Here is a 72,089-nt window from a genome sequence, read left to right as displayed (position 1 = left end):
TTGTCTGGTGAGCTGATGTATCCATGATGTGTGATACACTCTCAGACAAGGACCACACTGCCTTCCCCATCATTTCATGTGGCCGTTCTGGAAGCGTCCTCTCCTTCCCCGGATCACGTCCCCCTCCAGGGTGCGGCGCCGTTACAAGCGTATTTGAACAGGTTGAAGCATTTCCTCGAATCATGACACATTCTCTTTAATGCCTTCTCACATCCGACATCACAGAATATTCCGCTTCTCTCCATACGAGTCTACAAGCTCCTGGCCCAATCCCAACCTAAATATGAGTCAGGATCCGGAGTGAGTGTGAGAGCGCTGACAATGAGGTGGCGGGGGCTGCCCGACCCATGCCGCCACTTTTATGAATGGTCTGCTGGCATGTAAGAACAGGGAGTCATAGTGGCTATATATATATATATAACTGTATATACCAGCCACAAATCCCGGGAAATCCCTGGCAGTTAGTAGCGTTGGTTTGCAGCGCCCGGGGCAAGGCAAAGTATTGTTCCCCTAGTGCCCCTGTTATTGTGATTAACTCCCAGTGATGCCTCTGGTAGCCTAGTTAACCCCCCAGTGATGTCCGTTGTAGCCTAGTTAACCCCCCAGTCATGTCCCTGGTAGCCTAGTTAACCCCCCCTAGTCATGTCCCTGGTAGCCTAGTTAACCCCCCAGTCAGGTCCCTGGTAGCCTAGTTAACCCCCCAGTCATGTCCCTGGTAGCCTAGTTAACCCCCCAGTCATGTCCCTGGTAGCCTAGTTAACCCCCCCAGTCATGTCCCTGGTAGCCTAGTTAACCCCCCAGTCATGTCCCTGGTAGCTTAATTAACACCCCCCCCAGTCATGTCCCTGGTAGCCTAGTTAACCCCCCCCCCCCCAGTCATGTCCCTGGTAGCCTAGTTAACCCCCCCAGTCATGTCCCTGGTAGCCTAGTTAACCCCCCCAGTCATGTCCCTGGTAGCTTAATTAACACCCCCCCCCCCAGTCATGTCCCTGGTAGCCTAGTTAACCCCTCCAGTCATGTCCCTGGTAGCCTAGTTAACCCCCCCCAGTCATGTCCCTGGTAGCCTAGTTAACCCCTCCAGTCATGTCCCTGGTAGCCTAGTTAACCCCCCCCAGTCATGTCCCTGGTAGCCTAGTTACCCCCCCTCCCCTCCCACAGTCATGTCCCTGGTAGCCTAGTTAACCCCCCCAGCCATGTCCCTGGTAGCCTAGTTAACCCCTCCAGTCATGTCCCTGGTAGCCTAGTTAACCCCCCCCAGTCATGTCCCTGGTAGCCTAGTTACCCCCCCTCCCCTCCCACAGTCATGTCCCTGGTAGCCTAGTTAACCCCCCCAGCCATGTCCCTGGTAGCCTAGTTAACCCCCCCAGCCATGTCCCTGGTAGCCTAGTTAACCCGCCCAGCCATGTCCCTGGTAGCCTATAACAGTGAGAAAACCTTGTGGTCATACAGTTACAGCTGCACAGTCCTCTCTGTCCCTCCCTGCACTCATCTCCATGGTAGCTAGAGAAGTGTGTTTCCATATAGATAAAGCTGCACAGTCCTCTCTATCCTCTCCCAGCACTCATCTGTATGATCATAGAGAGAACTGTGCAGTCATACAGTTACAGCTGCACAGTGCTCTCTATCCCTTCCCTGCACTCATCTCTAAAATCTGTGCACCAGGAGAACAAGAAGCTGAACCATCACTGAACCAGGGATCCTTGCATTAACCCCTTCACTGCCTTTGACCACCAGGGGTACTGGAATTTCTTACGGTTCATTTACACAGAAAGATTATCTGACAGATTATCTGCCAAAGATTTGAAGCCAAAGCCAGGAATGGATTTGAAAAGAGAAATCTCAGGCTTTCCTTTTCTAACCTGATCTCTGCTTATGTTTCTGGCTTTGGCTCCAAATCAATAATCTGTCAGATAATCTTTCTGTGTAAATGGACCCTTATCCACTCCTTGCCCTTGACCACCAGGGCTGCAAAAATTAACCCCTTCACTATCCTACGTTACCAGAGATGGAAACAAATACCCTTCAGAGCACTGGGCCAGGAAGGGTTTCATACTAGTTTTCCTGGATGCTGGTTCCATTCTAGAAAAGGTATAATCTAGAAAAGTGTATAGAGTTCTTCTTTCCAGGGTGGAGATGATCAATGTTTGGTAACACCCTCGTAGACATAGGGTGGGGGCAGCTACAATGTCCAGAGCCAAACACGCAGTGGTGAGACCACAGGGAGGGTGAGTGGAGGGAGGATGATGATGAAGCAGGAGCCTGAGGGACCTTGATGATGATGATGATGATGATGATGAATGATCACGAGACATGGACCACATCCACCAGGTTAGTGCCAGATCTTGCCTATCCCTTGTCCGGCTGAAGCTGACTCATTATCCTCGTCATCTAAAAGTATCGGATCCTGGTTATTTGTTCAGGAAGCTGGAGAGGACGCTGCTCCTGACTCACGGACATCTCTATGCTGCTGAGGTGAGGAATCCTGGACAGGACACCAGTGACTCAAGTAAAGGTCGCACAGTGGGGGAGAAGAGAGGAAGATAGTCCTGAAAGGGGAACATTCTGTTACTGCAGGACCAGCATCTGGGATCTCCAGCTGTTGTGGATCTCTCAGGACATCCTGGGCTTTGTAGTGTCCCAACAGCCTGGTGACCACTGGGCTCGGACTTCTATTATAAGTATTGTAATTAGGGATGAGCGAACTTTTGAAAAGTTCGGTTCGGTTCGATCCGGCGAACTTTTGTGAAGTTCGGATTCGTACGAACCGAAACTAAAACGAATCTTGCTCTAACGGCTGAATAATTGCAGCTACAATAGTGGGAGTCTGATAGGGTATAGTTTTGTTTAGTTGCAGTTGCTATTACAATGAAAAAAGTGGAAAAAATCAAAGGGCAAAAATAGTGAAAAAAAATTAGCCAAGGTGTAAGTGATTACATGGGACATAGGACACAAAGTTCCTTGGATCCAGTAGGTGGAAAACAGACATTCGACAGTGGAACCAGCAGCAGTAATAGTACTGTATTGGACCCAGTATGGTTGAGAACAGACAATTGACAGAGGAGGAGGAGGAGGCAGCAGCACTTGATTGCACCCAGGCCAGTATGGTTGAGAAGAGACTATTGGAGGAGGTGGCACCACTTGATTGCACCCAGTCCAGTATGGTTGAGAACAGACTATTTAAGGAGGAGTAGGAGGAGGCAGTACCTGATTGCACCCAGCCCAGTATGGTTGAGAACAGACAATTGACGGAGGAGGAGGATGTTCAGCCTTGGAGTGGTGGCCTGGGAATCCTCACTGATGATGTTGTTCAGCGCTCTTTCCAGAACACGGACAAGTGGGATGATGTCGTTGATCCCATAGTCATGCCTGCTCACAAACAGAGTTGCGTCCTCAAAAGGGATCAACAATTGGCAGGAAATGTTCAAAGAAACCTGTGCATTAGGCTACGTTCCCACTGAGCAAAACTAGCAGAATTCCGCGGCGGACAATTCCGTTCGCCTCCTGCTCATAATGGGAGTTTATGGGAGGCGCGTGCTCCTGCTCTGTCTGCGCTGAAGAATGAACATGTTCATACTTCAGTGCGTACAGAGCAGGAGCACGCGCCTCCCATAGACTCCCATTATGAGCGGGAGGCTAACGGCATTCCGCGGCGGACAATTGCGCCGCGGAATTCCGCTAGTTTTGCTCAGTGGGAACGTAGCCTTATGAGGTTTATCACATGTGCCATACAAAGTGTATGACACAGCCCTCCCTGCTGCACTGCAGAGAAAGGGTTCCTCCCTTTCTGGGCTACAACACTTCCCACCGTTAGATGACCTTGGGTCAGCCATTCATATATTTCCTCCCTGATGGTTTGGAGGAGCTCCTGCCCACTGTGGCTCCGTTCACCCAGGCTCACCAAATGGAGGACAGCCTGAGACACCGAGCCTGACATCGTTCGTAAGACACCGGGGCAGGTTGGACTGCAGACAAAGCTGTGGAGGGTTGCTAGATGATGGAGGCAGAACTTGTGCAGAACTGGCCCCTAAAGCATCGTGGAGGTGACAGTGGAAAGAATGGGCCAACTTTCTGATGGTCTTATGGGAGGATGTTGACCCAATGGGCAGTAACAGACATGTATTACCCTTGCCCATAATTAAAGGACCAGACATCAGCAATGGGGTGCACGGTCATGGACACCAAGAATCCCAATGAGTCGCCAACATTTTTCTACACAACTGTGCAGGGCCGGATTAAAGGGAGGGCACCAGGGGCACGTGCCTCGGGGCCTCCACCACTAGGGGGCCTCCACCAGCCCAAATATGGAAGTAGGGTTTGTGAAAAAAAAAGCAAACAGTAGAGGATACACAACCTCACACAGAGTGTTGTGTATCCTTACTGTTTGCTGCTATCCATGGCTGCAGCAGCCTGTGTCCTGTGACTCCTGCTTATCCCTGTGAGGACTGTGACATGGCTGAGAGACAGGAAACCAGGGCAGCTGCAGGATGGGATACCCTGCTCAGTGTGAGCTGAAGGACCTGCGGTGATGTTAGGTCCATGTGATGAGGGAGGAGCCAGACTCTGCAAGCTGTCGGAAAGGATGTGTATGGAGAGGAGCTCATGTCCGTATGAGCAGGTAACCAGCCCTTCAGTGTACACACACAGACACCACAGCACTGCCTGTTACACACACACACACACACCACAGCACTGCCTGTTACACACACCCCCCACACACCCCTGCCTGTTACACATACGTATCTTTTATTAATGCTCACACACATACAGCTCTGCTACTCTCCATATTGCCCCCTTAATACCATCTCGCACACAGCTCTCATAGTCACAGGGGAGAGCTGGTTTCCTTTAATAAATCAACTTTAATCAGTGGACAATGAAAACCTCTCCCACTTTCTTAAAGGATTTTCAAGTTCTTGCCATCTTTAAGATCTTTAAGAGCTTACTGTCAGTGAATGGAGAGGTTATTGGTTGTATGTATTCCAGGGATGGGAAACCTGCAGCCCCCCCAGCTGTTGCAAAACTACAATTCCCATCATGCCTGGACAAGCAAAGCTTTAGCATATAGCCCATAGCCTATAGCCTCGTTTTCAGCCTATAGATCAAGGATAGCGAACCTGATCTCAAGTCTTCCAGTACTTATCAGCTGCTCTATGTCCTGCAGGAAGTGGTGTATTCCTTCCGGTCTGACACAGTGCTCTTTGCTGCCACCTCTGTCCATGTCAGGAACTGTCCAGAGCAGGAGAGGTTTTCTATGGGGATTTGCTACTGCTCTGGACAGTTGCCGACATGGACAGAGGTGGCAGCAGAGAGCACTGTGTCAGACTGGAAGAATACAACACTTCCTGCAGGACATACAGCAGCTGATAAGTACTGGAAGACATGAGATTATTAAATAAAAGTATCTATAGAATCTATAGAATGTATAGAACTTTCTGATACCAGTTGAAAGAAACATTTGTTCGCTGGAGTAAAGATTTGAATCTGTATAGTCTGGAGGAAAGAAGGGAAAGGGGGAACATGATTGAAACCTTTAAATATGTTAAATGACTAAAAAGGTCCAGGAGGGAAGTGTTTTTAGAAATAAAACTGAACTTAAAGGGGTTATCCAGCGCTACAAAATCATGGCCACTTTTTCCCCCTACTGTTGTCTCCAATTCAGGTGCGGTTTGCAATTAAGCTCCATTTACTTCAATGGAACTGAGTTTCAAAACCCCACCCAATCTGGAGACAAGAGGGAGGGAAAAGTGGCCATGTTTTTGTAGCGCTGGATAACCCCTTTAAGAACAAAAGGACACTGTGAAAGGTTAGTTGGGGGAAAGATCAAAAGCAACGTGTGAAAATATTACTTTACTGAAAGAGTAGTAGATGCTTGGAACAAACTTCCAGCAGATGTGGTTGGTAAATCTACAATAACAGAATATAAAACCTGCCTGGGATAAACATATATCTATAAGAAGGGGAATAATATAAGGGCAGGGGGACTTCTTCTATGTTTAGCTTACAGTCACATTCAGTGGTGCCTCAGGCTGTATACAGTAGTCACCCAGCTTTCCGCAATGCCTGAATGGCATATACATCTACATAGTAATACTGCTGCTCTGCCAGGGTGTCAGTCTTCACTGTAGTTTTCTGATTCTATCCATTAACCAGGAAGCTCATGATGAACAGAGCTTCAGTTTCTCTCCATGGACTATAATAAGAATGGTATAACATAGGCTTATCATGCTGCTGCTGTGGTCTATGGGGGCTCCCAGTCTCCCTGTGTGTTTGCTGTCATGTTACACACTCTATGCTTTTCATGTATGTCACATTAGGATTTTCGCTCCTCCAGCTTCCTTGTTCTTCCCCCCTAAATCGTGGCCTCTTTGTGAACCGAGTGTGGAATTTCATGTGCTTGCTTCCCCGACTCCTTTGAAATCCTCTCAGACATTTTTGGCCGCTCTGTGAGCTTGTTACACAGATAAAGGAGGGAGCACCTTGGGGTGCAGAGAATGCCGGAGGTTGCTGGGTCCGGTACAGTTAGGTGCCCCATGGCGTTGTTAGGTTTCTTTAACGTGTTGTCGGGGAAATAACAACATACGAGGAAGGTAGAGAAAGTAGTCAGACAGTGAGGTCATAGGCTATGTTCACACTATGTAAGTTCCGCAGTAATCATGGCCGTTGTTGCAACAGCCGTGATTAGTACAGAACTTACGCAGTGCTTCAGGCTGAGGGAATCCTGTCCGGAGTGTATACACATAGTATACGCTCTGGCCGGGATCCCTAGCGGCACCGCAAACAACTGACATGTCAATGAATAGCGGCCGCAAAAGACCCTGTCAGTGCACACTAGCCGCACGCTCCATTGTGTGCAGCGGGGAGTTCTGATGCAGGTGCGCTCTGATGCACCCGCTTCAGAACTCAGCGGCTGTGTTCACACACAGCGGTCGGGGAAGATGGCCTGCTATAATGTATAGCAGGCCATCTCTGCTCGTCGGCACGGGGGGTGATTAACCCCTCCCGTGCCGATGATCGCTGCTATATGCTGATCAATACAGATCAGCATATAGCAGCTAAATTCAGCTTTCCGGGTCATCGGTGACCCGGAAAGCAATGGCGATTGGTGCTGTCCGAGATAGCACCAATCGCCATAAGTGTCCCCACCAAAGATGGCGCCGATGCCACCCCAACGATCGCCGTGATGGGCCGGCCAGCACCGGCCGGCCCGTCAGGGCGATCATACTGTAAAAACACAGTTTTGCCGGGTTCTGCACCCCTCAGCTGAGGGGTGCAGAACAGGTGTGTGTGGTGCAGGTGTACCATACTCACCTGATCTGGGCGTCCGGAGCGAAGATCTGCGGTCCGCGCCGTCCTTGCGTCTTCTTCGCTTCACTTCGGGGTTCGGTCGTCCAGCGTCGGAAATCTTCGGAAACGCTCGGGTCCTCGGGTTCGGCGGGTCTCGGCAATCTCCGGCAGCGTTGCTCTACTGCCCCCTAGCGGCTGATCAGTGAATGGAGTGTGCGGCACTTATCAGCAGACAGTGGCGGTAGGATATAGGGGGGAAAAAAATGTCCCTACGCCAAAATGGAGGAGTTGCTGATCAGCGGCGCACTTATGTGCGATGCTGATCAGCACTCAGCGGCGTTAGGGCGCAAAAAAAAACGCCCTAACGCCGCTGAGTGCTGATCAGCATCGCACATAAGTGCGCCGCTGATCAGCAACTCCTCCATTTTGGTGTAGGGGCGTTTTTTTCCCCCCTATATCCTACCGCCACTGTCTGCTGATAAGTGCCGCACATAAGTGCGGCATTTATCAGCAGCTCCTTTCTTGGCGTAAGGATATTTTTTCTTACTGTCAAAAAAACATGTAAAAAACACTACACTACACCACACTACATGGAATAAAGTTTTACACTACACCACTACACATTTACATACCCCATACACCAATCCCCGTATAAAGATGGCCCCCAGGGTGTTTTCGGCGTCGGACGCATACGTTATTATTGCCTCCGACGCCGAAACAGCCAGTGAGGATGAATGGGGGGATCCTTCGTTCCTCCATTCATCCTCATCGTCCTCATCATCCAGTGACGTGTCTGGGGGTAGCGTAGCGTACGCTGCCCCCCAGACACGTCTTTTCCGCTAGAACCGTCCCAATAAGAGATGACGGTATGGCGTGAAATTCTCCAAACTCTGTGAGAGTACCTCAGGGTACACTTACAGATCCAAGGTACGTGCACACTGCGGAATGGCGAAGGATAACCCTTTGTGCATTTCGCAGCTGGCACCCGCCGGCGGACTGATGGAGGCGCGCGTCTCCTCTCGTGTCACACTCCATTCTATGCACGGGCGGATTCCGTTGTCCGTCCAAAGAATGAACACGTTCATTTGTGGCGTGAAAATGAAAAAATTTGATTTTTTATTTTCACGGTACATGTTGAAGGCTAGAACAACATTTTAGTGTAAAAAATAGAATTTTTCCTTTTTTACACCACATTGTTCTGAAAATCTGTGAAGCACCTGTGGGGTCCAGATCCTCACCGCACCCCTTGTTACATTTCTCGAGGGGTGTAGTTTTCTAAATGGTGTCCCTTTAGGGGTGTTTTTTATGTTTTGGCACCCCAGAGCCTCTGCCAACCTGAAGTGGTACAGTCAAAAATGACCAAATATAACGGAGGCGTTGAAATTCACTAGGCGCTCCTTTATATCTGAGGCTTGTGGTTGCGTCAAATAGCGCAATAGGGCCACATATGGGGTATTTCTATAAACTGCAGAAACGGGGCAATCAATATTGGGGTGCATTTCTCTGCTAATAGGTTTATCATTATGAAAAATATTGGATTACAATAAAATCTCTGCACAGAAAATAAACATTTTCAAATTTCTTACACACTTAGCTTTTATTTCTGTGACTCCCGTAAAGAGTTAAAACACTTTCTGGATGAGCTTTTGCAGAGTTTGGGGGGTGCAGTTTCTGAAATGGGGTGCTTTGTGGGGTTTTCTAACATACAGTCCCCTCAAATACACTTTAAACCTGAACAGGTCCCTAAAAATATCTGATTTTGAAATTTTACTGAAAATTTGGAAAATTGCTGCTAATGTTTTAAGCTTTCTATTGTCTAAAAAAAATGAAATATAGTTTAATAAATGCTGCCATCATAAAGTAGACATGTTGCTAATGCTATTTAATATATAATTTATGTGGCATAACCATTTTCTGTATAAGCAGAAAGGTTTCAAAGTTGGAAAAATGCATTTTTTTTTACAATTTTTCACGTTATTTTGGTGTTTTTCATAAAGATTTGTTATAAGTATCGACTCCATTTTACCAGAAATGTAAAGTACAATATGTCACGGGAAAACAATCTCAGAATCAGCCGGATAGGTAAAAGCATCCCGAAGTTATTAATGAATAAAGTGACACAGGTCATATTCATAAAATTTGTCTCTGTCATTAAGGCCATTTCAGGCCCGGTCCTTAAGGGGTTAAATATTCCTTCAAGGGATGAAATAAACAAAATATAAAAGAAAACATTATAATGGGTTAACCAGACTCCCTGCGCTCTGGCACCTGGTTACATGCTCGAGTCTCCCATTGATTTCGATGGGGTTTGCTACTTGAGTTAAGCACTTGAGCATTAAAAGAAGCTTGATTCAAGTAACACGCACTCGAACATTTAAGTGTTCGCTCAACACTAGTACAGACCTGTGTGCAACACTTAAAGGGGTTATCCAGCAAATTTGTTTGTTTTTTTTTCCTTTAAAATCAACTGGTTTTGGAAAGTTAGATTGATTTGTAAGTTACTTCTATTTAAAAATCTTAAGATTTTCAGTACTTATCAGCTGCTGTATGTCCTGCAGGAAGTGGCGTATTTTTCCCAGTCTGACACAGTGCTCTATGCTGCCACCTCTGTCCATGTCAGGAGCAATCCAGACAAATAGCAAATCCCCATAGAAAACTTCTCCTGATCTGGACAGTTCCTGACGTTGACAGAGGTGGCAGAAGAGAGCACTGTGTCAGACTGGAAAAAAATACATCACTTCCTTCAGGACATACAGAAGCTGATAAGTATGGGAAGACTAGAGATTTTTTTTTAAATAGAATTAAATTACAAATCTATATAACTTTCTGAAACCAGTTGATTTGAAAGAAAAAGATTTTCATCGGACTACTCCTTTAAGTGTTCACTTCTGCCACCAACTTGTTTCAGTTCCTCTAAAAAGAAAAATAAAGCAATTTTGATGTACAGAAATCTCCTACCGTTTTGTGTCTACAACTCCTATGTGTCTCTATGGTTACAGAATATCAGTGGTGACAACAAACCATGGAGGGGAGGAGGGATATGCCAAGGTAGGTGGCTGCCTAGAGAACCAAAGGGGCATCATCTTCATGAAAAGTGTTGGGGTGTTCAACCACCAGTGCCACATTTACCTGGCCTTTACCATCCAAGAGAAAGTTTGACATGTTATAGAGACATAATCCTAATGAGAACTGTGTGGTCATACAGCTAGAGCAGCACAGTCCTCTCTCTCCCTCCTCTGCACACATCTCTATGGTCAGTCAGAGAAACCTATGTTGATACAGATACAGCTGCACAGTCCTCTCTACCTCCTCCCTTGCTATACAGCAATATTTATTTCTCTTTGTTATGATTTGCCCAATTTATTCATTGAATATCCTGGTATCCTTGGGTACGTCACTGACAGCAAAAAAAATGAGGAAGGGGAGAAACACTAACCTGACCAATTCCATTAAAGGGGCACTCCATCGGAAATAAAAAAAATGTTTTCTTTTATTCAACTGGTGTCAGAAAGTGACAGATTTGTAATTTTCTTCTAATAAAAAAATCTCATGTTTTCCAGCTGCTGTATGTCCTGCAGGAAGTGGTGTGTTCTTTCCAGTCTGACACAGTGCTCTCTGCTGCCACCTCTGTCCATGTCAGGAACTGTCCAGAGTAGGAGAGGTTTTCTATGGGGATTTGTTACTGCTCTGGACAGTTCCTGACATGGACAGAGGTGGCAGCAGAGAGCACTTTCTGACAACGGTTGATTCAAAAGAATTTTTTTTTCCTCTGGAGTATCCCTTTAATTCTAAACAATACTTGTTATTAAGTCAGTTATGAATTGTTTTATATGCACAAAAATACCTATCCCTGCAAGCAGCCACCTACTCCCCCCATACCAGCACCAACGTCACCCCCCTTCCTGGTTGATCCCATGCTATATCACACACTCTTGTTTTGGGGGGATCATTTTAGATCACAATGTCACTTCCTCTTTGTATGGCGGTTTTATGCAATCTCTCCTCCCCTCCTGTATAAGGAAGTAAAACATTACACTACATTGTGATAGGATCTTTATTCTTTATTGTACAATTTTATGTGAATTATTTATTATTACTTTTCAGTCAATTCATGATTTACATATTAATCGGAAAGACAAAACAAGAAGAAATAACATATGTAAAAATTATCTTACAGCCATAAACAGTGGAACTCTGCTTCTTTGGTGTAGGTATAATACAGGATGTAACTCAGGAACAGTACAGGATAAGTAATGTAATGTATGTACACAGTGACCCCACCAGCAGAATAGTGAGTGCAGCTCCGGAGTATAATACAGGATGTAACTCTGGATCAGTACAGGATAAGTAATGTAATGTATGTACACAGTGACCTCACCAGCAGAATAGTGAGTGCAGCTCTGGAGTATAATACAGGATGTAACTCATCATCAGTAATGTAATGTATGTACACAGTGACCCCACCAGCAGAATAGTGAGTGCAGCTCCGGAGTATAATACAGGATGTAACTCTGGATCAGTAATGTAATGTATGTACACAGTGACCCCACCAGCAGAATAGTTAGTGCAGCTCCGGAGCATAATACAGGATGTAACTATGGATCAGTAATGTAATGTATGTACACAGTGACCTCACCAGCAGAATAGTGAGTGCAGCTCTGGAGTATAATACAAGATGTAACTCATGGAGGACACCTTTTAGGAGTGACATAATTGTCTGTCTTGTGCTTAAATCCACAGCAGACACTTCATAAACCTTACCATATATATGTGTGAATACATTTTAAAGTAACTCACTTACAGACATCATGGCTGGAATAGTCGAGGGTGGACGTCACAGACTCAGGATAAAACAGGAGGCTGGTGTTTCTATTTTTCCAAGCAACGTTGCAATACATTTGACAGTAACTTGTTTGAGGGCATCAAGGACTTACTTTCTATTTCAGTATCAGTGGGATATAATGGTAACTGGCTATACTGGTGTCCAGGGCAGACAAAACATCACATGACCAAAAAGCAATTCAAGTAGATAGGGATAATTACAAGATAAAGAAAAAAGGAATCTATTTTTCATTATTTTACATGTAAATCAACTATAAACTACAATACTGCCCCATTAAACAAGAGTAATAATACTGCCCCTAGGTCCAAGAATATAACTACTATAATACTGCTCCTATATACAAGAATATAACTACTATAATACTGCTCCTATATACAAGAATATAACTACTATAATACTGCTCCTATATACAAGAATATAACTACTATAATACTGCTCCTATATACAGGACTATAACTACTATAATACTGCTCCTATATACAGGAATATAACTACTATAATACTGCCTCCTATATACAAGAATATAACTACTATAATACTGGTCCTATGTACAAGAATATAACTACTATAATACTGCTCCTATATACAAGAATATAACTACTATAATACTGCCCCCTATATACAGGACTATAACTACTATAATACTGCTCCTATATACAGGAATATAACTACTATAATACTGCCTCCTATATACAAGAATATAACTACTATAATACTGCTCCCTATATACAGGACTATAACTACTATAATACTACTCCTATATACAGGAATATAACTACTATAATACTGCCTCCTATATACAAAAATATAACTACAATAATATATGATAGTTGGGTAGACTGGGTGGGGGAGCACTCCGACACAGATTCTCATGCACCTGGGCTCTAATTGGTAGACAGCAGTATCTTCAGCATAATGTCATGGGCTAAAGGAGGTGCTCCGATATAGCAATGCAATGGAACAAAAGAAGGACATAGATCGGGGACTCACCGTTCAGTAGCCAAGTCCGTTTATTTTCAATACATATTCATGAGATGCAGGGAGGGGAGGTGAAGGAGCAGGCACGCTCTCACTAGACGACTACGCACGTTTCACGCTTAGCAGCGCATCTTCCGGTCGTAAGTGGCTTACGAACGGAAGATGCGCTGCTAAGCGTGAAACGTGCGTAGTACAGGGGAAAAGTGGCCATGTTTTTGTAGCGCTGGTTAACCCCTTTAAGTCTTTCCAGATAGAACACACCACAATTTATAGTTTTTTAACAGACACAAAAATGGAAGATCCATTTTGATCTGTTTTTTTTTTTTCCAGAGTGGAAGTCAATGGAAAAACAGATTAAACTGAAAAAAAAACAAAAACGATTGCAAAAACTCAGTGTGAACCCAGCCTTATTGAACTACTATACAAATACTGGATCTTCTATCAGTTACTGTCTGTCTGGCAGGTGACTGTAAGGCTATGTTCACACGTTTTTTCAGCTCCGAGTCTAAAATAACGGACGTCATTTAGCAGTCTGACCTCCCCTTAGTGCAATGACTGGTGTTTGTACATTGTTCTAGTTTGGTTACTAATTGGCCTTTGGATGCGGCTTAATTGAAAAGTCTATTGAATTTATTAGTAAAAACGGAGAAAGATCAGTGACTAAAGAAAAACGGTGTGTGAACTACTAATAAAAAACGTCCGCTGTTTGCAAAAGACGTCCAAAAATAATGATCATGTTCATTATTTTGACGTCCGCGGCAAAAACGTTTGTTATTCAATACATTGTGTGCATTGGACATCTGTCTTTCCATTGACTTCAATGCATTGCCATGGCAGTCAGTTAAATCGCGGCAAAAACGGACGTTATTTTAAATATGAAAATCGGCCTCCTTTTCAATATTTTTGACGTTGTGTGAACATAGCCTATCTGTATAAGAGAGTGGATACAATGTATCTATAGTTGTAACATAGATTTATTTGACTTCCAGGGAACAATTAGGAAACACAGAACAATGAGCTGATAGGATGGTGTACCCTCAGGGGTTAAATAGGTTGTAAGGTAATTATTACAATGTAACTTTTATTATTATAAATCTGGTTATAATGTAGTAACCATGAGGTGGTGATGCCTCTGTGTTATTACTACAGTATTAGATACAGAGGGACAGAATTCATTGTCAAACAGTATGGAGATTGAGGGGAGGGGGCATCTTACTCCAGACACGGTAGAGATCTACCACACTACAGGGTACGGCCACACACAGATCACATGCCGCCTGGATTTCCCCATCAGAAATACTGCCACCTTTACAGAAAATCTGAACCAAATTCTGTAGACTTGGGCTGGGTTCACACTACGTTTTTGCAACAAAACGGATGGAAAAACAGATGCATTTGTGTTTTGATACATTTCCTCATTGACTTCCATAATAAAAACAAACATCAAAACGCATCCTTTTTTTTTGACGTACACAAAAACGTAGCTGACCTTATTATTGCGTATGTTAAAAAAAAAAAAAAAAAAAAAAGAGAAACGGATGCATTTTGATACTTTTTATATAATGGAAGTCAACGTAAAAACGGATCAAAGCGGATGCACACAAATGCATCCGTTTTTTCATCTGATTTTTTTGCAAAAACGGAAAATCGTAATGTGAACCCAGCCTAACATGCAGATTTTTTTTATTGCAGAGGATTTCACTGTAGATTAGGTAAATTAATGAAAAACTATTTAAAAACCCGTCGGTGCAGATTTTGTTGTGGATTCATAGCTAGTGTTAAAATGTTCAGGAAAAGTAACCGAACCTGAACGCTCAGCATTAGATTCCCTGTGGCTGCAGAAGTTGGATGCTGCCCTAGGGCTGCCAGGAAAACATGGATACAGTCATAAGCCATGTTCCAGGATCCTTAAGGCGGCACGTAACTTCTGCAGCCACAAGGAATCAAACGCTGAGTGGTCGGGTTCAGATACTGTTCCTGAACATTTTGAGAGGTTCGATCAACACTATTAATAACATCTTTTCAGTAAGGCTGGGTGCACACTACATTTTTTTTATTCGTTTTTACAAAAAACTTATGCATTTGTGTGCGTCTGTATTGATCCGTTTTTCCATTGACTTCCATTATATTAAAAAAAATCTGTTTTTTTAACAAACACGAAAATGTGGTTGCCCAAGTTTTTGTGTTCTTGCGTTTTGATACTTTTTTTTAATGGAAGTCAATGGAAAAATGGAGCAAAAGGGATGCACGGAAATACATCCGTCTTTCTATCCTTTTTTTTTTAGAAAAAACGGACTGCAAAAACGTAGTGTGAACCCAGTCTTACATCTATTGTTTTATTACTTGTCCATTGAAGTCAAGAGGAAAAATTTACAATAACTCTGCAGCTCCTCAGACAACACAATCAGCACGCTGCAGAGCAATATTCTCACTTTTGTCCTTTTGTGAGGATTTTTTTTTTTTTTTTTTTTGCCGCCGCATGTGGATATGATTTTTATTCATGTTCAAGTTTTTTAATATTTACAATGATGGATATGAAATCCCATGTAAATTACAAATCTTTATAACTTTCTAAAACCAGTTGATTTGAAAGAAAAAAATATTTCCCCTAATACACCGAACAGTGGAGCTTGGATTCTCAAGGGTTTTTTATGGCTGCTGGGATAAGAGTGAGTGTGGAGGTGCTCTACCTTGTCTGGACTAAAGGTCCTATTACACGAAACGATTATTGGCCGCATTCGGCCGATATCGGTCGTTACAGGCGATAATTGTCTGGTGTTATATCAAGCGGGGAACGAGGAGCAAGCAAGAGCAGACAGCGCTCCTCTCCATCACCATGTGTAATAGGGGCTTTAGATAGTCTTTAAACTTTGAGGAAAAGGGATTGTCAGGAGATATTTGCCGCTTGGTATTTGGCAATGGCTCAGATGTACTATTGTTGTAGGTTTTTTTATTATATGGATTTTATCTGACCGAGCTTTTTTAACCAGATTTACTAATATGGCGCATGCCTGAGAGAAGTTGAATATGTTGCCCCCCAATCAGATTTGTATAAACCATTAGAAAAAATTTAATACAAAAAAAAAAAAAAACACTGTCATTTTCCTACTTACACAATTCTGGTGAATTTTTCGGACCATTTTAATGATTGTGAAACAAAAAACAGTTTTGAAGGTTCCAATAGTAAATCTATAGAGTTCTTAGGAAAAAAACACCCAAATCTTAACCCATACAGCTGCTATTAAAAATAATAAAATTTTTGATGGGAACAGCAGTCTAGCTCCACCCCACTGTCAGCCGTGTGACTTAACGGGGTATTGAGCTAAAACATAACTTTTAATATGTTGCTGCCCATGGTGACACAAACAATTCCTTCCGTACTTGTTATTATCTATTCAGTCTCCTTCCCCCAGTTCTGAGCTGCTGATTTCTGTTGAAGACATAAAAATCTATGTGTGAGCTTTTCTCTCTGTCTCCTCCCCCTCCCTTCTGAGAAAGCTGACAGAAACAAGTCCCTGGAAGGCTTTATCTACACCTTTGTAGCTTCTTTGTAATGCTGGGAGGGTTATTCTGAGGTCAAGTTGCTCACTGTGATTAATTCTCCCAGCATTATAGAGTTGCTACAAAGTTGCAGATAGGGACTTGTTTACATAAGCCATCTCAGAAGGGAGGGGGAGACAGAGAGAAAGGCTCACACACAGATTTTTGTGTCCTCAGCAGAAAGCAGCAGCTCAGAACTGTGGGAAGGAGACTGAATAGATAATAAGTATAAAAGGAATTGTTAGTCTTACCATGGGCAGCAACATATCAAAAGTTATGTTTGAGCAGAATACCCATTTTATAGCTGAGAACTAACTAGTCACTTGAGCTTCCACAATGCTGTGATCCCTTGTAAGAATACTTCAAGAATGATCCCATTTTTATTAAAGGGGCAGATATTAATAGTATTACATCATGGATTTAAGGTGGATTTTAAAGGGGTTATACAGTGCTACAAAAACAAGCCCACTTTCCCCCCTCTCTTGTCTCCAGGTCAGGTGCGGTTTGCAATTTAAGCTCCATTTACTTCGATGAGAACTGAGTTTGTGTTACGGCCGCGGCGGCGTCCCGCGTTCCGGGCCGCCGCCGCGACCGCTACCTGCCCTATGCAGCAGCCGGTGTCCATAGTCGGGGACCCGGCGCTGCTGTCACCTCGGCCCCGGGGGGCGCCTCACCTCTCCACGCTCCTGTCTCCCGCTGTGCCGGCCGGCGCGCGCGTCCCCGCCTCCTAGGGCGCGCGCGCGCCGGCTGTCTCAGATTTAAAGGGGCAGTGCGCTCCTAATTGGTAGTTGCACCCAATCACTCCCCTATAAATCCCAGCATGCCCTGTCCTTAGTGTTGGAGCCTCTACATGCTTCCCATAGCGTTTGGCCCAGCTCCCTGTTGTTCCTGTGTCCTGTCCGTTACCTGGTCCCAAGTCCCTGTTCCTGAGTCCTGTCCGTTACCTGGTCCCAAGTCCCTGTTCCTGGTTCCTGTTCCCCTGTCACTCCACCTGTTCCCGTGTCCAGCCTGTCACGTGCTCTCTCATCTGCAGACTTTTGCCTGTGCCATCTCCTGCCACGCCTCGCCTGCCGACACCAGCAACCAAGCCAGGGGTAGCGACCTGGGGGTCGCCTGCCGCAGCAAGTCCATCCCGCCTTGCGGCGGGCTCTGGTGAAAACCAGCGACCCCTTAGACTCCGCTCCCTGGTGAGGTTTGTGCCATCGCTGGTGCCGGTCCAGTGGATCCACTACTCCGGGCGTTACAGTAGGCTCCAACCATGGATCCCGGCGAGGTGCCAGATCTCCGTGACGTCGCCAGAGTGGTCGCGCAACAGGCTCAACAAATCCAGAAACAGTCACAGCAGATCCAGCAACTCACTGCCGCCTTACAGCAGCAGACTACTGCCCAGCGCACACCATCTCCTGACGCTGCTTCTTCACTCCGACTGGCTCTCCCAAGCAAGTACTCTGGGGACTCTAAGTTGTGCAGAGGATTCCTGACTCAGTGCACCATGCACATTGAACTTTTGAGTAGTCAGTTTTCCACCGAGCGCTCTAAAGTGGCTTTCATCATCAGCCTATTAGAGGGTAGAGCCCTGGCCTGGGCCACGCCACTGTGGGACCGTGATGATCCTGTTGCTGCCAATCTCCGGGCCTTCCTATTCGAGTTTCGCTCCGTCTTTGAGGAACCTGCCCGTGCTTCTTCGGCCGAGACTGCTCTCCTCAACCTCTCTCAAGGCAGCTCCTCTGTCGGTGACTACGCCATCCAGTTCCGCACCCTGGCAGCTGAATTGGACTGGAACGAGGCCGCCCTGTTGGCCACCTTCAAGAAGGGCCTGTCTAGTCGAGTGAGAGACGTGCTCGCTGCCCGAGACCTGCCTACCTCCCTGAACGAACTCATTCTACTGGCCACCCGAGTTGATACTCGTTTTTCGGAGAGGGAGGAGGAGGTTCGGCATGAACATTTACTAACCCATTCCCGTCGCCACCCCCAGCTGGCGCCGGTTTTCCAGAATCCTGACCTTTCGATGTCCCAGCCCTCTCCTGAGATTCCTATGCAGGTGGAACGGGCTCACCTGACGCCTGATGAAAGAATCCGGCGCCTGGAGCAGAATCTCTGTCTCTATTGCGGTGGTTCCGATCACTTCCGGCTGGGATGTTCCCTACGTCCCCAAACATCCGGAGGACGCTCGCACCTAGGTCCGGTGGGACAGGTGTCCCTAGGTGCGAATGCCACCATTCCAAGTCTGTCTATGCCTGTTTCCATCCGGACTCCCTCAGGACAAAATCATCAGACTACTGCCTTCCTCGATTCTGGCTCAGCAGGCAGTTTTATTGCGGCAACATTGGTCCAAAGATGGCGGCTACCCGTGACCCGACTAGCCAGGCCCCTGACTATCTCCTCGGTCACGGGCGAAATTCTTACCGACCGTGTGTACTACCAGACCGCATCTTTAGTCCTCCAGGTGGGTCCTTCACATCAAGAAGAGATATCCTTCTACGTCCTGCCCCATTCTTCCCCCGCGGTCCTCCTGGGACTCCCGTGGCTACAAGAACATGCCCCTCAGCTGGACTGGAGAACCGGGGAGATTCTCAGTTGGGGTCAGGACTGTTCCCACCAGTGTCTCAAGTCACCTCAGACCAAGTGTATTATGTCATTTCCTGTCCCGGCCAAGCCTCTATCCGGCCTACCGGCAGAAGACCAAGACTCGGCGGATGCCTTCTCTGCCGAGGTGTACCCTCTCCCCGTACCCAAGACTAAGGTCGTGTCCTCTCTCCACCGGAAGAACTCACAGAAGGTCCCTTGCCACGTTATACCGCCTGATCGCCTAGTACCAGTCGTCACCTCCACTCTTCAGAGAGTACCCCCCGGAAAGACTCATGTTCACCCTGCGCTTCGAAGAGGTATTTTGAACTGGGGACATTCCTCGTTGGAGGCCGGGCACCCGGGAGTCCGTAAGACCGGCCAACGGATCTCTCGCCACTACTGGTGGTCCAGCCTATCCCAAGATGTCAAAGACTTTGTGGCTTCCTGTGCCATTTGCAGGCAAGAAAGAGGGGGAGGCCAAAGGGGGGGGGTACTGTTACGGCCGCGGCGGCGTCCCGCGTTCCGGGCCGCCGCCGCGACCGCTACCTGCCCTATGCAGCAGCCGGTGTCCATAGTCGGGGACCCGGCGCTGCTGTCACCTCGGCCCCGGGGGGCGCCTCACCTCTCCACGCTCCTGTCTCCCGCTGTGCCGGCCGGCGCGCGCGTCCCCGCCTCCTCGGGCGCGCGCGCGCCGGCTGTCTCAGATTTAAAGGGGCAGTGCGCTCCTAATTGGTAGTTGCACCCAATCACTCCCCTATAAATCCCAGCATGCCCTGTCCTTAGTGTTGGAGCCTCTACATGCTTCCCATAGCGTTTGGCCCAGCCCCCTGTTGTTCCTGTGTCCTGTCCGTTACCTGGTCCCAAGTCCCTGTTCCTGAGTCCTGTCCGTTACCTGGTCCCAAGTCCCTGTTCCTGGTTCCTGTTCCCCTGTCACTCCACCTGTTCCCGTGTCCAGCCTGTCACGTGCTCTCTCATCTGCAGACTTTTGCCTGTGCCATCTCCTGCCACGCCTCGCCTGCCGACACCAGCAACCAAGCCAGGGGTAGCGACCTGGGGGTCGCCTGCCGCAGCAAGTCCATCCCGCCTTGCGGCGGGCTCTGGTGAAAACCAGCGACCCCTTAGACTCCGCTCCCTGGTGAGGTTTGTGCCATCGCTGGTGCCGGTCCAGTGGATCCACTACTCCGGGCGTTACAGTTTGAAACCCCTACCCAAACTGGAGACAAGAGAGGGGGAAAAGTGGCCATGTTTTTGTAGCACTGGATAACCCTTTTAACTATAACATTCAGGCTATATGTTCACATGCCACAAAAAAAACCAAAACATAATACAGTCGTATTTGTGATATAATAATACGCTCCATTGTAGTCACTGGGTAATGGGCCTGCAGAGAACACGCGGTATATCATAACGCCTGTAATTGATTTACGATCATTTACCACCTGTTTTAGCACAGTATGACCATTTCTTTTTTCACCTGTTTTACACGTTGTTTATATTTTTCTACTGTGTGAACATAGTCAGCAGGTTGTTACATCCTGCTGTTGGCTGCCTCCTATCCCAGCGACATTAGGGCATAGCTATGGTCAGGAACTCCTGACTAGATACACAATACCAGCTAAACTACTCCTCCCCCCATGCTTTATACCGCATCTGGATATGAGCTCCTCTCATGCATGCTAAAAGGAAAAGTCCGGCAAAATATTTTATTAAAGTATTGTATGGCCCCCCTAAAGTTATACAAATCCCCAATATACACTTATTATGGGAAATGCTTATAAAGTGCTTTTTTCCCTGCACTTACTACTGCATCAAGGCCTCACTTCCTGGATAACATGGTGATGTCACTTCCTGGATAACATGGTGATGTCACAACCCGACTCCCAGAGCTGTGCGGGCTGTGGCTGCTGGAGTGGATGATGGCAGGGGGACACTGAGGGACACAGGGCACTGGAGGGACACTGAGCATCCCTCTTCCATCATCCTCTCCAGCAGCCACAGCCCGCACAGCTCTAGGAGTCGGGTCGTGACATCACCATGTTATCCAGGAAGTGACATCACCATGTTATCCAGGAAGTGACATCACCATGTTATCCAGGAAGTGACATTACCATGTTATCCTGGAAGTGACATCACCATGTTATCCAGGAAGTGACATTACCATATTATCCAGTGTCACTGCCGCGGCGGTGTCCCGTGCTCTGGGCCGCCGCTGCGACCTCTCCATGCAGCCGCCGGGGTCCATGTGCAGGGACCCGGCGCTGCTACTAGTTCAGCCCCGGGGGGCTCCTTACCTCGCCCCGCTCCTGTCACCCGCTGTGCTGGCCGACGCGCGCGCCGGCTGTCTCAGATTTAAAGGGGCAGTGCGCTCCTAATTGGTTTTAGTGTTAATCACTCCCCTATAAGTTCCCGCCCTGCCCCCTCCCAGGTGTTGGAGCCTCTGCATGCTTTCCATAGCGTTTGGCCCAGCTCCCTGTTGTTCCTGACCTTAGTCCTTGTCCCTTGTTCCTGTCCGCAGTCCTTGTCCCTAGTCCTTGCCCGCTGCCTTCCCATTGTTCCTGAGTCCTGTCTGCCACCTGCGATCACACCTACAGACCTCTGCCTGCACTACTCTCCTGCCTACTGCTCCTGCCACGCCTCGCCTGCCGTCACTAGCAACCAAGCAAGGGGTAGCGACCTGGGGGTCGCCTGCCGCAGCAATTCCATCCCGCCTTGCGGCAGGCTCTGGTGAAAACCAGCGGCCCCTTAGACTCCGCTCCCTGGTGAGGTTAGTGCCATCGCTAGTGACGGTCCAGTGGATCCACTACTCGAGGCGTTACAGTAGGCTCCAACCATGGATCCCGGCGAGGTGCCTGATATCCGCGACATAGCCCGAGTGGTCGCCCAACAGGCTCAACAAATCCAGCAACAGTCGCAGCAGATCCAGCAACATACTGCCGCCTTACAGCAGCATACTATAGACCAGCGCACAACACCTCCTGCTGCTTCTTCGACACTTCGACTGGCTCTCCCAAGCAAATACGGTGGTGACTCCAAGTTGTGCAGAGGATTCCTGACTCAATGCACCATGCACATTGAACTTTTAAGTAGTCAGTTTTCCACCGAGCGCTCTAAAGTGGCTTTCATCATCAGCCTACTGGAGGGTAGAGCTCTGGCTTGGGCCACGCCACTGTGGGACCGAGATGACCCTGCTGCTGCCAATCTCCGAACCTTCCTGGCCGAGTTTCGCTCCGTCTTTGAGGAACCTGCCCGTGCCTCTTCAGCTGAGACTGCTCTGCTCAACCTCTCTCAAGGGAGCTCAAGATTACGCCATCCAGTTCCGCACCCTGGCAGCGGAATTAGACTGGAATGAGGCCGCTCTAATAGCTACCTTCAAGAAGGGCCTGTCCAGTCGGGTGAGAGACATCCTTTCCGCCCGAGACCTACCTACCTCCCTGAACGAACTCATCCTACTGGCCACCAGGATCGATACTCGTTTTTCTGAGAGAGAGGAGGAGGTCTGGCATGAACGGCGACTAAGCCTGTCCCGTCGCCATCACCAGCTGGCGCCGGGCTTCCAGAATCCTGATGTTCCGGAGATTCCTATGCAGGTGGAACGGGCTCACCTGACGCCTGATGAGAGAATTCGTCGTCTGGAGCTGAATCTCTGCCTCTACTGCGGTGGTCCGGATCACTTTCGGCTGAGATGTCCACAACGTCCTCAATCGTCCGGGAAACGCCAGCACCTAGGTCTGGTGGGAGAGGCCTCCCTAAGTGTGAATGCCACCTCTCCAAGGTTGTCTATGCCAGTCTCCATCCAGACACCCACGGGACAAAATCATCAGACTACTGCTTTTCTCGATTCTGGGTCAGCAGGCAGTTTTATTGCAGCTACATTGGTCCAAAGATGGCGGCTACCCGTGACCCAACTAGCCAGACCCCTGACTATCTCCTCGGTCACGGGCGAGATTCTTACCGACCATGTGCACTACCAGACTGCACCTCTAGTCCTCCAGGTGGGCACTTCACATCAGGAAAAGATCTCCTTCTACGTCCTGCCCCATTCGTCTTCCACCATCCTCCTGGGACTCCCTTGGCTGCGATTACATGCCCCTAAGCTGGACTGGAGAACCGGGAAGATTCTCAGTTGGGGTCAGGACTGTTCCAACCGGTGTCTGAGATCACCTCAGCCCAAGTACTCTATGTTGTCTACCGACCCCGCCAAGCCTCTATCCGGCCTACCGGCGGAATACCAAGACTTGCCTGATGCCTTCTCTGCCACGGAGGCGGACTCTCTACCACCTCATCGGGCGTACGATTGTCCCATAGACCTCCTTCCTGGAACTTCTCCTCCACAAGGTCGGGTGTACCCTCTTTCCGTACCCGAGACTGAGGCCATGTCCTCTTTCATCCGCAAATCCACATCCCCTCGCCACATAGGGATGGACTTCATCACTGATTTGCCTCCACCTGCAGGCAAGAAAGAGGGGGAGGCCAAAGGGGGGGGTACTGTCACAGCCGCGGCGGCGTCCCGTGCTCCGGGCCGCCGCCGCGACCTCTCCATGCAGCCGCCAGGGTCCATGTGCAGCCCCGGGGGGCGCCTTACCTCGCCCCGCTCCTGTCACCCGCTGTGCTGGCCGACTCAGATTTAAAGGGGCAGTGCGCTCCTAATTGGTTTTAGTGTCAATCACTCCCCTATAAGTTCCAGCCCTGCCCCCTCCCAGGTGTTGGAGCCTCTGCATGCTTTCCATAGCGTTTGGCCCAGCTCCCTGTTGTTCCTGACCTTAGTCCTTGTCCCTTGTTCCTGTCCGCAGTCCTTGCCCGCTGCCTTCCCATTGTTCCTGAGTCCTGTCCGCCACCTGCGATCACGCCTACAGACCTCTGCCTGCCTACTGCTCCTGCCACGCCTCGCCTGCCGTCACCAGCAACCAAGCCAGGGGTAGCGACCTGGGGGTCGCCTGCCGCAGCAAGTCCATCCCGCCTTGCAGCGGGCTCTGGTGAAAAACAGCGGCCCCTTAGACTCCGCTCCCTGGTGAGGTTACTGCCATCGCTAGTGACGGTCCAGTGGATCCACTACTCCAGGCGTTACATCCAGGAAGTGAAATTACCATGTTATCCAGAAAGTGACCTCACCATGTTATCCAGGAAGTGACATCCCCATGTTATCCAGGAAGTGACATCACCATGTTATCCAGGAAGTGACCTCACTATGTTATCCAGGAAGTGACATCACCTTGTTATCCAGGAAGTGACATCACCATGTTATCCAGGAAGTGAAGCCTTGATGCAGTAGTAATTGCAGGGAAAAAAGCACTTTATAAGCATTTCTCGTAATAAGAGTATATTGGTGATTTGTATAACTTTTGGGGGACAATACAATACTTTAATAAAAAATTTTGCTGGACTTCTCCTTTAAGTCCAGTCATTCAGCATTTTAATACCGATGACTTTTCCAGGACTTCCTAAGGCTGCATCCAACTTCCTTAGCCACTGATATTCAAATGCCTAAATAAGTTCTTACTGTATCCCTGCTTGTTCAGAATGTGAGGCCAGGCAGTAGTGTTGAGCGATCAGTAAAACTCTTAGCACTAGAGTCAGTGGCGTAGCTATAGGGGTCGCCGGGGTCGCCATGGCGACCGGGCCCCTACGCTAGGGGGGCCCGCACGGCCCCCCTTGCCACTTGTTTTTGAGCATCCAGAGAAGCTGCGGCCGCGCAGCTTCTCAGGATGCACAGATCGCTTTGATGTTCCGCCCGCACAGTGAGCGGGCGGAACATCAAAGCGATCAGAATACAGGAGAAGGACCTGTCAGCGTCCTCCTCCTGTATTCTCTCCCATAGGCTGCCGGCACTTCATGCCAGCAGCCTATGGGAGGCCGGGACGTGACCTCTCCGGCAGGCGTGATGATGTGACGTCATCACGTCTGCCGGAAGTCCCGTCCCTGCGGCTCGCAAGATGGAGCCCGAAGAGGAGGAGGAAGAGCTGCTGCCTGCACAGCGCGGATTAGGTGAGTAGGATGTTTGTTTTTTTAGTGGCACCTCTGGGGGCATTATTAGTGTATGGGGGGCACCTCTGGGGGCAGTATTATTGTATGGGGGCACCTCTGGGGGCATTATTAGTTCATAGGGGCACCTCTGGGGGCATTATTAGCTCATGGGGGCACCTCTGGGGGCGTTATTAGTTCATAGGGGGCAACTCTGGGGGCATTATTAGTTCATGGGGGCACCTCTGGAGGCATTATTAGTTCATGGGGGCATTATTAGTTCATGGGGGCACCTCTGGAGGCATTATTAGTTCATGGGGGCATTATTAGTTCATGGGGGCACCTCTGGAGGCATTATTAGTTCATAGAGGGCAACTCTGGGGGCATTATTAGTTCATGGAGGCACCTCTGGGGGCATTATTAGTTCATAGGGGGCAACTCTGGGGGCATTATTAGTTCATGGGGGCACCTCTGGGGGCATTATTAGTTCATGGGGGCACCTCTGGGGGCACTATTAGCTCATGGGGGCACCTCTGGGGGCGTTATTAGTTCATAGGGGGCAACTCTGGGGGCATTATTAGTTCATGGGGGCATTATTAGTTCATGGGGGCACCTCTGGGGGCATTTTTAGCTCATGGGGGCCACCTCTGGGGGCATTATTAGCTCATGGGGGCACCTCTGGGGGCATTATTAGCTCATGGGGGCACTTCTGGGGGCATTATTAGTTGATGGGGGCACCTCTGGGGCCATTATTTGTTCATGGGGGCACCTCTGGGGCTATTATTAGCTCATGGGGGCACAGCAGGGAATCCTACATACAGGGGGCATCCCATATTCCTACTCACTTTACTGCACATTACACCAAACAGTGCAGTTACTATGGGAGCCTACAAGAGGGAGGAAGGGAAGGAAGTTGTTAGAAATGTGCGGAGCCTAAATTGTTTGTCTCGCAGGTTCTAAGGGGATGAAACGTATCTGGAAGGAATCATCTTGGAGGACTGGGCCGGATGAAGAGGAAAAGGGAAAGTGACGCCTCAGATCAAAGAAGACATCACCGGTGAGTCACTGTATGACAGTTTTCTTATTTTGTAGAACATCATTTAGTAGGGGTGCCCCGAGGTGGAAAAGGTTGGGAAGCACTGCGCTAATCTGTCCCGCTGCGCCCGCTGGCACATGCTGTCATCTGATTGGGCCTCTTACCTAATCAGATGACAGCAAGTACCAGCGCCCCCTCCTCCAGACATCTGCCTTGGCGGCCCAAGCTATGTCCTATGGCCGTATCTTTACCGCGTTGAGCTCCAGCTTGTGCTGCATCTACATTATCTGTACTCAGAGATATCACTGTGTTATCTGTGGTGTTACATAGGACTGCAGGGGACATCTACTACATGATCTGTACTCAGAGATATCACTCTGTTATCTGTAGTGTTACATAGGACTGCAGGGGACATCTACTACATTATCTGTACTCAGAGATATCACTGCGTTATCTGTGGTGTTACATAGGACTGCAGATGACTACTACATTATCTGTACTCAGAGGGATATCACTGTTATCTGTGGTGTTACATAGGACTGCAGGTGATATCAGGTGACTTCTGCAGGTTGCAGAAGTTCAAACTTCATCGTGCCCTGCTGACAGTTTATTATGGGAGTTTTGCAGCATGTGGCTCTTCAGGTTGCAGCACTACAACCCCCATCGTTTCCAACTGGCAGTTCATGATGAGAGTTGTAGTTTTTCAGCTGTAGAGTCAAAGATTGGAATACAATGATTAGACAATGACACATACAGTCCATTAATTATAGGGGGCAGTAGTGCAGTACATGAGGTGGAGGCAGTGACAGGGCATTAGAACATGGTGGCACATTAGAGTAATTGGATATAACGTTAGATAGGACTTTGCCTGATCGGGGGGAGATGGGGGGGCCCCAAGCTAAAATTTTGCACCAGGGCCCATCAGCCTTTAGCTACGCCCCTGACTAGAGTGCTTGTTACTTAGTGCTCAAGTGCTCTACTCATGTAACAAGCCCCATTTAAATTAATGGTAGAATCAAGCATTTAATCAGGTGCCCCCTGCTCAGCAGAATGGAGGGTGCCTAGTTAATCTATTGCATTTTTCATTCTGGGGTTCTGGGTTCAAATCCCACCAAGGGCAACATCTGCAAAGAGTTTGTATGTTCTCTCCGTGTTTGCGTGGGTTTCCTCCCACACCCAAAACATACAGAAAAGTCAGTTTAAATTATAAGCCCTAATAGGGACAGGGACCAACGTTGGCAAAGTGTATAAAGTGCTGCAGAATCAGTTTGTGCTATACAAACAAAAGCATTATTATTATTATTATTATTATTATTATTATTATTATTATTATTATTATCATCAATTACAGGCATACCGCCAAAATTCTAATGTTTCTTGCATAGCATCTTGTAAAACCTAAGAGGTTGTGCAGCTGCTATAGTAATAAATAATAAAGTAGGCATACTTACCTGTCCACTCTCTTCACCATGCCCTTCTGCGCTGGCTCCGACCCCCTGCTCGGTGAGAGCTCCCTCAGCCAGTCACTGCGCTGTCCTGCCACAGTCAGTGATTGACTGGGTGGGCTGTCACTGAGTGGAGGACCAGAGCTGGCAGTTGAGGACATCTGGAGGAGCGCGGACAGGTAAGTATGTCTGCTTTATTATTTGCTGTGTATGCTGGGGACGGGTATTACTGTGCTTTATTGTTTTTTATTGTGGCCTTAACAATTTTGCAGCTCCCGGTTTTTTTAATAAATAATGATGCCAGGAGCTCTGAAACAGTTTAAATATTCGTGCTGCTGTACTGACACAGTGCAAATATTTAAAAAGCACCCCCATGCTCGATCAAGCACTATGCTCAGTGGATGATCTTCTTTCAGATATTGCTGTCGTACATGTAGATATAAGGTTCACACCCGACTGCGTCCATCCCTAAAATATTATCTACAAATAAAAACCTCAGAACTGACCCTGAAGCTCTAGAAGATCTCAGGAAATATTTCGCAGGAACCTTCCCCTCCCAGGTCAGCTATTAAAGGGCCGGGACCGTCTTTTGTAAACTCTGCAACTTTTTACTAGTTTTTGAATACAATTTCTCAGCTTTTTTTTATGCAATTTTTTTTTTATTAAATTTTTTTAACATAGGTACAATAGTTCTTGACAACATCAAATACGCTGGATACGGGATTAAAATACAATTTAGCAAATGGTAAACAATAAAGAAAACATAACATAGGAAACATAGGAACCTAATATCTCATGTGCAACAAAGAGAATTTATGCATTCATTCATAACGTAATGGTCAAACAGAATGATACAACAGGGATGGTCAAACAGGGATACAAATCAACAGTCCAGGCAATCTTAAACTTTGTAATTGGGTTTATTAGGAAAATATGCCATTATCTGCATTCAAAAAGACTTTCCCCAGGTCCCCCCCCTCCTCTCTCTCATTTACTGCTCATTATCAGGAAATCTAGTCTCATTTACATCAGTCAAGCCCTGTGTAACCTATGGAGAGGGGAGGGGGGAGGAGGGAGATTAGTCGCCAGCAGAGAGCAGTGAACAAAGGATTACACAGCAGGACCTGTGTGAAGCCAATATTCAGAGGTCAGAGAGGTCAGTGCTGATTGTCAGAGGAGATAGCCCAGTGATGTAGCTGTAAATTTACTCTTTGGTGTCCTGTTTTGGTGCCTCATCTCCACTCTCCATAAGAGAACCCGAAGACTGCTTTTTCATGATAAAAATGCATTTTTCGGCTAATAAACCCAGTTACAAAGTTTCTTAAAATCGCCTGTACTATTGATTTCTGCAAAAAACTATTTAAACGACAGTGAAACGACAGTACTGTAACGTTATTAAGTAGAAACCTTGTCGTAAGAACTCTGAAGCCAAACGTTCCATTAGGAGTGAAATTTTGGTAATGAATTTGATGCCAGAGAAAATTTGTATTCATACCAACAAGTCATTGTTAAACTATTGATAATGTATGTTAAAGATGGCACTGTGCCACTCCCCCAATCACTTACAATTTTAAGTCTAATGTAATAGTATGTAAGGGTATGTTCACACTGAGCAAATTCGGTGGAATTCCACGGCGGAGCTCTCCGACGCAGAATACCGACTGTCTCAGCACCAGACACTGTGTGTATGGGAGGGCTTTCACGCCTCCACTCTCCGCGTCTCTCCGCTCAAAGAATTGACATGTCAAGAAGGAGGAAGCGGAGGTGCACAAGCCATCCCATAGACACACAGTCTGAGGCAGGTGGAATTCCACCAAGTAAGATTATAGTTCTGAGATCAGAAGAAAAAATGGAGGCATCAATATTCAATAAAGTAAGTGAAGGATGAATAATAATTATAAAAAAAACTGGCAATAGTTGAGACAAAAACTTCCCAATATTCTTCCATAATTGTAAGATGATGGAGTAGTCCCACCAAATATGTAGGAAACTGCCAATAGAGTCGCATCGCTAACAGTTGTTGGTTGAACTATTAAAGGGGTTATCCAGCGCTACAAAAACATGGCCACTTTCTTCCAGAGACAGCACCACTCTTGTCTCCAGCTTGGGCTGGGTTTTTCTGCCCAGTTCCATTGAAGTGAATGGAGCTTGATGGGGTTATCCAGCGCTACAAAAACATGGCCACTTTCTTCCAGAGACAGCACCGCTCTTGTCTCCAGCTTGGGCTGGGTTTTTCTGCCCAGTTCCATTGAAGTGAATGAAGCTTAATTGCAAACCGCACCTGAACTAGAGACAAGAGTCGTGTTGTCTCAAAAAAAAAAGTGGCCATGTTTTTGTACCCCTTTAATTTTTGATAATCTGGTGGGAACTAAGTACCATCTATTCAGAAGGGTTTTTTAAATCTTTTTTTGGAAAATTCTAAATGATCTGTACAGCGAGAAATTGATAGAATATGTGTTGCCGAGGCGAGCACACTTTGATTTCTCAGCTTGCTGTCAGTGAATAGAAGCCTCCTTGGCTGAAAACCAGTTTTGTACTGTGACGGCTGCCAGGGAGCCCCCCCACCCCCCCTGTTATAGTTACCGACCTCGGTAGAATAAGATGATTATAAAGATTATGTAGCACTAAACATTCCATGTGTGATCTATTCAGGAATTTATACATGTATGAGTTTATCACGTACATCTTGTCCCTGTGCACCTTGTGATTGTACGCGCCTTGGCAGCAGCTGCCTGACATTGGTTTATTATATCTTATTTCATTCATGGTTATGGGGGCTTCCATAAAGGTCTGTCTGTCTGTAGGTCCATCTACAGATCCCATTGTCTCCATGATATGGAATAGGAGTGGGGATGTCTGTCTTGCTATGGACCCTTGGACGCTGCCCGCCTCTCTGTAATCCGCAGCATGATACCTTACCCATATGGATTGAACATACAGGTTGCAGGAGACATGATGAACATTGTGGCTTGCACCAGGGAGTGTCTCCCTTCTCTGTTGCTGTGTTCAGGCGGCAGGTTCACTTTAATATGGAATAGCAGTAAAATTCAGTTCTATATCACACCATATGCTGCATTCAGAGTGTTTTTCTGCAAGGCAATCTCCAGCCGAGCCGCACAGCGAGCGAGAGAGTCAGACAAGCCAAATGTCCTCAGTGAACCCAGGAGGGGGAGAAGGACACACATTATATTCCACTTGTTATCTGCTCCCCACCAGCTACATGGACAGGTTTTATTGCCCTTGCATCTCCAGATGTAGATGAGGGATGGTCAGGCTGAAGGAACACATCCCTGCTACAACACTTTTATCTATCATCGAAAAATACAATAGTGAACCCCCTCTAAATAAGTGAGCCCCCCGGGCCGGTGAGATCCACATTGATAATTCATTTCATGGAGCTCAGAAAAACATCTGAGAGGGAAGTGGGAAAAGGAAGGGGGGGGGGGGATAATGAACGGTTGTAGGTAAGGAAAACCGCCCCCCTGCACAACTCCTGAACAATATCACAAAGGTGCATAGAGGATTACAGTGGTTATATTCTTGTATATAGGGGGCAGTTTTATAGTAGTTATATTTATATAGGAACAATATTATAGTAGTTATATTCTTGTATATAGGAGCAGTATTATAGTAGTTATATTCTTGTATATAGGAGCAGTATTATAGTAGTTATATTCCTGTACATAGGAGCAGTATTATAGTAGTTATATTCTTGTATATGGGAGCAGTATTATAGTAGTTATATTCCTGTATATAGGAGCAGTATTATAGTAGTTATATTCTTGTATATAGGAGGCAGTATTATAGTAGTTATATTCTTGTATATAGGAGGCAGTATTATAGTAGTTATATTCCTGTATATAGGAGCAGTATTATAGTAGTTATATTCTTGTATATGGGAGCAGTATTATAGTAGTTATATTCCTGTATATAGGAGCAGTATTATAGTAGTTATATTCTTGTATATAGGAGCAGTATTATAGTAGTTATGCGGTTCAGGGAAGAAACAGAGTGCTGCACCTCACACCTATGGCTGATACTAGTGCCGCTAGGCTAAATAAAAAACTCATCAGAATTTTGTGTATGAATTGATCAAGCCATACTGCCCCATGTACCTCGTGCCAGTATCTGATACACATGGGTCCCTACACTAAGTCCACACCGTGCCAGTCAGTGGCCACCAACCCCGCAGGCGTGCACAGCCAGGGAACGGGGGCCATGGGACGGCCCTGCAACCCCCATGCCACAGGACCAGACCCAAAAACACCACACCAGAACCCGGCCAGCACCGCCGGCGGAGAAGGTCGCCCCCAAGCAGCACAAGTCTGGATAAGGTATTACACTCACCATAGCTGCAGCAAACAGAATGGGAAAAAAACAGGAGGGATTAAAACCATGTGCACTCAGGTGTCTCCTGCTAATTGCGGTCATGTGGGTCTCACCAGGAGGAGTGCAAAACACGGAGAAAAGAGAGAAACAAAATGCGGTTCAGGGAAGAAACAGAGTGCTGCACCTCACACCTATGGCTGATACTAGTGCCGCTAGGCTAAATAAAAAAACACATCAGAATTTTGTGTATGAATTGATCAAGCCATACTGCCCCATGTACCTCGTGCCGGTATCTGATACACATGGGTCCCTACACTAAGTCCACACCGTGCCAGTCAGTGGCCACCAACAACGCAGGCGTGCACGGCGAGGGAACGGGGGCCATGGGACGGCCCTGCAACCCCCATGCCACAGGACCAGACCCAAAAACACCACACCAGAACCCGGCCAGCACCGCCGGCGGAGAAGGTCGCCCCCAAACAGCACAAGTCTGGATAAGGTATTACACTCACCATAGCTGCTGCAGACAGAATGGGAAAAGACAGGAGGGATTAAAACCATGTGCACTCAGGTGTCTCCTGGGGTCTCCTGCCGTCCCATGGCCCCCGTTCCCTGACTGTGCACGCCTGCGGGGTTGGTGGCCACTGACTGGCACGATGTGGACTTAGTGTAGGGACCCATGTGTATCAGATAACTGCACGATGGTACATGGGGCAGTATGGCTTGATCAATTCATACACTAAATTCTGATGTGTTTTTTATTTAGCCTAGCGGCACTAGTATCAGCCATAGGTGTGAGGTGCAGCACTCTGTTTCTTCCCTGAACCGCATTATAGTAGTTATATTCCTGTATATAGGAGCAGTATTATAGTATTTATATTTTTGTATATAAGGGGCAGTATTATAGTAGGTATATTCTTGTATATAGGAGCAGTATTATAGTAGTTATATTCTTGTATATAGGAGGCAGTATTATAGTAGTTATATCCCTGTATATAGGCGGCAGTATTAATAGTTATATTCTTGTATATAGGGAGCAGTATTATAGTAGTTATTTTCTTATACATGGGGGGCAGTATTATAGTAGTTATATCCTTGTACATAGGGGCAGTATTATAGTAGTTATTTTCTGTCACTGGTTTAGTACTTTCTGTTTAAAGGGCTATTGAGTGTCTTTTTTCCCATAGACAATATTCGTAAAATGTTAGTAATATTAGGAGTATAAATGATTGAAAATATTAAAAACAGAAATAAATATAGATATACACTAGCTGTGTATTTATACTTTCTCATTGAGCCCCTATTCTTAGTATTGTTCACAATGGAACAGTTCTATTCTGTTATAGCTGAATGACAAGGGATGGTTCAGATGTGGGGGTCTGTGCTGCATTCTCATCCAGCTTCGGTAATTGCCCCTTATATAAAACCTGCATCAATGGAAACTCTTAACTTGTCTTGAGATTTCTCCTAATTAAGTGATATTCACCCCCCTCCCACTACCCAAAGAACACAGATGCGGAGGCCTCTACATCTCTACATACAGTCATGGCCTCTCACAGGGGCACGCTCACAGACGCCTCAGTTTAACCCTTATGCATCCTGGACAATATAGATATCGGGTCCCAGCAGTGACCTATGGAATGATCATAATGTCAGACCTGTATGATTACATTAATACTATGAATCCTACCATACATAATCGTCACTATTATTGTTGCATACACAGAGCCCAGTGGAGCTTGCAGCCCCCTCCGCCAATAAGGAAGTACCGTGAAAAGTGGTGTTAAAAATAAAAATTATTAACGCTTATTAACTCTGCACGGAATTGTGTTTTTTATTGCCTTCATGTATATAGACAGATGGATGTATAAGTATCCTGTACCCCAAGTGTCAGTGTGTCCTTATCCTGTACCCCAAGTGTCATTATCCTGTGCTCCAAGTGTCAGCGTGTCCTTATCCTGTACCCTAAGTGTCCTTATCCTGTACCCCAAGTGTCATTATCCTGTGCTCCAAGTGTCAGCGTGTCCTTATCCTGCACCCCAAGTGTCATTATCCTGTACCCCAAGTGTCATTATCCTGTACCCCAAGTGTCATTATCCTGTGCTCCAAGTGTCATTATCCTGTGCTCCAAGTGTCAGCGTGTCCTTATACTGTACCCCAAGTGTTCTTATCCTGTACCCCAAGTGTCATTATCCTGTGCTCCAAGTGTCAGCGTGTCCTTATCCTGTACCCTAAGTGTCCTTATCCTGTACCCCAAGTGTCATTATCCTGTGCTCCAAGTGTCAGCGTGTCCTTATCCTGCACCCCAAGTGTCATTATCCTGTACCCCAAGTGTCATTATCCTGTACCCCAAGTGTCATTATCCTGTACCCCAAGTGTCATTATCCTGTGCTCCAAGTGTCATTATCCTGTGCTCCAAGTGTCAGCGTGTCCTTATACTGTACCCCAAGTGTCACTATCCTGTACCCCAAGTGTCAGTGTGTCACTATCCTGTACCCCAAGTGTCATTATCCTGTACCCCAAGTGTCAGTGTGTCACTATCCTGTACCCCAAGTGTCATTATCCTGTACCCCAAGTGTCAGCGTGTCCTTATCCTGTACCCCAAATGTCAGCGTGTCCTTATCCTGTACCCCAAGTGTAATTATCCTGTACCCCAAGTGTCATTGTGTCCTTATCCTGTACCCCATGTCTCAGCGTGTCATTGTCTTGTACCTCAAGTGTCAGCAGTCCCGGCAAATAATGTCCCGGGTATGTCCTGGCAATGTCCTGGCATGACGTTCGCCCCGCCCCGTAAGGGCCCCCAAAGCAAACCAGAAGTAAATTAAAGTACAGCTGTCAGTATTGGCTGGAGTCTGTATATTCCACCTCCAGCCACTAGATGTCGCTCTCACCTCCCAGCTACAGGGCCTGGCAGGGACACCACTCCTGCCCCAGAAGAGCCTGAAGGATGAAAGTGTCCGTGTGCTGCTGTGAGCAGGTAATGGCGAGGAGCCCATATGAGGGGATTATGGTGGAGGAGGTAAAGCTATATACATTGGTGTGAGAGGCCAGGAGAATAGTGATCAGAGCTGTGACTGGTATATACTGTATACACAGCTCTGATTACCAGTCTCCTAGTCTCTCACACCAGTGTATATAGCTATATACCTCCTGCAGCATCATCCCCTCATGTGGGCTCCTCGGTATACCACCAGTCTCACACCACACTGTATTATACTGGTGGTATACTGAGGGGATTATATACCAGTATATACCAGTCACAGCACACTGTATTATACTGGTGGTATACTGAGGGGCCCACATGAGGGGATTATATACCAGTCACACAACACTGTATTATACTGGTGGTATACTGAGGGGCCCACATGAGGGGATTATATACCAGTATATACCAGTCACACCTCACTGTATTATACTGGTGGTATACTGAGGGGATTATATACCAGTATATACCAGTCACACCTCACTGTATTATACTGGTGGTATACTGAGGGACCCACATGAGGGGATTATATACCAGTATATACCAGTCACAGCACACTGTATTATACTGGTGGTATACTGAGGGGCCCACATGAGGGGGGATTATATACCAGTATATACCAGTCACACCACACTGTATTATACTGGTGGTATACTGAGGGCCACATGAGGGGATTATATACCAGTATATACCAGTCACACCACACTGTATTATACTGGTGGTATACTGAGGGGCCCACATGAGGGGATTATATACCAGTATATACCAGTCACAGCACACTGTATTATACTGGTGGTATACTGAGGGGCCCACATGAGGGGATTATATACCAGTCACACCACACTGTATTATACTGGTGGTATACTGAGGGGCCCACATGAGGGGGGATTATATACCAGTATATACCAGTATATACCAGTCACACCTCACTGTATTATACTGGTGGTATACTGAGGGGCCCACATGAGGGGATTATATACCAGTCACACCACACTGTATTATACTGGTGGTATACTGAGGGGCCCACATGAGGGGATTATATACCAGTATATACCAGTCACACCTCACTGTATTATACTGGTGGTATACTGAGGGGCCCACATGAGGGGGGACTATATACCAGTATATACCAGTCACACCTCACTTTATTATACTGGTGGTATACTGAGGGGCCCACATGAGGGGGGACTATATTCCAGTATATACCATTCACACCTCACTGTATTATACTGGTGGTATACTGAGGGGCCCACATGAGGGGAGATTATATACCAGTATATACCAGTCACACCTCACTGTATTATACTGGTGGTATACTGAGGGGCCCACATGAGGGGAGATTATATACCAGTATATACCAGTCACACCTCACTGTATTATACTGGTGGTATACTGAGGGCCACATGAGGGGGGATTATATACCAGTATATACCAGTCACACCTCTACCTGTACCCCAAGTGTAAGCTTCTCCTTATCCTGTACCCCAAGTGTCATTGTGTCCTTATCCTGTACCACAAGTGTCAGCGTGTCCTTATCCTGTACCACAAGTGTCAGCGTCTCCTTATCCTGTACCCTAAGTGTCAGTGTATCATTGTCCTGTACCCCAAGTGTCAGCGTCTCCTTACCCTGTACCCCAAGTGTCAGCATTTCCTTATTCTGTACCCCAAGTGTCAGCATGTCCTTATCCTGTACCCCAAGTGTCAGCATTTCCTTATTCTGTACCCCAAGTGTCAGGGTGTCTTTATCCTGCACCCCAAGTGTCATAATCCTTTACCCCAAGTGTCCTTATCCTGTACCCCAAATGTCAGCGTGTCCTTATCCTGTACCCCAAGTGTCAGTGTGTCCTTATCCTGTACCCCAAGTGTCAGCGTGTCCTTATCCTGTACCCCAAGTGTCCTTATCCTGTACCCCAAGTGTCAGCGTGTCCTTATCCTGTACCCCAAGTGTCATTATCCTGTACCCCAAGTGTCCTTATCCTGTACCCCAAGTGTCAGTGTGTCCTTATCCTGTACCCCAAGTGTCAGCGTGTCCTTATCCTGTACCCCAAGTGTCCTTATCCTGTACCCCAAGTGTCCTTATCCTGTACCCCAAGTGTCAGCGTGTCCTTATCCTGTACCCCAAGTGTCATTATCCTGCACCCCAAGTGTCATTATCCTGTACCCCAAGTGTCAGCATGTCCTTATCCTGTACCCCAAGTGTCATTATCCTGTACCCCAAGTGTCCTTATCCTGTACCCCAAGTGTCAGTGTGTCCTTATCCTGTACCCCAAGTGTCAGCGTGTCCTTATCCTGTACCCCAAGTGTCCTTATCCTGTACCCCAAGTGTCCTTATCCTGTACCCCAAGTGTCAGCGTGTCCTTATCCTGTACCCCAAGTGTCATTATCCTGCACCCCAAGTGTCATTATCCTGTACCCCAAGTGTCAGCATGTCCTTATCCTGTACCCCAAGTGTCATTATCCTGTGCTTTATTGTCAGTTTGTTGTGATATTGTTTTGATATTCTTTGTGGTTGTCTCCTGTCTCCTATTTTGGTATACTATATAGTATAGTATACTATACTCCCAAAATGTTATGCTTCCTGGTTCTGACCCAATTTCCACCTATCAGAAGTGACTGTTTCAGCTGCAGATACAGATACATGTACTATTGTCTCGTCTATTGTAGGTTGGATTGTAGGGGGAGCTAATGTGTCTGGAGTAACCTGGAGCAGACAATGCAGGAACCTACAGGCAACTGGAGACATCTCCACAGCATGGCGGGAGCAGCAACCTGATGTGGATACTGAGCATGGCGGCCAGACACACAGGGAGGTGAGACGGTGTGCTGTGTGCCCCCATACAAGACAGGAGAAGGGGCGCTGAAACCCTTATAGAATAAACTCAGGAGGATCCTGGGTGATTGGTATTCACCATAGGCAACTATGTGATCATAGCTGCACCTGACTATGAAGGAGGGGACATTGCATGTCTGGGGGTTACATCACTGCAGCATCATTGTCTATAGGCGACATAACAGATAGACCCCATACACATATATCACATATACAGGCATATAAGATGGAATAATATAATAACTGGGGCATAGAGTTAGTATAGAGAAAGAGAGGAGCTGGAAATGAGCAAGGAAGATATACTGCCATAGTCCCAGGTGGGAAAACACCACAAACCTCAACAATCATCCAAATTGGAGGATGATGATGATTATAATAGGAATCGGTGGACTTTGATTTATTGATAGAGAGAAAATCCCTATATCTATCTAGTATCTATCATAGAAAGGAAGATAGTTATATACATGTTGTAGAGTGATACTTGTATAGAGAGAGAGATGGAGAGGTATATAAGAATACATAGGTAGATAGATATAGTTATACACATTACACATTCGAGACAGATACTATATAGCAATATATCTATAGGGATAGGTGTTTATAGATACATGTATAAAGAGCTACCAGCATATAGATACGTATACGTAGAGTGATAAGTATATAGAGATACATAAAATATATATACTGTAGAGAGACATACAGATATATGATGAATGAAGTATGACTGATACATATAGATAGTTTTATACATATATATTTATGTAGGTATATAAAGAAACATATGCAGTGATTGTGATAGGTATATAGAGACATATAGGGGGACAGGTGAGTATTTAGATGCATGCTATATAGTTCGCCGATTTCCCTCTCTATAGCCGTATATATATATATCTCACTCATCATTACATATAGGATTCTGTGCGTCCGGTCTTCTCATTTATCATCCTTTCAGAATAATGGCTTAATATACAAATAGTCATTACTATAATAAGTGCCATCTATTCCAGCTCCTGCCTGACACCAGTGTAAGGGGAGGTATACGCTGCCATATACGCCTGTCTAGACATCCCCACCATAGACAGCGGCTCCTACACGGGAGCCATATTGTCACTTCTGCTCGGTTTATCCTCAAGGTGGAAATTTATACAAAAGAAAGGAGCTCAAAATCCCCACAAATAAAGCGACGGAGCAAGAAGAAAAAAAAAAGAAATTGGAGGGGCGGTGGGGTCCTCGGTGGACCCATTTTATGGAACAAAGAGTCGGCTGATAATTCAATTCATAAAACCGATCTGAGAGGCAACACTGTCTCAGCCGTATAAGATCCATAAGTGGAGACAAAGGAGACGTCACAATGCGTCATCATGTCACCGCACATCGCTGTGTACTGTATAGGCTCCGCACCGTATAGTGTGCATGTTCTACCCTCATCCCCGAAATCTCATTGAAGAATCCCCCAGATAGCATCACACGGACATTTCTGGAGACCTGCACCACATGGCTGAATTTTTAAACTGGAGGCGTGAGGCATGCTGGGAATTTAGATGAGATGCTATGAGGTCAGGCTGCAATGTACTGAGCTGATTTTGATACGCCCCGGGGGTACTTTGCGCTGCTCTCAAAGGAAGAAAGGTTTAAAAAAAAAAAAAAAAAGCGAACAGGAAATATATTCAGTGCAAGCATTGTGTGCCTTATCCTCTATTTGTCAGCCTAAATTATTCAGCTTCGCTCTGTCCCTTTAATTGCATGAAAAGGGGCGGAGCTTCAACAAGTACCATGCAAATGAATGCAAGTATTAATCCTCTGCAAAGTGCACGGGAGGTTACGATGCAGCAGAGCCGTGCCTGCTCGATGGGCATGTACCGGCAGCCCACCCTTCACCGGCACCAGAGCTGCCCATGGCACACACTGGCATCCATGGAATTCACTGTATTTCCTATTACAGATGCAAGAGCACAACTCCCAGCTCCCAAGAGCCTAACCCGTGGATTTCACAAGCAAAACATCACAAGTTAGGGTCTCAGGGAATGCGAGGGGTGCAGAGCTATTCAACTCACCTACAAGAATCCTAATAAAAGAAGTGAATGAACCCTTCAGTTTGCTCCTCAGTCACAATAGTCAGGCAGCGGTGCTGCAATGCATGGGTTAAGGATGGAGCCGTACAGGAGCCGAGATGCTAAATAGCTGCAGCTAGAGATGGAGCGCAGCCCGCCTTTATCGGATTCCTTGATACACCCCAGATTCACAGGCGCAGGCCCCCTGCATGGGGGGGGGGGACCAAACCATAGTTGGGCTCACCCCAAAAATTTCCAGTCTTGATTCCCGGCCCAACATGCATCATCCTTAATTTTCATTGTTAGCTTTTGGGTGTGAAGAAAATTAGAAAATTGCAAATGTATAAACAGACAGACATACATCTAGTTATGGAGCGGAGAGCGCGGTGGTGGTGGCGGCAGCAGCGGTGGTGGCGGTGGTGTATGCCCTGGACACTGGGCCTCACTCATTCTTGGCTGCACGTCAAGGGGAATGATCAGAGCATCTGTATCCACTAAACTCGAAAAAAAAAAGAAATAGGGGGGAGGGTGAAAACTCGCTCCCCACCCTCCATTTACAGGCACCTCCATTCTTACACAGTCCAGAGCTCCTTACACCCTGCAGAACATTCCGCCCCGGTGCCATTCCACCCTCTTGTCTGCATGCAGCTCACAGCTGTAGGTACATGCCCAGTACCAGCTCCTGGCCCCCCACCCCTCGCCCCCTTTGCCTCCTGTATTCCAAATAGAGGCAGGGCTGCAAATCCCAGGTCTTCTTTTCATTTAGTCTCGGGGGGCCCCTGTGTGGGGCGTCTTCCTACCTAGACCTTAAAGGGGTGGAGGAGCAAAAAAAAAAAGTGGGAAAGGGAGCTAAACTAGACAATAAAGACGGCGGCTGCACTAAAGTCAATTCTATGGATGGCCGACCATGAGGCGATGCTAAGAATTATTGCGGCCGCTCTGGACCGTTCGATGCTTTGCACGCTTTCAGCTCATCTTGCACAGAAGGCGACGCTGGTGGCGGCAGCGGGGCCACCATCTCTCATGGAAGCCGATACATGCAAGGAAGTCATTCCCTGTCTGTAGAGCCCAGGCGTAAGGGCATCAGCCCCTTCCTTACCTTTCCTGCCTTCTGCATCCCCCTCCTTGCTCCTTCCATGGCACCTGAGCGCTCCCCACTATGCTGCGCACTCCGCTCGCCCCTCTGCTCCCCGGCTTTCTGGCAATTCCCCTTATTCTGCATGCAGGCAGGCTCCTGGAGACGACATTGGCAGCACCGAGCCCCTGCCTTGCAGAAAGAACATTTAATCTTCAATGCCTCCCTTATGCTCCAGCAGAAAGAGGTAGAGACATGGGGGGGTGACGACAAGGGGGATGCTGACAGACGGCAAAATGAGGCACAAATCAACGACAAGATGAAATTTCCAAACCCACACTGCCCCCTCTTCTGCTTCACCCTGTGCTCCTGGAAAGCTGCAGGCTCTGGTTACATTGCATCTATTGCCAGTCATAACACAGATTCCATGCATGCCTACTAATTCTTTAGCAGTACAAGCCAATGATACAACGCCTCTTCCTGAGACCCCAGCTTCACCCCTTTCTCCATTGTCATTTATCAATTTCTTTTTTTTTTTCTTTTGCCTTTGCAAATGCTATAGTGATGGGATTGCAGGGTGCAGGGTGCTCAGCAGGACTCCATATCAATGGTGCAATTCATAGACATGGCTGCAGAGACCAGGTGGTCAGATAGAAGTGTAATTAAAAATACTTGCAGGCCAGACAGCGATCGGGTGTCCAGAGCCAGTGGCTCTGTTATATAAAGAAACGGAACACCTAGTCCCTCGCACAGCCTCGTGGTGAGCCGCTGCCACCGCCGGGGGGATCTCGCTCTTTCCACCAGATGCATCCATTATATTAATAGCTTATAACACAAGGTCGGAGGGTTACACAACCAGAGGTCACCGGAGACCCCTGAACCCCGTTTCTTCCTTTAGGGGGATCAGTCAGTTTGCTCGTGTCCCCCTTTAAGGGTCTCATGTGAAGGGGCCCTATTTACCACCAGGTCTGTGTTTTGCTAACCTGACTTGGGTTACAAAAGGTGGCGATGATCAGAGATAGGGAGCCGGTGTCGGTTACATGGGGACGAAATTGAAACCTTGTTCCGAGATCATCCCTCCTGAGAGATCTGCTATATTCAGGGAACATATTGGAGATGATAATCCAGGGTCGGCAGGATACAGATGACACTGGTTGTGAAGAGCAACAAACTAGGAACAATGTATCAATTATCAGGAACCGTGGTTAGATGTCTGTAGCCGGAGAATATAGCAATGTGGAGACATGTAGATGGACTTGTAGTGGATTATTAGATTCATTGTTCACCCCCCGCTCTGTCAGGTCACACAACCAGGAAGGCAAAAAGAAAAAAAAAAAAGTCCAATAGATCATTGATCTCAACATGGAGCAGATCTCGGCCATACAGGAAACACAGGAGTGTGAGTGTCCCTAGTGTATTCCCATATAGTAAGTCAATAACGTAGATCAAAGGTGCGCGACATCAGACCGGACAAGTACTGGATATCCAATGGATTACTGTAATAGAAAAGTGTTGATTATCGGATATCAGATTAAAGGAATGTCCCTACAGAACTATATGTTTATATCGGCCTTTGTATATATAGGTGACTTTGCATATATGCAAATGAAAGAAACTGTGTAATATATCTTATCAGACAAAAATGTTTCTACTTGTACCAGACTACTTCTTTTCTGCTCCTCCTCTTCATCATTCACCCAGAATAATTCACTTTAGAGAGAGGAGAGAGGAGCTCACTGAGGGATCAGTTACATGCAGCCCAACAGGTCTATGGGGAGGGGAGGAGAAGAAGGAGCTAGAATGATCCAAAAAGACAAGCACAGAAAATAGAGTATTCAAGAGCTTACTGTGAGTGTTAGATCTCTGGCAGTGCCGGAATGACAGCTTGTGCTGCTCTCTAATGTCCTCCATGCTGCTGCTGCTTCTGAGGGTGTGATATAGAGCTATGCAATGGCCAGAAATAGTGCCGCTCCTCATGTACACACATAGGGAAAGGTATCCTGAAACATTTGTCAAAAGTTTCTTCTTTTAGAGCAGGTGTCACTTTTTTAGTACCTGAAACTATATAACTACATAGACATTTGTTTCATTTGGAAACAACCTGAAACCTGGTGGATAAACATCCCAAAACAAGTTATCAGAGCTTCTATACTGTGGGAAAGGGGATTACAGTAAATTTACCTGCACAGATTATAGTTTAACATCTAATATAAAACACCAGTGAGTAGAGAACAATAGCTGCATCATGTCTTTTACTTCAGTCACATCTTTGCCAGAGATGCACTCATGTGTCTACTGGTTAATATTAGTCTGTATATGCATTACATTACTGATCCTGAGTTACATCCTGTATTATACCTCACTATTCTGCTGGGGTAGTCCCTGTGTATGTACATTACATTACTTATCCTGTACTGATCGTGAGTTTCATTGTATATTATACTCCAGTGCTGCACTCACTATTCTGCTGGGGAAGTCCCTGTGTACGTACATTACATTACTGATCCTGTACTGATCCTGAGTTACATCCTGTATGATACTCCAGAGCTGCACTCACTATTCTGCTGGTGGGGTCACTGTGTACATACATTACATTACTGATCCTGAGTTACATCCTGTATTATACTCCAGAGCTGCACTCACTATTCTGATGGTGGGGTCACTGGGTACTGTACATACATTACATTACTGATCCTGAGTTAAATCCTGTATTATACTCCAGAGCTGCAATCACTATTCTGCTGGTAGGGTCACTGTGTACATACATTACATTACTGATCCTGAGTAGTGATGAGCAAATAGTAAATGCAAAAAACAAAGTTTCAGCAGCACGAGAAAAAAAAAGAGAATGAGGGTGCAAGTCTCACCAAACCGGACCCAGGTTCGTATGTAATATCCAAGAAGATGTAGGAGACCGCACTTCCAAAAAAGAATATCCACTTTATTCACACCAATGCAACGTTTCGGCTATATGTGTGTAGCCAAAACGTTGCATCACTGCTTGAGAAAGGCTACACACATATAGCCGAAACGTTGCATTGGTGTGAATAAAGTGGATATTCTTTTTTGGAAGTGCGGTCTCCTACATCTTCTTGGATGAGCAAATAGTAAAATATTCGAATATTCGACTATCTCCCGAATATTCGATCGAATATTAGATCCCATTAAAGTCTATGGGAACAAGTATTTGATTATTGAAAAACATCTATTCGACCACTTGGAGGTAAAAACCGGAAGCTGGGGGATTTGAACCCTTATCGAATATTTATCGAATATTCTGCGAACTATTCGATAATATTCTATAGATTGAATACCTTACTATTCGATCGAATATCTATTCGATCGAACAGTATTCGCTCATCACTAATCCTGAGTTACATCCTGTATTATATTCCAGAGCTTCAATCACTATTCTTCTGGTGGGGTCACTGTGTACATACATTACATTACTTATCCTGAACTGATCCTGAGTTACATCCTGTATTATACTCCAGAGCTGCACCCACTATTCTGCTGGTGGGGTCACTGTGTACATACATTACATTACTGATACTGTACTGATCCTGAGTTACACCTTGTATTATACTCCAGAGCTGCACTCACTATTCTGCTGGTGTAGTCACTGTGAACAGAGACTAGTGTAGGGACAGCCATGAGATGCTATGTACAGACAATGAACAATGAGGGAATGCAAGTAGAATTTAGCTTTGAAGCCTACAAAATGAGAGCATCTCTGGATGTAACTGCAGTAATCGACATAATGTAACTATTATACTCATGTCACTGGTGTTATCTTTATATCAGACATTTTACCATAATCAGACGTAGGAAGTATGTTCCGTCTCCTATAGATGGTCAATGATGAATAGTATAGCACTGTATAGTACTCAGTTCCGCTCCTTATTTTGGTTGAAAAAAGACTGACAGAAACACTGTGGGGGACATTTATTAAGTCCGACATTTTTTACGCCGGACTTAAAAATGTCCCCGCATCTCCTGCGCTACGGAGATTTATGTAGAGGCATACTGCCTCTTCATAAATCCCACGCGCTCCGGTGCGCACGGCCGAAAACCTACGCCAGCTGAGGACTGGAGTAGGTTTTCGGCGTATCTTTTGGCGGAACGAATGGTGAATCGCGTGGACTCTGAGTCTGCGCCCTCCCCGCCCCCGGCGTACCCGGCGGAAAGTGCCGATTTGCGAATATTTTATTAATATTTCGCAAATATTTATTAATAAAATAATGCGTAAATCAGCACTTTCCGCCGAAAAAACCCTGTACGCCCGTTGATACATGTCCCCCTGTGTGTGAACATAGCCTTAGGGCCCTAGTCCACCGTACGATTATCGTTCAGATTATCGTTAAATTGCTACTCGTTCGGTTGAATAGCAGTTAACGACTAACGACCTAATGAGAAATCATTAATCGTTTAATAAGACCTGGACCTATTTTTATCGTTGCTCGTTCGCAAATCGTTCGCATTGAATAAGAAGTCGTTCGGTCGTTCGCAGTAGAGACGAATGCAATAGCTACAACAAGACGACCGCAAGAACGATCATAAGTAACGATTATATTTCCATGTAAATGGGTGAACGATTTCAGGTCTTTCATAATAGCGGTCGTTTGGATTGTTTATCGTTAACGATTATGCGAACGATAATCGTCCCGTGGAATAGGGCCCTTACTTAGATTGTCAGCCTTTTGTCCAAATATTTTCTCCAAAGCTATAAAGTGGTGTTAGGAGTTAATGGGGCGGAATCAGCTAGCTGATTCCCTTTAAACAATTTTTTTTTTTTATTAAAAATTATTGTAAATTGGTACAAAATGAAAAACAGAAAAATGTAAACAAAAAGTTTATAAAAAAAAACACAGAAGGAAAAAAAAGCCCCATCCAGATACATAGACGTGATTTTTTGTGATTTTCTGTAAATATGCCCTTGGTAGGAGACAGTAGTTTTTTTTAGTAGATCTTTGTCACAAATATCTAAAGTTCCATGATGCATTGCCTTCGTGTCACTGGCAGAATTAAAGGGGTTGTCCAGCGAAAATCTTTTTCTTTCAAATCAAATCAATATAGATTTTTAATTTGCTTTTATTAAAAAATTCTAAAGTCTTTCCATACTTTTCAGCTGCTGTATGTCCTGCAGGAAATGTTGTTTTCTTTTTAGTCTGACACAGTGCTCTCTGCTGCCACCTCTAGAGGGTCCAAGACAGGAACCATAAAAAGCAGAGAGCACTGTGTCTGACTAAAAAGAAAACAACATTTCCTGCAGGACATCCAGCAGCTGAAAAGTATGGGAAGACTTGAGATTTTTAAATAGAAGTAATTTACAAATCTATATAACTTTCTGACATCAGCTGATTTGTAAGATTTTTTTTTCCTGGATAACCCCTGTAAGAATTCAGCTCTAGCCGTGATCCGGATGTGATAAGATGTGTATAAAGCAAGTGCGATATGGTAACAAGAAGTCAGCAGAATTATAATTTCAGCTCTGGCTGTGATCTGAGTGTAATATGTGTTTAATGCAAGTGCGATCTGGTAACAAGAAGCCAGCAGAATTGTTAATGCAGCTCTGGATGTGATTAGAGGATCAGATATGAGTACAATATTAGTAAATATTAGTACAATGACACAAGGGCACAATGCTTATAATGTCTAATATGTTATATACACAGATACATTTTCCGCTGTGACCTCTGCGACCTCGGTAATTCGCTGTACATATTTGAATGATTTTCTTATCAGTCGCGTAGAGTCGCCCGTCCCTCTATCGACTGTGTCACCGCCGCCATGTCTCATCAGATTTCCGCTAGAAAGTTCTGATACTGTTATCTGCTCTGTCTGACAAGGAAGAGAACTGGATGTACTTTGTGTAACCAGCCGCCGCATAGAAGACGCCCATCCTATAATAGTAATAATGATGGTAATAAATCATACAAAATAATACCAATAATAAACGCATGACTCCTAATACTGGACAGCAATAACAACATAACAATCTAAGTAGTAGAGATAACAATAATCGGGTGGTTTGGTGGTCTCGTTGTATATAAAGGGTACACAGGAGCTGACCTACTCTATATGCAGAGGTTTCTGATCCCAGCAGTTTAACCCTTTCCATGCTGTGACATGCAGTGAGTGAGCCGACAGGTGCCGCACCTTTAGGCTATCTTCACACTTTGTATGAGACTTGCCATGGGAATGGCCGGTGTCAAAAAAGATCATCCCGGCCGGTACTGCCACTGAATTCTGATGCGGGCGCATCCGTGCGCGCCCGCATCAGAATTCCCCATTGCTCACAATAGAGCGTGCAGCCGGAGCCGCACGCTCCATTGTGTGTACTGACAGCGTTTTCGGTGGCCGTTATTCACTGAATAGCAGACGGAGAAAACTGACATGTCAGTTTCTCGCAGAGCCACTAGGGATCCCGGACGGAGTGTATACTATGGGGGAGATTTAGCAAACATGGTGTAAAGTGCCCCTAGCAACCAATCAGATTCCGCCTTTCATTTTCCAAAGAGTCTGTGAGGAATGGAATCTGATTGGTTGCTAGGGGTAGCTGAGCCAGTTTCACTTCACACCATGTTTGATAAATCTCCCCCTATGTGTATACACTCCGGCCGGGATTCCATTGAAGGCAGCACTACATAAGCTACGTAGTAATCATGGCCTATGTTGCAAATCGGCAACAACGGCCGTGATTATTACGAAGCTTATGTAGTGTGAACATAGCCTTAAGGTGTCTAATCAGCCCTTCAATACAATCTCAGGATGCTGATTAGTTAGCACAGTAATCGGGGCCTTTTGACGGCCTCCATAGCTGCCATGCACAGTCTTGCTCAGTCAGGCAGTAGATACAGAGAACTGATTACTCTGATCAATATGAATATTTTAATGATTGCATATAAATATCCACTAGGGGGGCCTAAAAGTGTAAAAAAAATTGTTTTTAAAAGTAAAAAAAGGTCCATTCCCTAATAAAAGTTCAAATTGTCTTCGCCTTTTCTCATATTCTTTAATTAAAAAAATTTAAACAAAGGAAAAAAAAATCTAAAAATGGACTATTAATGTTCTTGATTAGAGAGGAGCAAACCTGGAGCATGCTCGAGTCGATCCGAACCCGAACGTTCGGCATTTGATTAGCGGTGGCTGCTGAACTTGGATAAATCCCTAAGGCTATGTGGAAAACACGGATATAGTCATTGGCTGTATCCATGTTTTCCAGACAACCTTAGAGCTTTATCCAAGTTCAGCAGCCCCAGCTAATCAAATACCGAACGTTCGGGTTAGGATCGACTCGAACCCGAACCCGGTTAGCTCATCTTTATTCTTGATCCCTCAAGGTGATTTGCAGATTTTTGACTATATCCTCTATGAAAGTAGAATAAAAGGCAAAAAAGTCATATCTATCCCATACTAGTACATACTAGTAGCGCAAAGCAAACGAGCCATTATACCACTCTATAGATTTAAAAAAATGGTAAAAGTTAGAAAAGTCAGGATAGTAAATAATTTAAAGACTTTTATTTTTTATTTTTTAAAGTTAGTAAAAAAAAAAATATATATATATATAAATGAGGTATTGTTGTATTCATACCGACCTGCAAAATAAAGATAATATATCAGTGCAAAGTATCATATCATACTGCAAAGTGAACTGTGTGAGAACAAAATCCTTCGAAATTTACAGAACGGGAGGTTTGGGAAAATGAAGAGTTAAAAGTTATGGCTCCCAGAAGGTGAGGAGTTACAGACGTGAATGAAATCCCTTATGAGAGCGAGGGGTTAATAATAAAAATAACAATAATTGTAATAGATATTAGAGGAAATAACATAAAACACGTAATAAATAGTGTCAGTAGTGATTAACAACCAACGGAGTGAAGTGAATAGATATCATGATAATGTGATTACTATAACAATGACAACAGTAAGAATAAGAATAAGAATATATTTTATATAATTGTGGAGAGTCAGTAAATATATAAAGATACTTATACACGGATGGAGGACTGGAGATGGGAGTGAGATGATGGAATGAGGGATGATGAGAGTAGTAGGATACTGGATGAGCTAAGAGCACAGTACAGGCACAGAGGTGAGAGATGCAGGAGGATACAGCATGGAGGACAGCTCTATACATCACTGGCACACCTGCTGTAACAGGAGAATGTGATATTATTCCTGGAGAGCGCGGACGTTCTGGGGGATATCCGGCTCACACGGACGCTCAGTCACAGACCACCACATCTGCTCAGGGGGGAGTTTTTCCTATTCTCACTGAGGCTGTCATTGTTATTATAGTATATCTGGGGTCTGCCTGTTATGGGGGGGTCCTGGGGCTGTCACTGTTATTACAGTATATCTGGGGCTGTCACTGTTATTACAGTATATCTGGGGCTGTCACTATTATTATAGTATATCTGGGGTCTGTCCATGTTATGGGGGTCCTGGGGCTGTCACTATTATTATAGTATATCTGGGGTCTGCCTATGTTATGGGGGTCCTGGGGCTGTCATTGTTATTATAGTATATCTGGGGTCTGCCTATGTTATGGGGGGGTCCTGGGGCTGTCACTGTTATTATAGTATATCTGGGGTCTGCCTATGTTATGGGGGTTATGGGGCTGTCACTATTAGTATAGTATATCTGGGGTCTGCCTATGTTATGGGGGTCCTGGGGCTGTCACTCTTGTTATAGAATATCTGGGGTCTGTCTATATTATGGGGGTCTTGGGCTGTCACTGTTATTATAGTATATCTGGGGTCTGCCTATGTTATGGGGGTCCTGGGGCTGTCACTATTAGTATAGTATATCTGGGGTCTGCCTATGTTATGGGGGTCCTGGGGCTGTCACTCTTGTTATAGAATATCTGGGGTCTGTCTATATTATGGGGGTCTTGGGCTGTCACTGTTATTATAGTATATCTGGGGTCTGCCTATGTTATGGGGGTCCTGGGGCTGTCACTATTAGTATAGTATATCTGGGGTCTGCCTATGTTATGGGGGTCCTGGGGCTTTCACTATTCGTATAGTAAATCTGGGGTCTGCCTATGTTATGGGGGTCCTGGGGCTGTCACTCTTGTTATAGTATACCTGGGGTCTGCCTATGTTATGGGGGTCCTGGGGCTGTCACTATTATTATAGTATACCTGGGGTCTGCCTATGTTATGGGGGTCCTGGGGCTGTCACTATTAGTATAGTATATCTGGGGTCTGCCTATGTTATGGGGGTTCTGTGACTGTCACTATTATAATGTCTGAGGTCTGTCTATTATAGAGCGTTTTGGGGTTTCACTGTTCTAGTATATTAGAGGGTTGTCTCTGTTGGGGAGTCACTATTATAGTACATTTGGGGTCTGTCTCTGTTATGGGGGTCCCGCGTCCGTCACTATTATAGTATATTTGGGGTCTGTCTCTGTTGTGGAGGTCTGTGTCAGTGACTATCCCTATAGCATATTTGGGGTCTGTTGGGGAGCTCCTATGACTGTCACTGTAATTATAGTATATTTGGGGTCTGTCTCTTATGGGGGTCCTGACGCCTCTTTTTGAAAAGTTTATTTGTCTTTCTGTAATGTCTGAATTTTGTACCCTCAGACTTATAAATCGTTGCAGAATATGTCGGCACTATATAAACATGTATTATTATTTACATGTTATTATTATAATTATTAATGGTTAATATTATTATTTACGGTTGTTATTATTATTTAAATGTATTATTGTTATTTACGATTATTTACGGTTATTATTATTATTATTTACATGTATTATTGATGTAATGTTTGTGGATCAGACTACATTTTATAGATCAGTAAATTGCAATCTGCAATTGCAGATCTGCAACTAAATGCAGGTCACCTGAGTCCTCCTATAAGGCCAGAATAATAGTCATTTATACAAGGTGTGGTCACTGCTGCTGCTGCAAAAAAGAATAAAATAATAATGCGAATAGTCCTTAAAGTCCCCTCCTGTATTTTTATACTATTAGATTGGGTTCACACTACGTATATTTCAGTCAGTATATTTCAGTCAGTATTGCAACCAAAACCAGGAGTGGATTAAAAACACAGAAAGGCTCTGTTCACACAATGTTGAAATTGAGTGGATGGCTGCCATATAACAGTAAATAACGGCCATTATTTCAATATAACAGCCGTTGTTCTAAAATAACAGCAAATATTTGCCATTAAATGGCGGCCATCCACTCAATTTCACCATTGTGTGAACAGAGCCTTTATGTGTTTTTAATCCACTCCTGGTTTTGGTTGCAATATGAGGACCACAATACTGACTGAAATATACGTAGTGTGAACCCAGCTTACTATGCAAGGATATGCAACTTTTATCTCCATGGTTACAGACTACAAAAAAAAATTATGTAGTCAGATTCTGCATCAAGCACAGTCTGTTCCTTCTTAGTAACAGATCAGGCAGTGGTGTAATACATGACTACTACATCAGACTACACATGGCCACATGGCTTAGCTTTGGGAGCTGTGTACACAAAACAGGATGCAATTTGTTATGAAGACTGTTTATACGGTTGCTTTATTTATTACAAACAGCATAGAGGGTAAAACCTATGAATCCTAATGAATCGAAGCATAGAAATGTACAGTGACATATTTGCTTTTATATGTAGCAGTAACCTTGCATTTCACAGCGAGGATTCTACTACAGTCACAGTATAGGATCCTATAGATGAATAATTAGATAACTGGGTACACACTGCCACCTGCTGGTGAAAGGAATGTACAACACTCTGGAATACCATACTACTCACACAACTATTATTATAGTCTATAACTCTCTGTAACAGTAATCCCACACCTTCCACTCTGCAGCTTTTGTATAACTACAGCTCCCGTCATGCCCTGACAACATTTCATACATACATACCCACTGGTGCATTTCATTTGTCAACATGTGGTTCTCCAAGTGTTGCAAAACTACAATTCTTATCTTGTCCTGACAACTTCTCATCAAATATACATTCTGTACAATATACATTCCCAATAGGTGTCTCTAGCTATTGCAAAGCTACAACTCCTATCATGCCCTGGTGTCTTTTTTGCCATAATATGTGCACATTCACCTTGTGATCCTTAACTCCCTTCATGCTGCTGCACACAGGTGTGGGAACACTATTGGAACAAATTCAGGCTAATGCTGGGAGTTGTAGTTTTGCTCTGTCAGTCCTTTCATCCTTCCCAGTAGCTGAATATTCTTCAGCTGATATCATGTCTTCTTCTTACAAAATATAGTTGTTTCTATAACAAAAAAAAAAAAAACCTGTTCATCCAGATCCACCTAGTTCATGAACAAACTGTCAGAATAAGAGTAAGAACTAATGTACAAACGTGGCTGTTGTAATGAAGAAGCAAAGGTGGAATGTCACTGCCTGGCAAGGTTCACTGTGATAACACTATGGGCGCTATCCCGCTGCCAGCTTGGGCGGGTGTGCTGTGAATAACGGGCGACTTTGGAGTCTATAATAATAATAATAATAATGATCAGTAATTTGCTAATTTTCTGGGTTGTGCAGTTGTCAGAACAAACAATTGCCTGGATCTTACACTAAGATCTGCCGCATCTTCTGGGCAATCTTCCAATCCCCTCATGGCTTCCCGTTCGCCCCACGTACACTCGCCTTTTTTTGTTGTTCTCACTATTCAGGGGAACACGTAGCAAAATTAAGGATAGTGGAAAGGTGGGCTCAGGAGGGTAGCGGGACAGTTCTATACAGATCATAAGTGTTGTGTGCCAAGAAAGACAGATCCAACCCAAGGAACAGACAGTAAGGATAGACCAGCTACACAAGTATATTATCCCGCCAAGAGTACAGACCAGCTATATCATCTGCTGCAGGGGCGTAGCTAGGATTCATGGGGCCCCATAGCAAAAAAACTATATGGGGGCCCCCTCCCCTACACACAACACAAAGTACTATCTATTGATCTCTCTCTCTCTTTCTCTCCATATATATAAGTAGGATAAAGATATGTGCGGCTACTCTTATAGGCTTGTCCTCACTCACTGACAGCAAGAATAGATCCTGAAATGATGAGGAAATTTAAAAACAAAGTCAATGAAGATGCAGAACTTTCTGTAATCCAATAAGTTGGATGTATTAGTTACTATAGGAAGTTGCTGCTGACAAACCCCACTGCGTATTATTGTATTACCTAATCCTCTTCCTATAAAAACAACCCTATAGTAAGTCATTGTGATCAGAGAATGAGGATTGTCCAAAGTAACAAATACCAAATTATACAGTACAAGGTATATAGTGGGAAGCCTCTATGTTAGGTGGTGTCACCTCTCCATGGGATCAGGTCCAGGGCTTCATATTACAGAAGGATTATAATAAAAGTTCCCTCCAAATGTCCCTGATCGGCTTAGTCACCCCAGTCCTATCTCATCTATAAAAGCAGCATTACAAGCCGTCCGCCATCCAGCAGGGAAACAGTCAGTAATCAACATGCAGCCTCCAGTGAGTATATCTCTCATCCCCTTATCTCATCCGCTCTTTTTGCCCTGTTTCATGCTTTTTAGGCCGGCCGTCATTTTGATGCCAAAACTTGGCTGTTTTATGCAGATTAAGGCTATGTTCACACAGCGTTTTTTCATCTCCGTTTAAAATGACGTCCGTTATTTTGAGTCTAAAATAACGGACGTCATTTGGCTGTCTGGCCTCCTCTTGGTGTTTGCACATTATTTTAGTTTGGTTACTAATTGGACTTTGGATGAGGCTTAATTGAAAAGTCCTTTGAATTTAATAGTAAAAACAGAGAAAGAAGGGTGAGAAAAGAAAAACTGTGTGTGAACAACTAATAGAAAACAGGAGACAATGGTGTCCAGTCTAGACAATGCTCTGTAAGTCAAATAGCCTAGACTCCTGATACACTGTAACAAAGTAGCAGATAGAGGTGTGCAGCTACTGGTGGTTCTAGTAGCTCACACAGTATAATTTACATTGGATACAATTGTATTTGTACAATTATATTGTTTATTTTTATTATTTTGTAACAATTTAAGTAACAGTAATGGTTTTAAAGTGTCCCTGTCGTTATAACTTTCAAAATCGAAATCAACAGTAGATGTGATATAAAGCAAGTTTGCAATGTACATTCATTATTTTATTTTTTTTGCTATCATGCTGTAAAACAAAGCTGTACTTACCAGAAATCCAGGTCCAGTCTCCTGAAGCTTGCTATATAACAGCTATACTTACTGTATCCAGGTCCAGTCTCCTGAAGGCAGCTATATAACAGCTATACTTATTGTATCCAGGTCCAGTCTCCTGAAGGAAGCTATATAACAGCTATACTTACTGTATCCAGGTCCAGTCTCCTGAAGGCAGCTATATAACAGCTATACTTACTGTATCCAGGTCCAGTCTCCTGAAGCCTGCTATATAACAGCTATACTTACTGTATCCAGGTCCAGTCTCCTGAAGGCAGCTATATAACAGCTATACTTACTGTATCCAGGTCCAGCCTCCTGAAGGCAGCTATATAACAGCTATACTTACTGTATGCAGGTCCAGTCTCCTGAAGCCTGCTATATAACAGCTATACTTACTGTATCCAGGTCAGTCTCCTGAAGGCAGCTATATAACAGCTATACTTACTGTATCCAGGTCCAGTCTCCTGAAGTCAGCTATATAACAGCTATACTTACTGTATCCAGGTCCAGTCTCCTGAAGCCTGCTATATAACAGCTATACTTACTGTATCCAGGTCCAGTCTCCTGAAGGCAGCTATATAACAGCTATACTTATTGTATCCAGGTCCAGTCTCCTGAAGGCAGCTATATAACAGCTATACTTACTGTATCCAGGTCCAGTCTCCTGAAGGCAGCTATATAACAGCTATACTTACTGTATCCAGGTCCAGTCTCGTGAAGGCAGCTATATAACAGCTATACTTACTGTATCCAGGTCCAGTCTCCTGAAGGCAGCTATATAACAGCTATACTTACTGTATCCAGGTCCAGCCTCCTGAAGGCAGCTATATAACAGCTATACTTACTGTATGCAGGTCCAGTCTCCTGAAGCCTGCTCTATAACAGCTATACTTACTGTATCCAGGTCCAGTCTCCTGAAGTCAGCTATATAACAGCTATACTTACTGTATCCAGGTCCAGTCTCCTGAAGCCTGCTATATAACAGCTATACTTACTGTATCCAGGTCCAGTCTCCTGAAGGCAGCTATATAACAGCTATACTTACTGTATCCAGGTCCAGTCTCCTGAAGGCAGCTATATAACAGCTATACTTACTGTATCCAGGTCCAGTCTCCTGAAGCCTGCTATATAACAGCTATACTTACTGTATCCAGGTCCAGTCTCCTGAAGGCAGCTATATAACAGCTATACTTACTGTATCCAGGTCCAGCCTCCTGAAGGCAGATTTTCTGACTTGTGCTGGTTGTAAAAAAACAGACTAAACACATGAATTCCGACCACTACAGAGAGTCACAGCTCAATGTGTCCATCAATCACATGACTGCCTTCTCTCTGTGAGCGCTCAGATGGCCTGAGATACACTGGACTTCCTGTTTTCTGACTGTTTCTGTTTCTTGAGGGAAAAGAAGTCAGAAAACAGGAAGTGCCTTGTTTTCTGTGAAAAAAATATGTAAATTGCAAACTTGCTCTATATCACATCTACTATTGATTTAGATTTTGAAAGTTATAACTTTTTTAAGATATACACTGTACAAATGGTGCAGGAAAGGCCCCACCTATGCTTAAGAACATAAGGTAAAGAGAAAAGTCCATTCAAGGGAATCTGTCAGCACCTGGAGCCAACCCGAGGGAGAGAACTGCACTGGGTTGTGTGAGTATGTGCATGGGGGGGGGGGGGGGTAGCCATCTTGTGGAAAGAGGTGCAATGCTGCCTCCGGCCACCAAAGAGTGTCAGACAAGGGTGATGTGAGCCGTAGCAGGTGCGTGGTCTGCCTCCATGGTAACTGTGCCACTTAATGGCCCCTAAGGGCCCTATTCCACCGGACGATTATCGTTCGCATAATCGTTAACGATTAACGATCTCAAACAACCGCTTTTGCGAAAGACCTGAAAACGTTCACTCATTTCCATGGAACGATAATCGTTACTTCTGATCATATTTGCGATAGTTTTTTCTTCGCTATTTTTTCGCTATTGCGTTCGTATTTACTGTGAACGACGTCTTATTCAATGCGAACGATTTGCAAATGAGCAACGATAAAAATGGGTCCAGGTCTTAGAAAGCGATCAACGATTTCTTGTTCGGTCGTTAATCGTTAACTGCATTTCAACCGAACGATTATGGTTTAGATTTGAACGATTTAACGATAATCTGAACGATAATCGTCCGGTGGAATAGGGCCCTTAAAGAATCCACCATAGAAGAAGTTCTTAGACCAGATAAACAGTGCATACAGCGCCCAGATAGTGTATACTGCGTCCAGCTAACTACCATATGCACAGGGAAGTGCTCAGGGAAATACTGAACACATGACCAGGAAAATGAGATGTATTTGGGAAAACATATACCATAGCCATAAAATGCCGGCAGCGCCCAGTGAGGGGTATACATCCAGTGCACACACCAACTCCACTAATTCTCATTATCTCTGGTCACCTCCTCCTTCTCACAGATGTATAAGTGTCAGATGCCATTGTCCAAGAAATGGTGGATTGTGGGTATTGGACTCTTGGTGTTGCTGATTGTGGCTCCGACTTTAATTGGTGTTTACATGACGCAGAAGCATACGGAGAAGGTGAGTGTTACCAGTGATACAGGGGATGGCTGGAAATCTGACTTTTTAGCCCATGGCTGACAGACGCCCTTTACTCCTGCAGATGGTGACGCTGGTCTTCAATGCCAGGGACGGGCTGAGGGTTCAACAGACCATTTCTGTCAATCAGCAGGAAGACATGGCGGCCATATTTGTCAGCAGCAGAAACTATTCCGGTGCTGTGTTATATGATTACCGGAGGGTGAGATGTAGAATATATGCATAGAATATAAGTGAAGAGCTGTTCTGTGTGGTCTAATGCACCATGATACAGACCTCATATGCATCAGCAATCTCCAATCTTCATATTCTATTATGAAAGTCTGTCTGTCTGTCCCATATAGACTTCCAAACGCCTGAACCGTTTGACCCCAAATTTGGCACACAGATACATTGGGTGCCCAGGAAGGTTTTAGCGAAGGTCCCGTCCCTGCAAGATGTACAGGAGAGGAGGGGGAGGGGGAAGAGCGGCGCCACATAGAGATGAATGGGAAAATCTCCTTAGCAACCAATAGGATTACTGCTTTCATTTTCACAGGGAGTTGTGGTTGCTAGGGAAGCTGCCTCACAACATCCACAGTAATAACTGGTAGATCCCCTACTCCATCTATACAGTACATGTATATACAGGACCCCCTACTCCATCTATACAGTACAGGTATACAGGACCCCCTACTCCATCTATACAGTACACGTATACAGGACCCCCTACTCCATCTATACAGTAAATGTATACAGGACCCCCTACTCCATCTATACAGTACATGTATACAGGAAACCTGAAGACGCCCCATCCTCACTCACCAATTAGCATCAGGACTGGTAGGTAATAGCTCCACACGTCACATTTAACACCGCTACACCAGACCTGACCAAAACCACCACACCAGACCTGACCAATACCGCCATACTGTGAATGGATAACACTGCCACACCAGACCTGACCAATACCGCCATACTGTGACTGGATAACACCGCCATACCAGACCTGACAAATACAGCCATACTGTGACTGGATAACAACTCCATACCAGAACTGACCAATACCGCCATACTGTGACTGGATAACACTGCCACACCAGACCTGACCAATACCGCCATACTTTGACTGGATAACAACTCCATACCAGACCTGACCAATACCGCCATACTGTGACTGGATAACACCGCCACACCAGACCTGACCAATACCACCATACTGTGACTGGATAACACTGCCATACCAGACCTGACCAATACCGCCATACTGTGACTGGATAACACTGCCATACCAGACCTGACCAAGACCACCACACTGTGACTGGATAACACTGCCATACCAGACCTGACCAATACCGCCATACTGTGACTGGATAACACTGCCTCACCAGACCTGACCAATACCGCCACATTGTGACTGGATAACACTGCCATACCAGACCTGACCAATACCACCATACTGTGAATGGATAACTCTGCCATACCAGACATGACCAATACAGCCACACTGTGACTGGATAACACTGCCATACCACACCTGACCAATACGGCCACACTGTGACTGGATAACACTGCTATACCAGACCTGACCAATACCGCCATACTGTGACTTGATAAAACCGCCCTACAAGACCTGACCAATACCGCCTTACTGTGACTGGATAACACCACCACACCAGACCTGACCAATACCACCATACTGTGACTGGATAACACCACCATACCAGACCTGACCAATAACACCATACTGTGACTGGATAACACTGCCATACCAGACCTGACCAATACCGACACACTGTGACTGGATAACACTGCCATACCAGACCTGACCAATACCGCCATACAGTGACTGGATAACACCGCTATACCAGATCTTACCAATACCGCCATACTGTGACTGGATGAATCTGCCATACCAGACCTGACCAATACCACCATACTGTGACTGGATAACACCGCCATACCAGACCTGATCAATACCACCATACTGTGGCTGGATAACACTGCCATACCAGACCTGACCAATACCACCATACTGTGACTGGATAACACTGCCACAGCACCTCCACCAACTCTGTACTACAGGTATACAGAACCCCAAACTATACACTACAGGTATACAGGACCCCCTAACTATATACTTCAGGTATACAAGACCTCCACCAACTTTATACTACTGGTATACAGCACCTCCACCAACTCTATACTACAGGTATACAGGACCCTCTATACACACTGACACTTTATACCAGGGCAGCGCCGGGTACATTTTCTAGTATATATATAAATATTCTGCTATTTCTTGTTTCCACACAGAACCTTATTGGGATCCGGAAAATGAACAGCAGTGTGTGTCATGTGCTGAGGATGGAGAGATCCCAGACTCCATCTATACAGGATATACTCACACTGATGGAAAATGTCAAGACCCAGGCAAGTGTCAGTAATGCTGTGACTATTGGGGGGGCAGGGGACACAGTCAGATCCCGCAGAGTAAAATAGTTAATAAAAAGTAATTTCTTTCAAATCAACTGGTGCCAGAACAGGTAGGTCTAAGAACAGGTAGTAGAAAAAACAGAAAAAACGCAAGGCAGAGCGCCTCATAGCATGACACTGAGTGGGTAGATGGCAATCATGCAACGTATAAAGGTATAGGCTCACCTGGTGGGGTTGTGAGAAGTCACAACCACTATAAAGCGTATTCAAATTAGCAGAGTAAGTGATGGTCGCTGCTGAGGACTCTCCACCGCAGACTCAAGGTGTGCGTAATCAATGGCAAAATCCAAAAACAAAAAAGGAGAAACTGTCCTCGCGCAGACCAAGTGTAAATTTCTAGTTTATTAATACATACGAATCCATAGGTAACGCGTTTCGAGAGTCTTATGCTCTCTTTATCCTGGAGGTTTGATAAAGAGAGCATAAGACTCTCGAAACGCGTTACCTATGGATTCGTATGTATTAATAAACTAGAAATTTACACTTGGTCTGCGCGAGGACAGTTTCTCCTTTTTTGTTTTTGGATTTTGCCTAAGAACAGGTAGTGGAAGGCAGTGGTCTGCCGTAAAGTGAGACCCCTAGTGGTCAGGAATTTAGAGCTTTTTTGGGGGGGAGTTAAAGGGGTTATCCAGCGCTACAAAAACATGGCCACTTTTGCCCCTCTTTTGTCCCCAGGTCAGGTGCGGTTTGCAATTAAAGGGGTTGTCCGGCGATAAAAAATTATTCACAGAATAACACACATTACAAAGTTATACAACTTTGTAATGTATGTTATGTCTGTGAATGGCCCCCTTCCCCGTGTTTCCCCCCACCCACGCTAGACCCGGAAGTGTGGTGCATTATACTCACCGCATATCGTGTCGTCCACGGTCTCCGATCGTCAGCAGTGACGTCTTCTTCGGGAGCTTGGCGGATCTTCCCGAGTGCCGGCCATCCTCTGCAGCGTCATCCGAAGCTCAGCCGCGATTGGCTGAGCATAACTGTGCTCAGCCAATCGCGGCTGAGCGGCTGATGACGCGGCCACGTCATCAGCTGCTCAGCCGCAATTGGCTGAGCACAGTTATGCTCAGCCAATCGCGGCTGAGCTTCGGATGACGCTGCAGAGGGCGGCCGGCACTCGGGAAGATCCGCTGGCCTTCATTAGAAATCCTATCTGGCTGCATCACCGAAGGGAGGGGATATCATTACACTGGGGGGCTCTAGGCCTGCCTCCAGTGCATAGAGCTGGCTGGTGTACATGAAGAACACCGGCACTGAGTGAGGCAAATGGTTGGACCACGCCACCGCGATCCCTGCACTGGTGCCGACAGGGAAGTAAAAAAAAGTCACTCCTCCTGGTGGTACATTCACTTTAAAGAGGACCTGTCACCCCTGGTGATGGGGTGACAGGCTCCTGACCCCCCGTTAGAGCCCCCTATACTCACGTGATCCCGCCGGGTCCCGCTTCTGAAGATGTTTGGGTCACGGAGATATCGGCGCCCGAAGCCCGGCGCGCGTGCTCCTCAGATGAGTCCAACACTTATAGAGAATGACAGGAGAGTCCAGCGCTCCGTCATTCTTTATGAGCGTTGGACTCATCTGAGGAGCGCGCGCGCCGGGCTGCAGCGGCTGAGATCTCCGTGACCTGACCATCTCCAGAAGCGGGACCCGGCGGGATTAGGTGAGTATAGGGGGCTGTAGAGGGGGGTCGGGAGCCAGGTTCCCTTTGAAAGGAGTAATTTTTGGTAAATGAAGTGATATATGTTAGTAAGGCTAGGTTCACACTGCAAAAGAACGCATGAAAAACGGATTGCAAAAAACGGATTCATTTGTGTGCATCCGTTTTTCCATTGACTTCCATTATAAAAAAAACGGATCCGTTTTTTTTGGCGGACCAAAACACGTTGCTGACCCTATTTTTCTGGACGTTAAAAAAAACTGATCCGTTAAACGTACGGTCATTTACTTGGAAATCTGGTTCAACTAAAAATAACAAATAAAATGTTAAGAAAGTGATGGAAACACCTCTGGATGCATCTGGGAAAGCAGGGAACACAGTTTACATGAATCGCTATTACCGGGGTTTGCGATCCTCTGCACTATAGCCGATGTGTCTCATGGTTAATATATTGAATTAATAAAACACATTTTCTGTCTAATAAAGTCCCTTTTATTGTTCAATAATTAAATGTAAACGATTCCATCATTTTGCAATTAAATATACTGTTAAAATAAATATATATATAAATAAATGTATATTTATCTATATATTTATTTTTTGACAGTATATTTAATTGCACAATGATGGATTCGTTAGAATTAAATTATTGACCAACGAAACTGAATTTATTTAAACGAAAATTTGTTTTCTTAATTAAATATTAATTAGTACAGGAAACTCTATAAGCCGGTAATTCATATGCCGGCAATAGAGCATTCTGTACTAATCATCACTTAACTTTAATGAAAACATCAAATGTTTCTTCTAATTATGTTATGACAATAGCATTATTAGAAGAAACATTTAGAATTATATGTGCGCTCAGCTGATTGGCTGATCGGCTGAGCGCACATATAATAAGCCGGTCCGCAGCACAGTGACTTCATTGTGCTGCGGACCAGCGAAGAGACGACATCGGGGTGAGTATAGAGCTCTCCCCACCCCCTCCCCGGCACTGCACCCCTCCCAGCAAGGAAGGGGGGGTCACTTAACCCCTTCCTTGCTGGGATGGGTGCAGTCTGACATCAGTCTGGCCCCCAGGGGGTTAAGGGGGATGCAATACATCCTCCCTTAACCCCTTGGGGGTCAGACTGTAAGCAGCGATCTGTAAAGATGCTGCATACTGTAAGGAGCACAACACCGCTCACAATGATGGGTGTTGTGCTCCTGTTTGTGTGTTTTTTGTGTGTTTCTCTCTTTTTGTTTTTCAGATATTGGTATCCTGGGGATTACGTCGGATTCCGTGGACTACGTCGATGACCAGCGTTTTTTTAATGTTTTTTTTAATAAAATGGTCAATGAGGGGTGTGGGGGTGTTTTTATTTGAATAAAAAAATTTGTAAACTTGTGTCTTGTCTTTATTTCTTTACTTTATAGACTTAGTAGTGGAAGCCGTCTAATAGACGGAATCCATTACTAAGTCGGGGCCTAGTGTTAGCCGGTATAAAATGGCTAACACTAACCCCCTATTATTACCCCAGTACCCAATGCCACCAGGGGTACTGGGAAGAGCCGGGTGCCAGTGGTCCCGGAGCGTCAAAATTGGCGCTCCTGGACCGGGCGGCAGCAGGCTGGTAAGATTTAGGCTGGGGAGGGCCTAAACCAATGGCTCTTCCCACCCTGGTGTTACCAGGCTGCGGTCGTTTGGTTTTTAACCCGGCTGGTTATAAAAATAGGGGGGACCCTATGCGTTTTTTTTTAATTATTTATTTATTTAAAAAAAAACGCATAGGGTCCCCCCTATTTTTAGAACCAGCCGGGTTAAAAACCAAACGACAGCAGCCTGGTAACACCAGGGTGGGAAGAGCCATTGGTTTAGGCCCTCCCCAGCCTAAATCTTACCAGCCTGCTGCCGCCCGGTCCAGGAGCGCCAATTTTGACGCTCCGGGACCACTGGCACCCGGCTCTTCCCAGTACCCCTGGTGGCATTGGGTACTGGGGTAATAATAGGGGGTTAGTGTTAGCCATTTTATACCGGCTAACACTAGGCCCCGACTTAGTAATGGATTCCGTCTATTAGACGGCTTCCACTACTAAGTCTATAAAGTAAAGAAATAAAGACAAGACACAAGTTTACAAATTTTTTTATTCAAATAAAAACACCCCCACACCCCTCATTGACCATTTTATTAAAAAAAACATTAAAAAAACGCTGGTCATCGACGTAGTCCACGGAATCCGACGTAATCCCCAGGATACCGATATCTGAAAAACAAAAAGGGAGAAACACACAAAAACACACAAACAGGAGCACAACACCCATCATTGTGAGCGGTGTTGTGCTCCTTACAGTATGCAGCATCTTTACAGATCGCTGCTTACAGTCTGACCCCCAAGGGGTTAAGGGAGGATGTATTGCATCCCCCTTAACCCCCTGGGGGCCAGACTGATGTCAGACTGCACCCATCCCAGCAAGGAAGGGGTTAAGTGACCCCCCCTTCCTTGCTGGGAGGGGTGCAGTGCCGGGGAGGGGGTGGGGAGAGCTCTATACTCACCCCGATGCGTCCTCTTCGCTGGTCCGCAGCACAATGAAGTCACTGTGCTGCGGACCGGCTCATTATATGTGCGCTGAGCCGAACAGCCAATCAGCTGAGCGCACATATAATTCTAAATGTTTCTTCTAATAATGCTATTGTCATAACATAATTAGAAGAAACATTTGATGTTTTCATTAAAGTAAAGTGATGATTAGTACAGAATGCTCTATTGCCGGCATATGAATTAACGGCTTATGGAGCTTCCTGTACTAATTAATATTTAATTAAAAAAACACATTTTCGTTGAAATAAATACAGTTTCGTTGGTCAATAATTTATTTCTAACGAATCCATCATTGTGCAATTCAATATACTGTCAAAAAAAAAATATATAGATAAATATACATTTATTTATATATCTATTTTTTTTAACAGTATATTTAATTGCAAAATGATGGATTCGTTAGAAATAAATTATTGATCAACGAAAGTGTCTTGATTACAAAGAAAATGTGTTTGATTAATTTAATATATTAACTATTAGAGGCATCGGCATTCGGCATCATTGCCGGCTATTTTTGAAGTACTCCGTACGGACCGCCTGTCAATCCACGGCCGCATATTCAGCCGCAAACAATGGTCTTGTTCATTTTTTACGGGTCCGTTTACGATAGGGCCGTAGATTCATACATAGTGTGCACTGTGCAGCCGTATATCCTATACTTCCAAGCATACACACGAACCACCAAAAATACCGCCGCACAATTACAGCCGCAAATACAGCCGCACTGTTACAACGTGTGAATCGAGCCCCCAACTTGTCAAATAGATGACACCATGAAATTTTATCTGGTCACTGATGCAACAGACTGCAATAAATGATTGGAGTTTGTAACTTTTTTTCTGTGTAACATATCATATTTTTATTTATTTTTTGCTCAGAATACATCCAGTGATTACCAGATCACATACAGCATTGTACAGGAGCAGAAGGCACAACCTGCAGATGTGGGGATGATGGTGAACATTCTCTGCAGCAATGTCGACATCTACTGGGCAAAATTGGTAAGACACATGCCCATGGAGGTTTGGATTTATTCCTGATCTGTAATTTCCAGGTAATATAGTAACATAATATTCCCTTACAGCAGCACAACCTATGACTTTCTTCACCCCATGAGTCAACAGCAAACAACCAGACAAACAACAAATAGAAATTTTTAACACCTGAAAACTATATTGGGCCCTAACCTCGAGCTGTTGTAAGGGAGGTAAAGGAAATATGGAATTAGAATGTAAATCAGTTTTTCCTTAATCCGGCCGGCAGTACAAGGCTACCATCCTAGCAGCAATGGAAGGAGAAGGCGTTAGCCATCTTATGCTCCATAGACAGCCTCTTTAATGGTTGTCACCTACAGTACCCTTATACAAGAGTAAAAGAAGCTAAAGAGCCCACATCAGATGTTGGGTTGGGGACTGATATTTTAAGGGGTCTTTCCCATTTTCAGGGTGAAGCAATGGCAATGATATTACAATGTAATGGAGGATGCTTGTTTTTCAGGAGACTCCAGGACTGGTCAGGCGGTTTAAATGGAAGCTAAAGATTGACGTTTCCGTTTTCATAAGGTTTAGAAGAAAAAAAAGAAAGTAATGAGACTACAGATTTTGACAGCTTTTGTTAATGGGGGGATTGTGTCTATGATCTTCAGAGGAACCAGGCTATGAATATAACCGATAAAGCTGCTTAACCCACATGTACCAGAATCCTTGTTCTGCATTGCTCTTGTAACCCCCCCCCCTCCCATACTTTACCCTGAAGGCGGCAAAACTGCGCAGAATAAAAACAGAGTTTATAAATGAAATGTCTTTATTGTCAGACGTGATTTATTTTGTATTTGATGGCAGCGCTGTGGCATGTGATAGTCGGCAGTGTGGGTACATGATGATGATGCTTGGGGGTCCACCTAACCGCCCCCCAGTGCACAGAGACGACACGCTAGAGTAGTGAGTGTGCTTTCTCTATGTAATAGATGCCCCCCCCCCCAGGTTCAACTAAAGTAGGTGCGCTCTGTGCATCCCCCATAGAGTAGATGGCCCCCGTGTAGGTGCCCCTATAGTAGATGGCCCTCTGTATAGTCTCCCTATAGTAGATGGACTCCTGAGTAGTCCACCTATAGTAGATGACCTTTGGTGCAGCCCCTATAATAGATGGGCCCCTGTGTAGTCCACCTATAGTAGATGGTGCCCTCTGTGCATCCCCCATATAATAGATGGCCCCTTGTGTAGTCCCTCTTTAGTAGATGCCCCCCTGTGTAGTACCCCTTTTAGTAGACGGTCCCGTGTAGTCTTCCCTTTAGACCATGGCCCCTAGTGTAGTGCCCCCTTTGGTAGATGGCCCCCCTCAGTATTCCCCCCCCAGTATATGACCCCAGTGTAGTCCTCCTTAAGAAGATGGCCCCCAGTCAGTAAATAGAATAAAAAAAAGCAATACTCACCTCCCAGATGCTCCTCCATCGATGTAGGTCTCTGCAATTCTGTCTCCTGCTCTCTCCTCTGGCACAGGCTGAGTGTGTTACAGACACTGCCTGCACCAGAAGTCCTGCCCACTTGTCAGCTTGATCTGCTATTGATGCCACTTGATTTATAATACAATGTATCACAATAAATTTGGACTTTGTGATAAAGATGTACATGGGGATTCTTGAAGTTTGTGACACCCCAATTATGCCCTAATTTTACCCCCAGATATTGGGGTCCAGTGTTATGTGAAATCACAGAAACCAGACAATGTATTGCCACTAGATGAAACCTCTTAGACTTTTGATGTCTCTGCTGTGTGCACCGGGGTTGTAAGAAACGATATATTACAGAATACAAGGATGCAACAACTTTATTGTTAACACAGAATGAAAGCAATACAGATGATTGATATGAAATAGATGAATCAAAATACACATAGCCCCATGGCTGAATGGTGGATAAGAATTCTGCACTGACACCTTGGAGCCTGATTTGTTACAGTTGTATCCAATGTAGACAAATATTTTCTGTTACAATGTATCAAGGTAATATGTATCAGTCTGAAGTCTTTTTGTTTGGCTCGCAGGTTATTGTCTAGACTGGATACAAATGTAACAAACCTTCAGCTGTAAGAATTGATTTTAGCTTCTGGATTAAAAGGGGTATATAGTTATACTTGTAGGTATCGTCAAGTTAAATATTTTTGTAAATACAATCATTTAGCAAACTTGGCTCCTTCTCCTGATGCTTCTCTTTCCCTCCCATTGTCTAGGTTACAGACCACGACTCTGCTCTAAAAGCAGTTGTCTGGCTGGTGTATATATAGCTATAAAGTAGATGTTTAGAGATAGTGTAAATATACTGTAATATATATATATATATATATATATATATATATATATATATATACATATATATATATATACATAAGTATACTATATCTATATATACTCTACCAGCCAGACCACTGCTTTTAGGGTAGAGTGGTGGTTGGTAACGTAGACGAGCTGTCAACAATGGAGTGAAAAGAGCAGCATCAGGAGAGTGCATTTCCAAAAATATTTATTTTGACAAATCGTACAAGTATAAGTATATTAGTTGAGATTGGAATACCCACTTTAAAGGCTCTGGACATCTTTGCACTGGTTTTTTGCATGTTAATTTTTTTGACGTCCGTGGCAAAAACGTCCGTTATTCAATACACTGTGTGCATTGGATGTCCGTCTTTTCATTGACTTCAATGCATTGCCATTGCAATGAGTTAAATCGCGGCCAAAAATGGCTGTTTTTTTAAATATGAAAATCGGGCGCCTTTTCAATATTTTTGACATTGTGTGAACATAGCATATCACTTCCCTCCTAAACCGTATTTACTACTTTAACATATTTTAAAGTTTCAACCATTCCGCTTCTTTTCTCCAGACTGTAGAGTCTCCCAATGTTAGAGATAGCAGTAAGGAGAGTGTTATTGCAGTACAATGGGGAGGTACAGGGGGAGAGGGGGATCTCCTACCTGCTGGGGGTGAACATTCTAGCACAACTGAAGCTGATCACAGCTGCCACTGGACACACAGTTTAGCACAACTGCAGCCGCCATTGGGCGCACAGTCTAATGCAACTGCAGGGACCATTGGGAGTTCAGTCTAGTGCAAACGCAGGGGCCACTGGACACACAGTCTAGCACTACAGCAGCCACACAATCTAGTGCAATCGCAGGGGCCATTGGGCGCACCGTCTAGTGCAACCGCAGGGGCCTTTGGGCACACAGTCTACTGCAACCGCAGGGGCCATTGGGCGCACAATGTAGTGCAACCGCAGGGGCCATTGGGCGCACAATTTAGTGCAACCGCAGGGGCCATTGGGAATATAGTCTAGTGCAATCACAGGGGCCATTGGGTGCAAAAACTAGTGCAACTGCAGGGGCCTTTGAGCACACAGTCTAGTGCAACCGCAAGGGCCATTGTAAATTCAGTCTAGTGCAATCGCAGGGGCCATTGGGAGTATAGTCTAGTGCAATCGCAGGGGCCATTGGGCGCACAGTCTAGTGCAATCGCAGGGGCCATTGGGCGCACAGTCTAGTGCAATCGCTGGGGCCATTGGGCGCACAGTCTAGTGCAACCGCAGAGGCCATTGGGCGTACAGTTTAGTGCAACGGCAGGGGCCATTGGGGGAACAATCTAGTGCAACCGCAGAGGCCATTGGGCGCACAATCTAGTGCAACCACAGGGGCCATTGGGCTCACAATCTAGTGCAACCACGGGGGCCATTGGGAGATCAGTCTAGTGCAACCGCAGGGTCCATTGGGCGAACAATCTAGTGCAACCGCAGGGGCCATTGGGCGCACAGTCTAGTGCAACCGCAAGGGCCATTGGGCGCACAGTCTAGTGCAACCGCAGGGGCCATTGGGTGCACAATCTGGTGCAACCGCAGGGGCCATTGGGAGATCAGTCTAGTGCAACCGCAGGGACCATTGGACGCACAGTCTAGTGCAACCGCAGAGGCCATTGGGCGCACCGTCTAGTGCAACCGCAGGGGCCTTTGGGTGCACGGTCTATTGCATTCGCAGGGGCCATTGGGCATACAGTCTGGTGCAATTGCAGGGGTCATTGGGCGCACCGTTTAGTGCAACCGCAGAGGTCAATGGGCGTACAGTCTAGTGCAACTGCAGGGGCCATTGGGCTCACCTTATAGTGCAACTGCAGGGGCCTTGGAGCGCACAGTCTACTGTAACCGCAGGGGCCATTGGGTGCACAGTCTAGTGCAACCACAGAGGCCACTGGGCATACCATCTAGTGCAACTGCAGAGGCCATTGGCCGTACTGTCTAGTGCAATCACAGGGGCCTTTGGGTGCACAGTCTGCTGCAACCGCAGCTGCCATTAAGAGAAAAATAATATAATAGTATATGACATTGGGCGCACAAAGTAGTGCAACCACGGGGGCCATTGGGCGCACAGTGTAATGCAATCACAGGAGCCATTGGGCGCACAGTCTAGTGCAACTGCAGCTGCCATTAAGAGAAAAGTAATATAATATAATGGTACAGTATAATCGCCACCCCCAGTCATCCCAAAGTCTATTGTAACTTGTAAATGGTTACAAGACAGGAGGGGGGTTAATGGCGCTGGCACATACATTCTCCCAGCGGGATGTAAATCCCGCTGCGAGTATGTATTTTCATTGAAATTCATCGGCATAGGATCCGCAGCAGAATTCGCTGTGAATTTGCAGCGTAAAATCCGCTGCTGATCCATCCATGTGAATTTTCCGTAGATATTTATGCTACCGTGCTATTTGTGCTATTTGTGCTAGTTTTCTGCATTCCAGTCCGGGCATGGAAGATGTGCTAATGAATGCCCCCGTAGGCTGGTTGTTGCAGCAGTAGATGCAGTGGGCAACTGTGCAAGATGAGAAAGCAGGTTGCACAGTGTCCTGTCTATGCCGCTCAATCCTCACCTGAGAAGAGACACAGCCTGTAATACAATGTATGAGATCTGCTCCTGTTGATGCCCAGAGCCATAGGATTTGCCACTCTAACCGAGATGAAGCTGAAGGTGAAGGAGTCTCCAAGAGTAGAATTCTGTAGGGAACAATAACACCTCATAGTTACTATATATCCCTTCACTCCATGCAACTGAAGGACCCTGCTCCTTCCATTATCACCTGAGACCTCCTGTGAGATCAGCACACCCCTATACTGAAATACTCTGTGCTGCTGGAGGGCTACTATTGCTCAGTGAATACCTATATACTATATTGTAGGAACATTTACATCATCATATAATTGCCCCATGTCCAGTCTTACATTGGCCTGGTAGTGGTCTATCCTCCTGAGCAGATCTTGCTTGGATGGGGTCCTGCACTCCCCCATTCTCAGCAGGTAGCACCTATTCATAGTCCGCATCCCAATCAGTTTCTATGAGAAAATAAAACAGCAGTAAAATTCTCCTTTTAGGAGTCTGTGAAGGTTGGATGATAAACATTGGCGGCCATATTGTTACTCAACTTTCCTAAATTCAGGAAATGCAGATCGGAGGGTGATAAGATCCCTATTCAGAACTAAATAGAATTGCCCCTCTGGACTCTTGGAAAGCTGGGTGACCACCCCTGATAGAGTTGTCCTGGTGGTCCCACATTTACAGGTCTCACCTGGTTGTAATCCAGGAGCACGGAGGCGGAATTCCTATCGGCTTTATCTTTGATAAATATGGCAGCTATGATCTTCCCATCATGGACATAAACCACCTGCCGGACGCTTTCTCCGTCCACTGAACTGTAGGTCATCTCTGCCATCTACAATGAAGATCGGTACCATGCAGCAGGGAAAGTACTAGCAACAATCAATCCAGACAAACTATTGGACATGAAATGGTTAAACTAAGATGTCCTCATGACTTCTATAGTTAAAGGGGTTCTGTTGCCAGAAAAAGCCAAAGATTTGTAATTCACTTCTATGAAAAAATCAGCAGCTGTATGTCCTGCAGAAAGTGGTGTAATCTTTCCAGTCTGGAGAGCAGGTTTTCAATGGGGATTTGCTTCTGCTCTGTACAGTTCCTGACATGGACAGAGGTGGCAGCAGAGAGCACTGTGTCAGGCTGGAGAGAATACCCCACTTCCTGCAGGACATACAGCAGTTGATAAGTACTGGAAGACCAATTTTCTTTTTTTTTTTTAATAGAAGTAAATTACAAATCTCTGGAACTCTCTGACACTAGATTTGAAAGAAAAAAATGGCTGGAGTGCCCCTTTAACATCTTTGGAATATATCACTACTTTTATATGTTGTTACCTGGAAACCATAAACAAGGTGCTGTTGACAGATCCACCATTCTTATTATGATCTACTGCTGCTTTGTGCATTATTTAAGGCACGGATATAAGGTTCTTTGTCAACATTTCAATCACACTGTAGAAGCCCTTGTCTGCCAGTAGGGGGCACAACCCACCACAGAGCACCAACACAAAGTTACAGTAGCCAGGGAGCAGGACACCAAGGTAGTAAAGAGACACAGTATTACTATACCATGTCCACCAACACCAGCATGCTGATGGTTTCCAGGTGGCAACAGGAGATTATTTTTTTTTTACGTTACATAAAGATAAACTATAATGTAACAAAAGCCGATTACTATAAGTTACAGTCAGCAGACTATATTATAGAGCAGGTGGAGCCCCCCTTTATTCAGGTCTCACCTTCTCATTTTTCTTCTGAGTCACGTAAATAGAAAACGCAATAATGGCCGCAACTATCAAGAAGAGAAGGAGTCCGACCACAATGGCCGCCATCCACTTCTTCCTGGGTCTGGGTGGTTTGGAGAACAAGCTGTACGGCTGATGGGAGAGAGATCCGTGTGTTTTACTGGTATACATTATTTCACATTACATACAGTATATTATTACCATATATATACGGCATGTGATAATTTAGTCATGCTTCTATCCACTATACATTACAGGAATACTATTCTTATATACTATATATGATCACTATTCTGCTATATATTATATTTTACATGATTATTATTCCTATATACTGCAACTTTTTTTTACAACTATTCTATATACTGTATTATTACTATTCTTCTATATACTGTATATTATATGATTACTATTGTATTATAGATTATATACTGTACATTATATTACAGCTATTCTATATACTTTATATTATATGATTACTATTATATACTGTATATTGTATGATTACTATTCTTATATACTATTATATATTTATATTATACACTATAAATTATATTACAACTATTCTATATACTTTATTATATACATCATATTGTATGATTACTTTTATATACTATATATTATATGATTACTTTTATATACTATATATTGTATGATTACTATTCTTATATACTATTATATATTTCTATTATACACTATAAGGCTAAGTTCACATGACGTAAGAGACCGGCCGTTCCGTGACCCGCATCAGAACTCCTCACAGCACACAATGAAGCTTGGAGCCGGAGCCGCTTGCTTCATTGTGTGAACTGACAGGGTTTCCACGGCTGCTATTCACTGAATTGCGGCCACAGAAAACTGACATGTCAGTTCTTTGCAGTGCCGCAAGGGATCCCAGCCGGAGCGTATACGATGTGTATACGCTCCGGCTGGGATCTCATAAAAGAACATGCGGCGTGTTCACCCGTACAAAGTACGGCCGTTGTTGCCGATGGCAGCAACGCCCGTACTTTTACG

The 72,089-nt window shown here is 45.2% G+C and overlaps 1 protein-coding gene across 2 annotated transcripts; it reads left to right on the top strand.

Moving 5' to 3' along the window:
• Positions 1-34,876: 34,876 nt before the first annotated feature.
• Positions 34,877-65,197, top strand: LOC138769675 (surfactant protein C-like). Of its 2 annotated transcripts, XR_011359281.1 has the most exons (8): positions 34,877-34,958; positions 37,629-37,774; positions 56,563-56,685; positions 56,768-56,905; positions 58,999-59,115; positions 64,297-64,419; positions 64,503-64,625; positions 64,916-64,999. XR_011359281.1 is itself a non-coding variant. In XM_069948283.1 (7 exons), the coding sequence occupies exons 3-7, from the start codon at positions 56,563-56,565 to the stop codon at positions 65,003-65,005; spliced, it is 591 nt and encodes a 196-aa protein (XP_069804384.1). In that variant the 5' UTR covers positions 34,877-34,958; positions 37,629-37,774; the 3' UTR covers positions 65,006-65,197. The 2 variants fall into 2 exon arrangements, 1 of the variants encoding a protein (XP_069804384.1); XM_069948283.1 differs by lacking the exon at positions 64,503-64,625 and having other exon boundaries at positions 64,916-65,197.
• The last annotated feature ends 6,892 nt before the right edge of the window (positions 65,198-72,089 follow it).

Source organism: Dendropsophus ebraccatus, chromosome 12 (assembly GCF_027789765.1).
Source record: "Dendropsophus ebraccatus isolate aDenEbr1 chromosome 12, aDenEbr1.pat, whole genome shotgun sequence".
Classification (NCBI taxonomy): Eukaryota; Metazoa; Chordata; class Amphibia; order Anura; family Hylidae; genus Dendropsophus; species Dendropsophus ebraccatus.
The sequence above is the reverse complement of the archived record's forward strand: the minus strand, read 5'-3'. Positions and strand labels throughout refer to the sequence as shown.

Coding starts and splice junctions, on each gene's coding strand:
- LOC138769675 (XM_069948283.1), top strand. CDS start 56,563: ATGTATAAGTGTCAGATGCCATTGTCCAAGAAATGGTGGATTGTGGGT. Junction 56,686..56,767: donor CGCAGAAGCATACGGAGAAG/GTGAGTGTTACC, acceptor TTACTCCTGCAG/ATGGTGACGCTGGTCTTCAA. Junction 59,116..64,296: donor TGGAAAATGTCAAGACCCAG/GCAAGTGTCAGT, acceptor TTTTTTGCTCAG/AATACATCCAGTGATTACCA.